At 44.4% G+C, this 72,089-nt stretch overlaps 1 long non-coding RNA gene across 6 annotated transcripts; it reads left to right on the forward strand.

Annotated features, from left to right (window-relative positions):
* The first annotated feature begins 14,425 nt into the window (after window positions 1–14,425).
* Window positions 14,426–47,609, forward strand: LOC105608370 (uncharacterized). Of its 6 annotated transcripts, XR_009601559.1 has the most exons (8): window positions 14,426–21,912; window positions 22,910–22,967; window positions 34,441–35,191; window positions 36,532–36,674; window positions 39,987–41,150; window positions 43,416–44,205; window positions 45,736–46,007; window positions 47,109–47,609. It is a non-coding gene; the product is annotated as an uncharacterized LOC105608370 (long non-coding RNA). The 6 variants fall into 6 exon arrangements; XR_009601558.1 differs by lacking the exon at window positions 39,987–41,150; XR_009601557.1 differs by lacking the exons at window positions 45,736–46,007; window positions 47,109–47,609 and having other exon boundaries at window positions 43,416–45,709.
* The last annotated feature ends 24,480 nt before the right edge of the window (window positions 47,610–72,089 follow it).

Consider the following 72,089-nt stretch of genomic DNA (forward strand, 5'->3'; position numbering starts at 1 on the left):
ATGCCTGGGAGAAGAAGGCAGAAAGGAGAGCAACAGAGCGGGCTGCAGCGAGAGGACGGGAAGAGAGCCCAGAGGAAGCAAAGCGCCGGTCAGAGGAGCAGATCGCACACAGGAGGTGATGAGACAAGCTCACCAAAAGCTGGGCTAAAAGCATGGCGGCGGGAGGGAAGGGTAGGGAAGTGAGATCAGACGGAGCGCAGGCCTGGGGGCCGGCGCACTGTTCACCTCTCCCAGAAGCACTTTCCTTGAGCGCCGCTATTGAACTCGGGTGGGGAGGCCCTGTCTTCCCCTAGATGCTCTGTAGCCCTAGAGGCTTCTGAAAGTAGCGCAGTGGGGAGGGGCAGGTGGGGGTGAGGCCTCTGCAGGACACAAAGGCCTGAGGTGCTTGGAGGCTCGGGGGAGCTAGCCAGGCGAGGGCAGGTACCAAGCAATCAGGAGGGTGATTTTGTGCATACACATCAATAGCCCAGTTTTCTTTCTACAAATGGAATTCTTATGCAAGAATTAGAAAATGTTGTAATGTTAAAAAATATACAGTTAAAATGGATCATTTATACCTTTATGTTTATCTGTATCTCACTAGGTTCTCACATTTTAGGCTTCATGACGTGCATTTTGCTGTCGTTTCTATTGCCTGTCTGCTAAAAGCTTTTCTTAGTTATAAGAGATTTTCATGTACATATTTATTTTAATATTCACAGTAGTTGCATAAGGAAGCCATCACCAGTTACCTTTTTTTTTTTTTTCAAGAAAACTTAAAAATTTTTTTTGCCCACATCTTATGACTTGTGGGATCTTCGTTCCCCAACCAGGGATCAAACCTGAGCTCCCTGCAGTAGAAACTCAAGAGTCTTAACCGCTGGACTTCCAGGGAAGTGCCTGTTCTTTTTGGTAATTGTTAATGATTTTTTAAGTGGGGACAGTTAATTTAAAATGTTGTGTTAGTTTCCAGTATACGGCAAAGTGATTCAATTATACACATATATGTATTCATAGTCTTTTCCATTATAGATTACACAAGAGACTAATTATAGTTCCCTGTGATATGCAGTGAGTGGAGTCACTCAGTTGTGTCTGACTCTTTGCAACCCCATGGACTGTAGCCTACCAGGCTCCTCCGTCCATGGGATTTTCCAGGCAAGAGTACTGGAGTGGGGTGCCGTTTTCTTCTCCAGGGGATTTTCCCAACCCAGGGATCAAACCTGGGTCTCCCACATTGTAGGCAAACGCTTTACTGTCTGAGCCACCAGGGAAGTCCGTGCTATACAGTAGGCCCTTGTTATTTACCCATCTTACATATAGTAGGGTGTGTATGTTAATTCCAAACCCCTAATTTACCTGTCTCCCTCCTTCCCCTGCAATCCCCTTTGGTAACAATAAGTTTGTTTTCTAAGGACATCACAATCCTTATTTTGTAAATTAGGAGCCAGACTCAGAATTTTTGTGTTGACCAAGGTCCCACAATTACATAACTTCAAAGGTAGGACTTCACTCCAGGGGTGTATGTATGTGTGTGGTTACTTGGCACTGATGTTCTATGTTCTGTGGGACATCAAACTTAAAAGAGAACTGATTTCACATCAGTTAAGGTATCCTTATGGGTGACCCTGGTGGCTCAGTGGTAAAGAATTCACCTGCCAGTCCGGGAGACACAGGTTTGATCCCTGGGTCGGGATGAACCCCTGGAGAAGGAAATGTCAACCCACTCTAGTATTCTTGCCTGGGAAAGCCTCTGGATGGAGGAGCCTGGTGGGCCATGGGGTTGCAAGTGTCGGATAGGACTTAGTGGCTAAACAGCAACAACAGAGGTATCCTTATACACTCTCCCCCCATTTTTTCTCCTGTGATTATTTATGAATTCCCCAATCTGCCTACCATTTCCACCCTTCCCTTTAATGAAAGCACTCTACTCATCACTGACTGATTCTGCTGACGATGTAAATACAGAATCAAGAGGGAGCTGCTATTTCTCTGATACCTAGGCATGAAATTTGGCAGACTGAATATTTATGTTTATAAAGTTTTCCTAACACAGCTTGGAATTTTCCTGTATCTGTTGATGACATGCAAATTGTTTCCCTTAGCATGCTGAAAATCCAAATGTAATTTAGGAAACATTTCTTAGAAGCATCCAAATGTACTGAAGGTTGTCACATTCAATGCATAACTTGGCAAGTTTTACTTTTTACCCTGTAAAATGTAATTTTCCAGGCATCTAGGGCTCAGGAAGGATCTTTATGAATTGGAACTAAGTAGAGTTTTACAAAGGAGGTTAGACCTCAGTGGGTTTCATGTTCTACGCACTGGCTTTACTCTGGTTCAGGTCCAGAGATGGTGCCATGATAACTAGCTGTGACATGCTTGCTTCAAGCCAGCCAGAGATACAGGGAGAATGTGAGGTGGCCGTGGCTCACCCTTTACCCTACGTAGCAGTTGTGGATGATGGCTGTACTCCACTGCTGGTGGCCAGGCGCAGGTGGGGTGCTGTCCCAGCCCTAGCCTTCTTCTTTGGGTCTTCCTTGGCCGAACCACAGAATGGTTCAATGGGCTCAGATTAACTTGAGAGTTCAGTAAATCTTGGCTCTTAGCTGTGGCTCTGTTGTGAATTCACCAAGAAAGCTCTGTAAATTCGTCTAGCTTTTTGTATACTAATGCTTTCTTGTGTAAAAAAATGAGCCCAACAACATCAGTGCCATGAATTTTTCAAATAAAACTTTTTATAATGCAAATCTAGTTGATGTATTACCCTGCTTACAGAAGCAAAGTTGAGTGTCTGAGACCTTTTGAAAAAATATTTAATGTCTCCGGGTCTATCACTGACTGGAATAACTGCTCACTCCCTGGGTGATTCTAAGGGTTATATCTATATTTTTAAGCCTGCAAAATGGAAAATCACTAACTTTAAATAATCAAAGTTGTAAATCTGTAAAACTCTATTTATTCAACTAATAATCACTGAGTGCTCAGCTAGTAGGCTACTGAGTGTACGAAGAGAGAATTACGTCCCCCTGCCCTTGAGGGATGCTGCTTTTACTGGAGATGGATAATAGAAATGATATGGATATAATATAGTCTAAACTTCATTGTGGTGTGACAGCTTCTAAACTCTGTACGTGAAATTAAAAGACGCTTGCTCCTTTGAAGAAAAGCTATGACAAACCTAGGCAGCATATTAAAAAGCAGAGACATTACTTTGCCAACAAAAATCCCTATACTCAAAGATCCCTATACTCAAAGCTATGGTTTTTCCAGTAGTCATGTATGGGTGTGAGAGTTGGACCGTAAAGAAAGCTGAGTGCCAAAGAACTGATGCTTTTGAACTGTGGTGTTGGAGAAGACTCTTGAGAGTCCCTTGGACTGCAAAGACATCCAACCAGTCCATCCTCAAGGAAATCAGTCCTGAATATTCATTGGAAGGACTGATGCTGAAGCTGAAGCTCCAGTACTTTGGCCACCTGATGCCAGGAGCTGACTCATTGGAAAAGACCCTGATGCTGGGAAAGATTGAGGGCATGAGGAGAAGGGGACGACAGAGGATGAGATGGTTAGGGAGCATCACCAACTCAATGGACATGAGTTTGAGCAAGCTCTGGGAGACGGTGAAGAACAGGGAATCCTGGTGTGCTGCAGTTCACGGGGTTGCGAAGATTCAGACACAACTGAACAACTGAAGGTACAAATAAATGCCCCGAAACAAGGAAGAGTGAGCATTAATTTTCCCGTGGGTACCAAATTGAGGAGGTGACACTTGGAAGTAACAAACGGAAGGTGGTTAGTTAGCTTGACAGAGAAGCTGGAGGTGAGTTTTCCAAGGAGATACAGTGAGCTGGTGATAAGGGTGGGGGACGTGGCATCTACCCTGAAATGCTGCCAGTTGGTAAAATACCTTTTGTTATTGTTCAGTCACTGAGTCATGTTCAACTCTGTGACCCCACGGACTGTAGCCTGCCTGGCTCCTCTGTCCTCACCTCCCAGAATTTGCTCAAATTCATGTTCATTGAGTCGGTGATGCTAGCCAACCATCTCATCGTCTGCCACCCCCTCTCCTTTTGCCTTCAATCTTTCTCAACATCAGGGTCTTTTCCAATGAGCGGACTCTTCACATCAGGTGGCCCAAGTAATGGAGCTTCAGCTTCAGCATCAGTTCTTCCAATGAATATTCAGGGTTGACTTCCTTAGGATTGACTGGTTTGATCTCCTTGCTGTCCAAATACCTTGTCGTTATACTTATTTCTGCAGACTGAATGAGAAGTCATCTGAAGTTTTCAGTGGGAAAGTAGCATGATCAGAGGGGCTATTTCAGAAAAATGGCAGAATGCAAGGGGGTTGGAAGGGTATAGTGCTTGAGTCTGGAGGGTGGGTTTGGAGGCTAATGTATTGGTGACACATCACCAAGACAACATCAGGAAACAGTGTGTGTGTGTGTGTGTGCGTGTGTGCATGTGTGTGCGCGTGTGTGTGGAGTGCCAGTTGACTCCAGGAGATGGGATCCTTGTAACCTAGCCATGTATTCTATTGATTTTTTTTTTTTTTTGCCAAATGCCTCCCCCAACACCACACACAAACATAAACTCCCTTCTACCAGCAAAGAAAATGAAAGCTTTGGTCCTCTACCATTTCTGCAATTCCTCACAGTGCTGAGTTGGAAGGATGGTATGTAGACATTATTCTGAGGTCATATGTGGTCACATGAACCCTTGACTTCATGCAGACCCTTCTGCAGTGGCCGGTTTCCCAGCTGTGACTCAGGGCACTTACCCACCTTGGAGTTTCAACTGGTGTGAAGTGAACCCCGGCTGAATTGTACCCGTTTTACCTGACTGTCCCACCCGTCCTCAAGTCCACCCTCCACACACACCACGCAGATGTTATTAGTAATCTTTTCATCCAGTTTTTGGTTTAGTTGAATTTCAAGATCTTGCGGGTGGTTTGCAGCTTTCAGTAATGCACAGCAGCGTAGGCTATTAGCTTGCTGGGAGGAGCTTCTTTTTTACTTCCCCTTCAAAATTGTTTAACAAATTACATTTACATAAACTGCCAGGCATTCAAAAGTGTTTGATGAAACAGGAGCACTGCCACTGATTCAGCTTCTTTTGGCATATATGGTCAGTGATACGTACTTCATTGGGATGGGTTCATCTCCTAAAGAGTCTTTAAAGATGTTGCTCTATGTGCTTATTAAAAGAGACAGAGTTGTTGGGGCAAAGCCTCTTGTCTTGGATTTATTTTTTAAGGTGTAAACCCTGAGAGGATCCGTGGTCACACAGCTGATTCCTGAGAGAGCTCCCCTCCACACATCCTGTCTCTGTCCATCCATGCCTGCTCCCAACAGAAGCAACACGGTTATCACTAGCCTCTTGGTGTCTCCTTTTGGTTTAATTTTTCCTTAATGGTTTTGCAGGTGATTGGAGAATTTTATAGCTCCAGTGGTATAGTTGGACTCCTTTGGAGCACCTGTCATTTATGTTTTTACTGTAGTTTCATTGTTAGAATGAAAAAGGAGCCAAAGAAAAATGTTTCCCAAAGACACTCATCTAATTATTGAATTGTGCAGTTTCCCTTTAAATGGGTGTCTTTTTTTTTTTTTAGCCCCTGATTTGTTTCTTTTGTTTCCTTTGAAAATGTTCATAATATTTAATTACCTTCACTAATTCCTCAGTGCTTAGATTGTTACAGGCTTTGTTTGTTATTTTTATAGAGTTCATCTTGCCCTTTTTAACAACTTGCCCAATTTTCCATTCTCTTGGAGTTATTGAGTATAGCACATTGATTATTCAAAAATTTTTTTATCTTTATCACATTTATATTTTGTTCTAAACGACATTGTTAAAAATTCACAAAATTGGTCTGTATCAGTTCCTTACCGTTAAATTAAAAAAAAAAAAAAGGATGGATCGCTTCAGCATGTTCAGAACATTTGCAACCCTAGAGATTTTTTTTCTGAGCACAAAATGTGTTCAAGAGCAGAAGCCAGCCTCAGAGGCACAGAAGATGAAAACAACTGAATTAGTTTCAGTCACTGTATTCTTTGGAGTCAAGAAATTAACCCAGAAATAACATAAATAGTAAGATGATGAGCTGAGAATCTGAAATGTTTTCAGCTTCCTTTATCTAAGATGCTCATTGTTTGGAGGTGACTTTGTACATTTTCATGTCATTGATGACTACAGATTAAAACTGAAAAGAAAAAAAAAGAAAGTATTGTAACCACATCTTACTGGCCCAAACCAGTTGTGTGATATTATACTTTAGAGCCACGGGTGTTTTTCTTCATGACGTATCTTTCTTTTTGCCCTCTTCTACAATATTTGGTAGGCCACATATTTAATTACATAGGAGACATAAGAAATACGAATGCTTGAAAGTTCACAGGGCCACGTAAGAGCCTGATGGCTTGGGGAACATGAGAAGAAATTTCATTTTACTTGGCAGTAAAACAGGAAATGACAGAAGCCTTATGGACACACGGAGACACTTTAGAGGAGGCCGTACTTCCGGTGAGTGGGCAGGGCTTGCTGAAGTCTTCCGGTGGATCTTGCAGTTCTTGTCCTGCCCCCAACATCCGCTACTCAGCACTCACGTCTCCTGGTCCTTTAGTCTGTAAACGTTCTGATCCTCCAGAACACATCCCAGGGGAAAAGGTGAAGTTCCAGGAAACTCTGGGAGAAAGGCTGAAGAGGGGGGCAAAAAAAAAAAGAAAAGATGACTTGAAAATTAATCATCCAAATTATGCCAGAGTAAATGCACAGCTGTAAATACATGGTCCATATCTTTTTCATATTTTTAAATAGTGCTTTCAGGAAGGGCCTTTGTCTCTGACAAAGACTCAGCCAGAGTGTATGGAAAAGTAGCTTTGAAAAAGTTACTTTTAAGATATTGAAGACTGCTTTTTAAACATAACATAGTTTTGTTTATGGGGTTTAACAAACATCAAGAGGCTGTTTCGAGATCTGTTTTAAACAAATTCTAATTTAGGATAAAGAGAAGCCATTCCAGTGCTGGACCAAAGATTCCTGAACCAAATTATTTTTGTGTTTTAAGCAGATTTCCTGGCTTTGTAGTCTGGAGGTGCCGGGACACCTCAGCCTGCCTTAACCTACCTGCTCTGGGCTGCTAGGGCTACACAGAGAGCCAAGCTTAAGGGCCAATTACATGTATTTCTTCCCAACTCTGCATCCAGTGGTCTCATACAGTGACTTGAAGCTGGCCGTGATGAAAGTATTTATACCACAGATACTGGCTGGTTCTACAAATCACACCTTTATTCCCTGAGTTAGCCATCTAAGTATTTGCCAGCATATCTGTTTCTACTGATACTTGCTTTGAAAACTCTGGGTTGGTCTGATTCTATGAAACTGTTTGCTTTTAGCGTTTAGTTGCCACTAACTCTTAGACACAAGCTCTCAGATTTAGTTTCCGAGCCCTGCAGGTTGGGCTGGGTGAGGCCTGGGCCTGGGGAGTTTAGGCAGGGGATTCTGACGAGCTCTGTGGCCCGTCTCCCCGCTCCTGCCAGACTGTGTGCCATCCCACCGGGATCCTCCCTGCTGGGAGCTAGAAACAGCTGCAGTGTGTCCTGAAGAGCTTGCTCGGTGAGGAATGCCCAGAGCACAGGCTCTCTCTCCTCTGTGGTCACATTTCCCAGTGAAAGTGGAAGGTCTTTTTATTACCCTTTACTTATATCATGCTGTGTTTTCCCCACGTCTGCCCCCTGCACACAGTTTACAGGCCACACCCTGCGAGCATTGCAACAGTCTGGTTTCTGGGATGAAATAAACAGTATGTGAAAGGACAGAGTACATGGGAATAACATCTTTACATCAGGCTGACCTCTAAGGAGATCAACACATCGGATAAAAGTGGTCACATTCTCACAGTCCTGTACACATGATTATGGGGCGATGGGAGAGCCATGCACTGGTTTCACGTCTGGCTGATGTATAGAGCTGGATTTGGCCTTTCAATAAAAAAAAAATGGCAAAGGCTTGGCCTGGTTTGCCGTGAGGTGTTTTGTGTGGTGTGGGTGTATTCCACACAAACTCTCCTGAGGCTCGGGCGGGAGTAAACTGTTCCACTCTCCTGCAAAGGCCTTAATTCATTAGCCGCTCACGCTCGTGTGGCAGGTTTCTTCCCCAGTGGGAGCCAGGCCCCCTCCAAGCAGCCACCCTGTCCTGGGACTAAAGCAAAAGTGCAGTGTTGTGGGTGTGTGTTCTATCTGTTGTCTATTTGCGTCTTCGACCTTCTTGTTGGGCGCGTTTCCAGCTCTTCTGGCTGAAGCAGTGTTGCTTTCCCTTTGAACTAAATATTTTTATCTCTTTACAGTCCAATTTATGAATATTTGAAATGCTCTTTTTTGTGTGTGTGTTGGGGGTGGGGGCAGTGTACAGGGGACTGTGGAAAAGAAGTTTAAGAGAAAAAAAAAAAAATCCAGATCACTGATAGGAACTTCTCCAATAGACACTTTGCCAAACCTGGTGCTTCCTTCCTTCAGGGAGGTCCTTCTTGAAGAATTGTGTCTGTCCTTCATCTCAGTAGAAGTAATTTATTGCCGTTCATTTTCAACTGTACTTTCACATTTTGGTTTTCTTGTACTATTTTTGGTAGAAAATTGGCAGCCTTGAGTTGCCAACCATGCAGGGAAATTTTTAAGTCTTAAAGATTTTTTTTTCAGTATCAGTCATTACTTGATTTTTATTTTATAAAATCCTCCTTGGTTTTTGTTTTTTCCCCTTTGGACTCTCTTAACTGTATTTGAAAATGGACACAGGACGAAACCTAATAATAAAATTCTGAGCACAGATTTCTCTCTTGGCAGCATTCTTGAACCATGATCATACTTTTGTAATGCTGTGTCCTAAACGCCAGAATGACATTTATAGCTTGCTAGCTGTTGAGCCTGCTTAACCTTGAACCAGCTTCAAGGCCTTCACATCAGCATTAGCAGACAGAGCCCCCTGCTGGAAGTTCGGGGGACCAGATTTCCATTGGAAATGGAGCTGGGCGAGGGGAGGCGGGGAGAGGGCTGGGGGGGAGGGGAGAGTCTGTCCCAAGAGCTAGGAGACCAGGAGGCTGAAATATGACCAACGCTATGGAAAAAATAGATGGCATGCTTTTGACTAACTGCATGAGTTAACATCTCAATGAATGTTTTTCAATAGCTCTTCATGTCCTTTTGAAAGTTTGGGTGATAAAGGCAGGGAACCTGATCTCTTTCAGTCATGGACTGTTTCTCAAATTAGTATTTCCTGCGAAATAGTCTTTAGGTTGTTGATAGGTATGCAGGAAGAAATGGGGTCCTACGTGCAAGAAGTTTTGAAAAAGGTGGATTAAATGCAATCAAACATGATTCTTGGTTGCAGCACTTATCAGAGTCTTTAATATGAAAATAATATTTCAAACAACACACTGAGTTTTCCCTAAAATTGTTGGGCTGTGGACCTCTACATGGTACTCTTATTAATCTTTTTGGAAGTGTTTCACAGAATATCAGTGTAGGAATATCAAAATGATATTTCTCTCATTTTTTCCTAAGAGTTCTGTTTTAAAGAATATTTTCTTTCAGTTTTATTCTGTTTTCAAAGTATATAACATTGAAGTCTATTGCTTATCAATATTTTTACTGTTTTTAATGCTGAGAGACAGTGTTTTTACACTTAGTGATTTTTTTTAAGAGTATCTTGAGTCTAATTCATCTTGAATCTTTGTTCAATGTTTGTGCTAGTCTTACTAATATCTTTGTTGAGACCTAAATTCACTAATATTTTTTAGATACTACCTTTCTTTAGCTTCTATACACATGCTTTAACAATTGGCAGTTTAAAAAAAGGAAGACTTAAAAGAGTTGTAGGCAAATACAGTATTGATTCTATATTGGAAAAAAGCAAACTGGTCTGATACAAATATTACGAAAACAAACTCTTCTCATAAAATCAAAAGGTGTCTGAAACGGAAGGTTTCTTATTTTTATTAGAATTACAGGCTTTCTCTTAAAATCTGCTACTTCAAAAACATTCCTCTGTGGTCATGCGCCGATGCTTATCATTTTCTAACTGTGACTGAGCAAGAGGGATATTTACTAGGAAACATAAAAGCTCATGAGAAATATCTAATTTTGCTGGGTTTCCAGTTTGAGATCTTTACAAGGATCTAATTGTGCAGATCACGTTTTAGTAAACACGTGTTCTGTCTGAGCCAGATCTGTTTCTCGGGGGTCTGTTCCTAGTTATCATATCACCGAAAACGCTGAAGCCCAGCACACAGGCTTTTGTCCCCAGAGCCCTCCAGTTGTGATTAGTTTATAGAAGAGAGCACCCCCTGGTCCCCTGGGGAACGCCGGCCCACTGGCCGAGCTTCAGCCTTGTTCTCCGGAGAAGTGCGTCACGTGGACCCTGTGTTAGATGTAGGCCACTGCAAACTGTGGCAGAACGTGGTCAGAGTGATTAGGGTCACGCGGCGCTTACTGGACTGTCTCCATTCAGGACTTGCATTCTGGAAAGATTCTTGGCTTTAGGCGGAGAGCTGCTCTGCTCAGGAAGGAGAGAAAATTAATTCTCCAGTCCGAGATCTTCCTTCTCAACGCCATGTCCTGAGCTTGTTGGTAAATTCTGCTCTCACCCTGCTGATTCTGGGTCAGAAGACGTCTGCTCCAGCTTCTGACTCGGAGGGCTCCGGCAGGAGAGAGATGTGCCGTCTGTCCTTCTGGGATCGGAGGATTCCACCCAGAGCTCCCAGACCAGGGCTCTCAGGACTTACCAGCAACTTCATGGAAACTCCTCCAGGGCTGTGCATCCTGACTTGGCAAAAAGGCTTTCTTCTGTGTGCTTCTCCTTTGAGAAAAACCAAAATATAAATATTTGATTTAAATCAAACACACTAACATGTGTGGGGTAATTGTGCTTAGTAGCTCAGTCATGTCCAGCTTTTTGCGACCCCGTGGACTATAGCCCGCCAGGCTCCTTGGTCCATGGAATTCTCCAGGCCAGAATTAGATAATTGCTTCTTGCCATGACAGAAATACTCTTTACTCTGAAAACATATTTGATTCCTTCAAATGTAAGGCCGTTCTAAATATGATGGACATGAGAAAGAACAGGAAGTCCCTTTCAGGCGCACAGCTGCTGTGTGCATGAAGGCATGGCTGGCCTCTCTGCCCTGCACTCCTGAAAACAAAATGCATCGTCCCACCCATCCTAGAACAGCACCGGGCGCCTCTTCACTCCCTCCAAGCGGGGGTCCCAGGCGAAACTCAGAATGCCCAACGATTCTCGGGACATGCTTCCACCCAAAAGTTACTCCCTGTCCACCTGAAATTCGAACTTAGCTGGCATCCTATGTCTATCTTCTAAATCCAGCCACCCTAATTCCAAGTTACTTACAGTCTTCAAAGACCAGGCACTAGCTTTTCTAAAAATGACTTGTATTCTGAGACAAGGAAAGTAAGTCGAACGGCAGTTCTTTTTACAAATAGTCTGCTAAACTCTCAAGAGTTTACAGTGGGAACCACTGTAGCTGGTTCCCACACTCTTGCAGGGACCTGGGGCTTTCTCTGTAAGATGATGTTGAAGCTGCCAGCCGTTCTGCACCACTGCCCCTAAAAGCCTAACCACTCAGCTGTCACCTAAGGATCCAGTGGCCCGGCCACACCTGACCTGGGCACAGGACATCTTATTCTGGAAACAAGGCCTCCTCGTGCCGGAGGGTCTGGCTCCCTCCTAACCTCTCCAGCGCCTCCTCCTGCAGGAAGCCCCTGGTGCGCTTCTCATACCTACCTCCTCCCCCGCCTTGCTCTCTTGGAGCCCCAGGTATGCTCTGCTGACGGTGTATTCAGTGGCGCTCACGCCGTGCTCTGACTCACCCCTGTGCCATTATCTCCCCAACCTTGCAAGGACCTTGGGAGCACAGGTCGAGTTTTTCTGGCACGCCCCCAACTGTGCATTACTCTCAGCAAGCGTCTAGTAAACGCTTCCTGAATGGATAAAGACGTCATCCCGACGGACGTTCAAGCCACACACTCGAGAGGTTTAGCCTGACAATCTGACTAACATGTTCAAAACCCCATTTTTCTGTGAAATAACAGATCTTACCAGCGGCTCTTGTAATAATCCTTGTGGAGGGGAGGAGAGGGTGGAAATTGATCAGCTTCTTTTAATACCAGAAAGATAATCCCACAGTCCAAGCTTCATCCTGGCAATTATGCCAGTTCTCGGTTGCTCTGCTCTAGATTCTGGGTCTTCAGTTCTCAGTGAATGTTGGGGACTGACCTGGGTCTTCTACTTGTTTGGACCAAATTCTCTCTCTTCCCCCTCTGTCCCCGACTCCCTCAGCTCACCCTATAACTCTTAAACACTTTGCCTCACGAAGCCCCTGTCTTTGCTACTGTTTCTCCTTCCACTTAATCAAAACATTCTTTGGTTCCTCTTTCTGATTATCTTGGAAGAGAGGAGAGAATTCTGACTTTGGAGTCATAAAGTCTGAGTTCAAACCCTGCTTTGAATTCATTCCAGGGCTCAACTGGGTCCCAGCGCCTTGGCCTGCTTTGCAGAGCGCAGTGGAGGGCTAGTGGAGGGGTGGGTGTAGAGGAAAGGGAGAGAGCATGACATTCACCATACTCTGAGCGCCCGGCGTGTAAGTGAGTGAGTCAGCCATCAGACTGAACGTTCTCGCCCTTGCTTTCTAGAGACCTGGAGATAGGGAAGGACAGGCAGGCTACAGCCCATGGGGTCGCAAAGAGTCAGACACGACGGAGAGACTGGACACTCCGAAACGCCCAAACACCGCACGCGTCGCCCTCCCCGCCGCCACCCCTGACTGCTCAAGGTCTTCCACTCATTTGCCCAGGAGGGCGGCTCTGTTGATTATCCCTCCATCAACTCCTTTTCCAGGCATAATCCGAGGCCCATCCTGTTAAAATAAACGTTTGGTTTCCCAGCCTGCTCAGAGCTGAGGTATGGATAATGAAAGTGAGGCACTGGTGGTCTCCTCTGCAGGGTGTTTCAGGGGAGTCTGTATTTGGGGTCCCACTGTGTTTGGGGGATCCACTAAGAAGTAGCATGGTACCGTCTTGTGGTCAAATTTCAGGTTGGGAGTCGTGTGCAGCTTGCCCTGGCTGCTCGCCTCGGAGGCTCTGAGGTCACTTTGTGTCCCTGGAGATGAGAGGATGGAAGAAATGATGCTGAGCATTCCCCCTACCATCAGTTTCTTTGCTTTGACAACATTTTTAAATGTTATAGTTGATATTTCTTAAGTGCCAAGAAGTTGCTTGTAAAAGTTAAAACTTTAGGAAGAGGGTTAGTTGCTTCTTTTTTTCAAACTGTAATATATACAGTGCATGTTATCAGTGAGAGCTGACTCATTTCCCTTCATCATCATGACCCCCTCGGAGGGGAGGTGCCCCCTTATCTCAAGGGGTCCTGACCAAGGCCTCAGTGCATTAACTGGAAGTACGGATGGTACCAAAGCACAGAGATACCGTGTTTTCTCCTGTACAGACATACCTGTGATCAAGTTTAATTTATAAATTAGGCAGAGTAAGAGATTAATAACAGTAAGTAATAAAATAGAACAATTATAACAAAACACTGTAATAAAAGTTATGTAAGTGAAGCCCCGCCCCCCTCTCTCCCAAAATATCTTACTATACAACTTTAATGCTTTTCCCATCTTAACTAAGCACCGAAGCAGTGTGGTCGTAACTTTTACAGCTTGAGGCATGACAGCGAAACTAGTCTGTATTTCTTTAGCTTGCTTCACATTTTACGGACAGAAGGGTCACTCTCAGCATGATCTCGGCTATCTCAGCATACGATTTGTTTCTTTCCTTATGAAGTTGAGAACTTCTGCCTTTTCACTCAAAGGCAGCTTTCCTGCTTCTCTGTGGCAGACCCCAGCGGCCAGCATCTCTCCTCCTGCACTTCGGATTAATTACTCAGCAAAACCAAGGGTGCCGAACACCAGCACTGTGACCCCTCGATGGTCTGATCGGGGGCTCCTGAGCGACTAACAGGCAGGATGTGTGGGACACGTGGGTGACCCCCTCCACGGGCAGGGAGGGGTTGTGGGCATACACACTCTGTACCTCTGAAACTTTTTATTTAATGTTTTCAGACCCCGGTTGGCCACTGGTGACTGAAACGAGAAAAGTCCAGGCCCCGGATGAGGGGGTGCTGACTGCACTTTCACTGTCCCCCTTTCAGCAAAGACGACGTTGAAGGCTTAAGATGTGCCTCTTCTGGCTGCTGTGTGACAGCCCTCTCCACGTGTAGTGGCTGCAACCGCGGGCTGTGCACTGGGCCCGCGGTTCTGTGACCCAGCTGGGCAGCTCGGGGCGGCTGTGCCCTGGTGTCTGGTCAGGATGGCCCATGACCCCATCAGGGAGAGAGAGGCTGGGAGACCAGGCCTCATCTAGGCATCATGGCCCCATGACCCCATCAGGGAGAGAGAGGCGGGGAGGCCAGGGCTTGTCTGGTCAGGATGGCCTCCTGCCCCCGTCAGGGAGAGAGAGGCAGGGAGGCTAGGCCTTGTCTGCATCTTCCAGCAGGGCGGCAGGAGGGCTACAGGCCGTGCGAGATGGAGTTTCTCAGGTCTCAGCTGGGAGTTCTGTTACTGTCCCATCGGCCACCGCCATCCTGCAGCCAAGCCCAGAGTCAGTGAGAGGGCGCTGGAAAAAGGGAGGCAGGACAAACCAGCAGCCTCGACTATAATCCCCTGCCACCGAGAGGTTCAGTAACTTGACTGAAGCCACATAGGTCCTGTGAGGATGGCCTGGGATTCGAACCCAGACACCTCCCTGAACCCAAGTCACGAGGCAGGTAGAGCACAGAGCTTGTGTTCCAGTGGTCCCAGCCACTCCATTCCTCTCTCGCTTCTAGAAACAAAGGGGGAAAGCCGGCCTCCTCCTGTGAAAAGCAGATCTCTGGGGGACATAGGCTGGAAATTTTAGAGCCTTGCTGAATGGGAGCTCAGCTGGGCCAGCTTCTGAAAGCCCTGCCTTGCCGGCGGACTTGACTGTCAAAGGGACCCTGTGTCCACATCCCAGCTCAAGTTCAGAGTGAGCAGTCCTTCCCGGGGGACACTCCCTCCATCCGGGGGACACTCCCTCCATCCGGCAGGATCCTGCAACCCAAAGGGAGAGTCAGCTTTCTGCTCACCCCGCCCCCACCCCGCATCTCCAGACACGTCTAGTTGGCTCTTGCTGGACTGACGCTGGTGTGGAAAACAGGATCCCTTCCAGGGACTCTGGTAATGACCCCCTGACACCTCTGCCCTTGAGGGGCTGGGGTGTGGGACTCGCTGCAGGCCGGCCTCCTTTCAGAGGATGAGGCCAGGCATATGATAGCTTAGTCTTTAATTACCCCACTTCCCTCTCCTGGCCTGCATGTCCAAAACCTAATTATAGCGCGGGTGACACCCTGTGACCAGCCGGAGCCAGAGACACACAGTCCTTCCCGCAGCTCCAAGGCTCTGCATGCCGGGCCCTGGGGTGTGAGGCTCAGAGTCTGGTCCCTCCATCGTGGCTGGAGCTCGGGGCGGGGCTGTGGGGGTCGGTGTCTCAGTTAGCCCCCAGGGTGGCGGAGGGGCACTGGTCCCCTCTCCTCCAGTGGCCTTGCTGCCTGCCTTCTGCATTTCCAGTCTTGAAGCCCAGCATCCATTTGGAAGGTTCCTCCCCTCTGATTGGGCTTCCCTAGTGGCTCAGATGATAAAGAATCCGCCTGCAATGCAGGAGACGCGGGTTTGATCCCTGGGTCTGGAAGGGCCCCTGGAGAAGGGAACGGCTACCCGCTGTAGTAGTCTTGCCTGTAGAATTCTCACTTTATTCCCTGTAAACCCAAGAATCCCACGGACAGAGGAGCCTTGTGGGTTCCAGTCCATGGGGTTGCAGAGAGTCTGACAGGGCTGGGTGACCAACACTTTGACCAGTTTTATGGGGACTCCTGGGTGACGGCCTTGCAGAGCGAGCTGGCCTGGTGAGTGGGGAGGGTCCTGGTGGTGAACACAGCACCACTTCCATTGGATTCAGAGACCTTGTCAGACCTTAGGAGAGTTTTGAGGACCAGCCTGTAAAGCTATTCAAAACTCTTCACTGAGACTTCAGCATGAAAGCAATCCCCCTTCCTGGTTGGGTCTTTGCCTCATCACTCCAGAGGGGGTCTGGGTTTACAGGAAAACTGTGAGAGGAGCCTGCCAGCAGTCTGGAGAGAGGGCAAGTGCAGGTCCGAGCCAGGCCTCCGAGCTCAGGTATGCAGCCGCTCTGGGAAGGCAGCGCCCGGCCGGGCCAGCGGGCCCCGCATCAGGGTCCTCTTGTTGGCGTGGAGGTGCGAGGAGATTCCACTCTGAGAGCGGAGCGGGCCATGTCCGTTTCTGGAAGCTGCAGGCGGCTCTGAGAAGCTGAGGTCTGGTGTGTGCGGGTCTCCTTCTCCCTCCAGTGGACTCTCCGGCTCTCCGGGCAGGTGCCCGGGGCTCCCTGTGGGCTCCAGGGTCACCTCGGGGGGAGCATGATGTGTGAGCCGTGCGGGGAAACCAAGTTTGGGCTGATGGAAACCTACTCGGTTTTCCGAGCTGCCACAGCACCAGAAGGAGCCCAGACCATAACTGTCTAAGCTGCCTGGTGGGCAGGGGTCCTGGGGCCCTGGGCTGGGGGTCCTGCAGCTTCCAGGAGCCCCACTCAGCCCTGGGGATGCTCTCCCAGGGGTTTGCAGGCTGGAGCCCAGTGTCTCCCCATCCACAGGGCTGTCTTCATAAGGTCAGGGTGTCGGGGACTCTGCCATAGAAATGACTGTGGTCCCTTCTCCTGGGAAAAGTGAAGCCACTCAGTCCTGTCTGGCTCTTTGTGACCCCATGAACTGTAACCCACCAGCCTCCTCTGTCCATAGTATTCTCCAGGCAAAAATACTGGAGTGGGTTGCCATTTCCTTCTCCAGGGGAACTTCCTGACCCAGAGATCAAATCCTGGTCTCCCGCATTGCAGGAAGACTTTTGCCCTCCTAGCTACCAGGGAAGCCTTCCCTGGGACCTGACCACAAATGACAGCACCAGAATCGCAGAGAAGGAAATGGCAACCCACTCCAGTGTTCTTGACTGGAGAATCCCAGGGACGGGGGAGCCTGGTGGGCTGCTGTCTATGGGGTTGCGCAGAGTCGGACATGACTGAAGCGACTTAGCAGCAGAATTGCAGATCCCTGGAGAGAGTTGTGCGGCCTGAGGCCGGGGCCATGAAGATCAAGGAGAGATTCCAGTGCAGGGAGCCCTTGGCTAGGACAGCCCTCATCCCAGGGAGTGCCCCGCAGTGGGTAGTGTTGCCCTGGCCCCAGACCCCAGCTTCCTGGGGAGACCGGCAGGTGAGAAGGGCCAGTGGGGTCTTGGCGCTCCCCTTAATTTTCTGTCTCAAGTTCAGAGGCATCTTTACAACTATCGTGTAGAAAACGAGCATCCTCAAGAATTCATCCGTGAGCGTTCCGTATGAGCGCAGCTGACCGCGGAAATCGGTGCCAATAGTGAGAGGGGTGGGCAGAGTTCCTTCTCACCTGGCTCTGAGCTGTGGGCAGCAGTGTTGCGATGGCGGGACACTCATTCTTGGTGACAGTGTCAGAACCAGAGAGAAAACAGCTTGATTTCCAGGTTCCAGGACGAGCCTGCCAGGCAGGTGGGGAAACTACTGCTTTGTCAACAAAGCAGATTTGATTCCAAAGTTGCCGAGAGAGAAAAAAATCCAGGTCCTGTTATGCCACTTATAACATGATGGTACTTTAATAGCTCTGACATCTCTGTCTATCATTCCAGAATTTTAAGACTTCACTTCAGTGTGGGCCACTAAGCCACACTTCTTACGAGAAAATTCTTTAAAAGCAATATTTAGAGCTCATGTGTCATGTATGTGCACACATATCTGTGCCTGTATTTGCACTCATATGCGTGCACACGTGTGGATGTGTATTCCTGTGTGTGTGTGTGTGTGTGTGTGTGTGTGTGTGTGTAGGGGTGTGTGTTTACTGCTTTGGGTTGTATGACTTTCAAAGCGGTTATCACAAGAGGGGAAGAGTTTGTGTTTTATAAATACGATAGCAGTCATGAGTGATTAGCCCTTTTCTACATCCAAGTTGAGGGCTTCCCTGGTGGCTCAATGGTAGAGAATCCACCTGCCAGTGCAGGAGACATGAGTTCAAGTCCTCGGTTGGGAAGATCCCCTGGCAAAGGAAATGACAGCCTGCTGCAGTATCCTTGCCTAGGAAACCCCATGGACAGAGGATCCTGGTGCGCTACAGTCCGTGGGGTCGCAGAAGAGTCAGACACGACTTAGTGACTAAAGACAAACAACAGATATCCAAATTGAGACTTCCCTTCAGAGGCGTAGAATGAACTCAGGGCATTTTTTATGACACCCACATTACTTCCAACTGAAATGGCATCCACAGTTTTCAAGTACCCCCTCACCCCTCAGGACCCAGCACACAGATTTGTAGGGTGGGCTTGCTGTGTGGGGCTGGAGGAGACGACATAAGCATCCTTTGAGTCCCTGACTGCCGGGGGGCCTGGGTGCCATCTCTGGATGGCTTCACTGAGACTCGCAGCTGATTAGATATTAAGGTCAGGTGCTAAGAAATCAAGGTCATGCCACATTGCATTTTTCTCAAACAGCTGGGACCAGATAAGTTAGGCAGTGGGGGACAGCGTCAAACAGATAAGGTGGCTGTTTTTAACAATCTTAAAATATTGTTTCAGCAAGGAAGGGCTTGATAAGATCAAAGCCTCTGGAATTATTTAACTGGTGCTGAGCTTTCTTTTGCCCTTCATGTCCCCTGAATCTCCCCCTTCCTGTCATCTCTCTCCATCAGACACACACACACACACACACACACACACACACACACACACAGGCAGCCACCAGTCCTCTGACGTCCTCTGACATTTTCCAAAATATGCTGTTATACAGATAGGCTTTTGAATTTGAATGCAGGAAGCACTCATGATTTTCTCCCCCAATCCTCAGTCTGAGTTGATTTATGGCCTGGATTACGGCAAACAGTAATTCTTCGCTCTTTATGATGTTTTGGAGGAAGGTGCAGTAGCCTGCAGTCAGAGCAGCATGATTTCAACGAGGTTTTTACAAAAAGGTCTCTGCAGCGAGGGTGGCTGTGCGTTAGACAGCTTCTGTAACAGAGCGGTTAAAAAGACCTCAGGGCGTTAATCATGTGACTGCTATTGGGTCGAGCAGGGAAAGCCACTGGCTTTTGAAAACAGCAATTTGGGTTACTGCTGTGTGGAAAAAGTTTGGCTGAACACACTGGTTTTAACCCATCGTCACCAGTTGCTTGGGAGCTGTCATTTTTCACAGATATCACTTCACGTTTCTCAAATGTTCAATAAACCTAATGACGCCATTGATCCCGTCTCTTATCCCCTATTTTAATGTCACTTTCCAAAGCCAGACACATGTGGAGGAATAAGTCAGTTATTTAGTCATTCTGGAAAACCTGCCAAGGAGTTATTCTGAAATTTTCCGGACACTGCATAAGCTCATCGACTTCACCATCTAGAACTGGGCACTCTACGAGCTTTGCCGTTGGGAAAGCCTCAAACCCAAAGGCAGGATTGGCTAATTGAGATGGAAATTGGTGACCCCTCTTAAGTGACATGGAATTTATCCTACAGAAGTTGGCATCGAAAGACATATTGGAATTTCTCTTCTTTGGACACGTAAACATTTGTGGTACAAAGTTTAGGAAATGAAACGAAAGTGATTTCATGAATTCAATCATGGAAAGCAACACTTATTGGTGTAAATGTTGTCAGAAACAGTACATTTTGGAATCAAGCAGTGGTTAACTTTTGTGTTCAGTCATTTTTAGAGCGTTTCATTAGCGGATTTTTTGGACCATTTCAATCTACGAGAGGCTACAAAGGCGCAGTGGGAATAAACCGCACCTTTTGTTCTGAAGGGGAGGAACGTGTGATGATTATTTTAAAAAGTCAGGATTTAGGAAATTAAAGTCAGGGCTGCTGAAACAGAACAGCCCACACTCAAATTTTGGTTCCAAATGTTTCTAGCTGTTTGTCCTTAGGCTAATTATTACATAATCTCTCTGTGCCCTAGTTTCCTTGTTGTTAAAATGTGGGTAATAATAGACCTGTATTCATAAGGTTGCCACTAGGATTTAAAAGAGCACATTATGATAATAAATTTATTTAGAAAACAAACCTTAAACAATGTCTTGCACATAGTAAACTCTCAGGAGGTAAGTTCAGATACATCCACATGATAGATTATAATGTGTTCGTTAAAGGTGATGGCATCGCTGTGGGTTTAGGGTCACAGGGAACTGGTCCTGAAATATTGTTAAAAGGGAAAGGCTACAGAATAGTTTTTACACACATGCAATTGTGCAAATTCCTAACAAACATGATTTGAAAGGAGTTATAAAACAATAAATGTTTTAGTTGTCCATCAGGTTGGAAAAAATTAAAAAAATAAAAGCACTACCCCATGTTGGGCATGGGGTGAGAATTAGGCCCACTCCTGCGTGGTTGGGCTTCCCTGATAGATCAGTTGGTAAAGAATCCGCCTGCAATGCAGGAGACCCCAGTTCAGTGTCTGTGTCAGGAAGATCCCCTGGAGAAGGGAAAAGCTACTCACTCCACTTTTCTGGCCTGGAGAATTCCGTGGGCTGTGTAGTCCATGGGGTTGCAAAAAGTCAGACATGACAGAGACTTTCACTCTCACTGCATGGTTGGTTGAAGAATACATTGTATTCAATGTATTAATACATTGTATTCAATATATTAACTACACAGCATACCTTTTTCTAAAAATTAATTTTTAAAATTTTAATTGGAAGATAATTATTTTACAATATTGTGGTGGTTTTCATCATACAAATATACCTTTTCTGAAGAGTATCCGGAAATGGCTAGCAAATATCTTAGTTGATTTTTGGTCTTTCCATCTCACTTTCCCAAGTTTGTATCAAGAAAATAATCACTGATATATGAAAAGATGCATCTATGCAATTGAATGCTATAGCCCAAGAAAAATGAACACACTGTAGTTATATGCAATAAATGAATCTCAAAATCATAAAGGTGGTGAGAGGAGTCAGGAGGAAGAGTACACATCTAACAACTAAAATAGATGGTAATTAACTGCAATTATATAAGCACATTAATTAATATGTGTAAATATTTTAACTATAAATTGTTATTATATAATATCATATGATAAATTTTAAAAAAATCACTGTATGTTTTATAAAGTTCAAAAGCAGTCAAAGTTAATCCAAGATATTAGAAGTCAGGATCATAGTTGTCTTTGAAGAGGACAGAAATGGTAGTGGTGGAAAATGGCAAAAAAGAGGATCTGAAATCTGGCAACATTCTATTTCTTGGTCTTAAGTAGTGGTTATGAAGGTATCATTGTTTATACAAGAAAGGAAATGCCATTCCTTTTCATTAACCATGGTCTTCCTAGGTCTATTTTTATATCCATATTTTATTACTTTGTATGGATTAAATTAATAAGCTTACTGACATGGAAATTCTAGATTGATCAATTCTGTATTGATCAATATAGAAATATAGTAACTACACAGTAAGCAGAAAACTTGTATGCAACATAGGCGTAGTAGAGAGATGATCTCATTCTATCATAAAAGCCATAAACCACTTCTATGTGAACAGAGTCATAACATGTGCTGGAAAGGGATGCAAAAACGGCTCAGAGATTATCTTCAGGCAGTGGCAGCAGAGGTGATGTCTGCTTTTGTGTTTATATTCAGCGTCTTCTGAAGGTTTGGCAGAGAGCTCACAGTGGACACAGAATACCAGCCCTTCACGTCCCTCTCCGGCCAGGCCTTCCCGTGGAGACCGCTGTTGCCGACTCGCGCCCCCACCCTTCAGGGGCGTCCGAGTCAGCCTCCAGTTCTGCTGGTAATGTCGCCCGTGTGGACTCGGGGCTCCCCCGCTGTGCCCACGGTCAGGCCACGCTGCCCCGTGTGTCTGGCTGTGCGCCCACGTCCACGTTCGGTCCCCGCAGCGTCCCGGTTTCTGCTCCCTCTCGCTCGCCCCGGTGCCTCGTGTGCGCTGCGCCCGCATGAAGGTCCCCTCCTCGCACGCGGTTGCTTCATCAAGTCCTCCTGTCAAATATTGTTCCCATCCGTTGCCTGCTCTCTGGCTTCTCCAAGACAATTGCTAGCACTTACAGTTTCACCTGGAGTTTGGAGTTAACTTTTACGCGCTTTCTTGACAGCTTCCTCCAATTTCTACTTTTCCTTGGTGGTGAGGGTGTCTGTTCTGTTCATCCTCTCAGAGCAGAACTCATGAGTTACCCAGGAATACACTGAATAAAGAAACCAAGAAAGATATTTGAAAACATAGCCAGTACCTTACTGAAAATAAAAATGAAACATCACCTTGTAATCGAAAAAGGAATGAAATAAGTTGCCATTAAATAAGAGCAAAATAAATTATTGTTAAAATGATATTCTACAAGAATTTTTATGACATGGAAGTCGGTGGGTGATCTATTATTAAACGAAGAAGGAAGTTCAAAGGAAAGTGAGAATATGAGTCTATTTGTGTGAAAAATAAATGAATATATCTAGGCAGAGAGTGAAGTGAAAAGTCGCTCAGTCATGTCCGACCCTTAGCGACCCTATGGACTGCAGCCTACCAGGCTCCTGAGTCCATGGGATTCTCCAGGCAAGAGTTCTGGAGTGGGTTGAGAGTAGTTTGGGAATAAAGGTGTGTAAAGCATTCACAGGAGCTATCAGTGTATGATGAGATAATGGATGCACTTAAAATTTTTAAAGAAATTTTGCTTATTTTTATTTTCTCAAACATGCATTGCTATAGTAATGAAAAAACAATGAATGTTATTTTTAATTAAAAATACTAAAGCAAACTCCTTTGTTGTGTGTTTACACAGCATGAAGCTGCAACCCATTCAGAAGGGCGTTTCTTTTGCCGCTCCCGTTATGGCCAAGGTATGTCAGGCACTTTGGACCTCGCCTTCCAGTGGGTCTTGTCAAAGTTGCACTCCCAACCCTTGACTTAGCCCCAGACCGCCTGCAAGTGACACTTCCTCTGGCTCCATGGTGTGGGACCACTCTGATTTCTCAGAGCAAAATTTAGCCCAGTTCCTGAGAAGATAGATGCTGCACAGAATCCCGTTCTTTGAGATGCTCTCATGATGTTCACATCCTTGGGTGTCACTGATGAGCTTGTGAGCAGGTGCCACCACCCCGCGGTGCAGGACAGAGGTGGAAGCACATGGAGATAGCAGGAGCCCAGCCTGCCCCACGGCCACCTCCTGACGCCCAGGTGTGCAGGGGGCGGCCGGGGCCCCCCGGGGCATCAAGCAGGAGGGCCGGAACAGCCAGCTGTCCAGATCTCAGGTCAGTTCCCAGAACGGCACACTCCAGACAGAGGTCAGACTGGTGGGCATTGTATATTTAGTTCACTCATCACCAGGGAGAGGAAAGCTGAGGGGAGAATCAAGGTCCTCTGGAGGGACCTGGGGCACGTAAGGGGCATGCTGTGGGGGAGGTCCTTTAACTGCAGGGCTTTGGGGTCCCCCAGCAGTGCCTGTTCCTTGCAGAGACGCAACCTTCCCCTCCCGAGGAGTTTTACGATGTTCCAACAACCAGCCTGACAAACTGACATTGTGGAATAGGGAGCGCTTTCCTCACTTTGGACCGACTACCGTTGTATGTAGCTAAATCTTCATAGGTGATTTTCTTAGAGCTTGGAGAAGAAGAAAAGTCGTGTATACTTGCTCAGTGTAGCTCTCTGCCGTCCCCCTCTCACTCCCTGGGAGGGCACGGTGGCAGTTTGGTCTTCTGATGAGCTAAGAGCTTCTTTCATCGCGGGGCCTCCCCAGCACGGGCCTTGGCAGCGAGTTGCCATCGCTCACACATTCCAGGAATCCTCATTAGCTGGGAAAGATGGGACTGTGTTTGTCTTCCACATTCCAGGCTGGGGGAGACGCTCTCTCGAGCGGGCCTGGCGTGTTTGTATGGCAGCAGCGTAACCCCAGGCTGTTCAGTAAAGCAAACACACAGCCCTGATGGGGTCAAGGGCGATGAGGGGCGGCCTCACAGGGGCAGCCAGCCTCGTCTCCCAGGGCTTCCGGGCCGTCAGCATGTTCCAGTCTCCTGCGTGCAAGAGGTGTTCAGGAATTCCGTGGATTACTGAACTGCTTCTTCTAGACTGGATCTGTGAACAGGCTGAGGAAGGTCCAGGGAAGAGATGAACCCACAGCCTGCATCTGGGAGGTTTCCAGGGCACCTTCCAGGGACGATGCAATGTGGTGAGTTAGGAAACCTTAAAACAAGACCTTTCCTTCTTCCCTTAATCTACGAAATGGTAAGGTGTATGTCACAGTCTCAGCACACTCACTAATACGCTCCCGGATTTCTTTGGAGACCACGTCCTGTGTTACACATTGGCTGACCAACCTCTGTGCTTCTGTTCTGATCACCTTCTGTCCTGTTCGTGCTGGAGTATATCTCAGGGATGTGGTTTTGAAGCCACTTTCCATCACGTTCATAAGCACAATGTCATCTGACATAACTAGTCTATGTGTTGACTTGGGGACTGTGGGTGTTTGCAGAGATTAGGGGGTACATGGGGTCACTGGCCCAAGAGGGAGTTGGGGAAAGGCCAGCATCCCCCCAAGCAGGAGCCACACTAGACTGTCAGAGGCTGCGGGCACAGACCTCAAGCGGAACTGAGGGGCTCACCAACCCACTGAAGACCTAGTCAAGAGTTAGAAGTCAGCAAGGAGCAAGTTGGAAAACCAACCTGTCGTAACAACTCTCGTAACCACAGATGCAAAAATCCTGAATTAAAACTTGATGACCAAAATTCAAAAACGTGTCCCTTAGATTGCATATATTAACTAGGCATGATTGATTCTCTACCAGGAAATCTCTACACAATTCACCTCATCATCCAACTGAAGGAGAAAAAGTGTGATTGCATAGACTCACTCCAAAGACATTTGATGGGATTTAGCAGGTATTCCCAATAAAATGTCTAAGTAAATCAGGATTAGGAGGAGACAACCTAAACTTGAAAGAAACTATTTGCAAAAAGTCAACAGCAGATAAATTTCCAAAGGATAAAATGCTAAACTAATTTCCTCAAAACTAGAACAAGATGGAGAAATTTACCATCACTATTATTACTGATGTTTCTAAGAAACCTGATAAGAAAACCAAATAATTTTTAGAACCTTGTAGAGATAAAGTTATTCTTCTTCTTGATGATATGAGTTCGTGTCTATAATATCAAACTCCTTATATTCTATAAAGTGGAGCAATACTGAAATCCTAGAAATAGATCCCAGTAAATTATGGAAACTTGAGAAAGGAGTGAATTCAGTGAGAAAAGGGGAGACTCTTTGCTAACAGTGCTGGTAGAAATGATTCTCTGTCTAAAATGAAATTAGCTTGGATTCTCTCTCTCTGGATAAGTACTTAAAGGTAAAAATTATAAAACAAAAATTAGACAAGTGATATGTTAAATGTGAAAGAGATTGTGTCTTTATAATCAAGGTAGTAAACCCAAAGGCCATAAAAGAAATAATAAATGTACTTAACATATCTGACTATTTAAAAATAAAACACTTTTTGTAAAACAAAGACACCATACACTCAGCCAACTGACAAAAGACAGAGGAAGAACACTGCACTTGAGGGATGTTGAGAGGTTAAGTTGGAAGGGAGATAAAGGGTTAAAATCCACAATTATATAAACATTTACAAATGATTGTGTAGCAAATTGTGATAACATTAATGCAAATAATCCAGAAGAAAATAGGCAAAGGACATGGGTGGACAAGGTAAACAAATCTATGTAGCCTGCAAACCACACAATATGACCCTCAGCCTTTCTCCTAGTGAGAGAAATTCAAGCCAGAGCAATAGATCTCACTGTATCCATACCAGATAAGAAATTTTATAAAAAAGCTGGCTCCAATGTGGGAAAACTGTATGCTCACAAAGTTTTAGTGAAAATGTGAATTGTTTCATCCTTCTTAGAAAGTAACCTGGAAACTTCTATTAACATTTAAACTGATATCTTTGACATAGCAGTGCCATGGGACCAGTTCCACAGAAATAAAAGGTCAGACTGTAAGGTCATATTTACAGGACTGTTTAGTGCAGCACACTTGACAAGATCAAACCCCAAATCAGTGCCAGTTAATATGGAAATGATTAAGTAAAATTTGGTACTCTTCTACAATGAATTATTATATTTTTTGAAATAACAAGATTGATTTTTTCCAGCAACTTGGAGGGCATCTCACTGTGTACCATTAAATGAGAAAAATTAAGACTGGGAGAAGTTTAATAACAAGTAATACTCTTTTCTAAAAAAGAAACTACAGTGGATTGACTTAGCCCCACTAAGTGAAGTCGCTCAGTCATGTCTGAATCTTTGCGACCCCATGGACTGTAGTCTGCCAGGCTCCTCTATCCATGGGATTTTCCAGGCAAGAATACTGGAGTAGGTTGCCATTTCCTTCTCCAGAGGATCTTCCCGACCCAGGGATCAAACCCAGGTCTTCCATACTTCAGGCAGACTGTTTACTGTCTGAGCCACCAGTGTGTCCAATTCCCAACTCCCCGACCTGTGAGCATGACCGTATTTAGAAATACAGTCTTTGCGGGTACAGTCGTGGTAAGGATCTGGAGATGAGATTATTTTAGATTTGAGATGAGCCCCAGATTCACTGACTGTGTGGATCACAACAAACTGTGGAAAATTCTTAAAGAGAAGGGAATACCATACCACCTAATCTGTCTCCTGAGAAACCTGTATGTAGGTCAAGAAGCAGCAGTTGAGAAATGGACTGGTTCAAAACTGAGAAAGGAGTATGTCAAGGCTATATATTGTCAGGCTGCTTATTTAACTTACGTGTAGAGTACATCTTGGGAAATGTCGGTCTGGATGAATCACACACTAGAGTCAAGATTGCTGGGAGAAATCTCAACAATCTCAAATATGCAGATGATAGCACTCTGATGGCAGAAAGTGAAGAGGAACTGAAGAGCCTCTTGATGAAGGTCAAAGAGGAGAGTGAAAAAGCTGGCTTAAACCTCAACATTCAAAAAGCAAAAACCATGACATCCAGTTTAATCACTTCATGGCAAATAGAAGAGGAGAAAGTGGAAACAGTGACAGATTTCACTTTCTTGGGCTCCAAAATCACTGTTGATGGTGACTGAAGCCATGAAATTAAAAGACACTTGCTCCTTGGAAAGAAAGCTGTGACAAACCTAAATTGAAAGTGAAGTTGCTCAGTCGTGTCCGACTCTTTGTGATCCCATGGGGTGTAGCCTGCCAGGCTCCTCCATGCATGGGATTTTCCAGGCGAGAATACTGCAGTGGGTTGCCATTCCTTCTCCAGGGGATCTTCCGGACCCAGGGATCGAACCCAGGCCTCCTGCATTGCAGGCAGACTCTATACCATCTGAGCCACCAGGGAAGCCCATATGTCTAGGTGACAAACCTAGAAAGTGTAAGAATAATACAAAGTATAATCAAAGCTATGGTTTTCCCAGTAATCATGTATGGATATCAGAGCTGGATCATAGAGAAGGCTGAGCACCTAACTACTAATGTTTTTGAACTGTGGTGCTGGAGAAGACTCTTGAGAGTTGCTTGGACAGCAAGATCAAACTTATCAATACAAAAGCAAATCAACCCTGAGTATTCATCGGATGGACTGATGCTGAAGCTGAAGCCCCAGTACTTTGTCCACCTGATGCAAAGAGCTGACCCATTAGAAAAGACCCTGATGCTGGGAAAGATTGAAGGTAAAAGGAGAAGAGGGCAGCAGAGGATGAGATGATTAGATGGTATCCCTGACTCAATGGACAGGAACTTGATCAAACTCTGAGAGATACTGGAGGACAGAGGAGACAGGCATGCTGCAGAGTCTGTGGGAATCACCGAGTTGGACAAGACTTAATGACTGAACAAATGTGTGTGTATATATATAATGTTTGTGAATGTGTATCTATATGCGTTTGTATGCATGTTTGTGTGTGTGTGTTTGTGTGGATATGTATATGTTGTGTGTATGCCTGTGTGTATATTACGTATATTTGTGTGATGTTCACTTTCCCTTTTCACTTTCCTGCATTGGAGAAGGAAATGGCAACCCTCTCCAGTGTTCTTGCCTGGAGAATCCCAGGGACGGGGGAGCCTGGTGGGCTGCCGTCTATGGGGTCGCACAGAGTGGGACATGACTGAAGTGACTTAGCAGCAGCAGCAGCATGTAATGTTTATGTTGTGTGTGTATTCATGTACACATGTGTATGTATGTGTGCATACATACACACACACATATAAACAAACAAACAAACAAACAAATATATATATATTTACCTCTTTATCTTCCAGAGAATCCCTGAAATGAAATGAAATGTTTTCACGTTTGCCCATTTACAGAGACAAGTCTGGTGGTCCAGCCTCAATTTACTCAATTCTCGTTTTTTTTAATTGAGCTATAGATAATGTACAGGGTTGTGTTATTTACAGGTATATAGAGAAGTGATTTAGATATGTATGTATATATATATATGTATATATTCTTTTTTTTTTTAATTTAAATGCGGATGGGGAGTAGAGGCCACATGAGGAGCCAACTACAGATAAATCTCACACCGAATCTTCGGAGACCTTGTACACTTTTTCCTGGTTCCGCATAGAGATAACCTTGCCTCCGTGTGGGGCTGGGCTCTACCTAATGCTCCCAGGCCGCACTGCCCTGGGCTCACCCTGCAGGCCCTCAGTCTGTCCCCGTGGGGACTCAAGCTGGAGGGCCGTGCGCACTGCCCGCTTCCCAGGGCCTGGTCCTTCCTCTCAGCCCCTTCTTCCTCATCACACCCCAGGCTCTTGGCTCACCCCACCCCTGTAAACTCTCCAGGCTCCTCAAAGCCTCAGCGGGTGTGCACAGGGCAAGAACTGGGAGTTTAAGCCTCACGTCACTGCACACGTGAACATATGTCGATCTCACTGGCTTCTGGAAGAAAACAGGAAGCTATCTGACGGTTCTAGTTGTTGTGTTGCCAGAATGCTTGAGAAAAGCCAAAAATTTGGATTTTGGTGTGGAATGTCTCAATTTAAGACCACTGACAATGATCTCACAATTTTAAATGCCCTGTGTGGGTTACAACCAAAAGATGTTAGAAGACAGAACTTATTCTCAGGTCCGCTAGTTAGGCACTTCGGAACTTTGAACATACGTTCTTGCTGCTTTTGTGAAAATGACTGCCTTAAAAAATTCTCTTGGAAGCCAACCCACCACAAGGTATCAATTGCTTACATTATAACCACTTTTAGGGTTTCTTGCATCTTGTCTAGTCCTAAGGCTTCCTAACCTTTTCAGAATGAGAAGTCTTCTGAAAAATGACATTTATTAAAACATTTTTAAATTTGAAATACCTTTTTTTTCAAACTTAAAAATAAATCCAGCCTCTCATATGATGATAATAATTCTCCAAGGACTTTTTGAATAAAAAATAATGATACCAAAAATCTATTAAAACTTTAGCAATACTTTTAAATAAATGTGCATATTGGTAATCTCAACATAATACTTAAAAATATATATGTTGAATTTTACTTTCCAGGTACCAGGGTCTGGATTCACCCTGTCATCTGAAACAACCAATAAAACAGAAAAAAGATAGGTAACATTAGTTTTCAAACATTGAGCATGAGGCAACAAGGAATAACGATCCCTGAAAGACACAGACAAGTGAGGTGACCCCATGACTGATGTTCAGAATGCACGGTGAATAGAAGAGCCACATACTGATGGGGAAATTATTTGCAAGGGTTGGCTTATTTCTAATAAAAGGTCTCTACCAAGAACATATTAAGAACTCTCAAAATTCAATGATAAGGAAACAAAGAACCCAATTTTAAAAGGGAGTGAGAGATGTATTAATAAATCTTGATTAAGATAAATAAAATAATAGAAAGCTAAAATTAAAAAGACAGAGGATGAGACGGTTGGATGACATCACCAACTCAATGGACATGAGTTTGAACCAACTCCAGGAGATAGTGAAGGACAGGGAAGCCTGGCGCGCTGCAGTCCATGGGGTCAGAAGGAATCCAGCAAGGCTTAGTGACCGAATAACAACATCAAAAAAGACAGACAGGATCGAGTGCTGGCAAGAACGTGGAGGGATGGATCTCTCCAGTCAGTGTGTAGGAAGCAAAATGCAGTAACTACTTTGGAAATAATTTGGCACGTTCTTACAAAGTTAACATGCATTTACCACATGATCTAACCATTTCACTCCTGAGTAACTGTCAAAAAGAAATAAAACCTTGTATCCATACAAAGAGTGGTGTACAAATGCTCATAGCAGATTTACTTATAATAGCAGAAAATCAGAAACCAAATTGTGGCACATCCATACAGCAGCACACGACTCGGCAAGAAGAAGGAATGACCTATTATTAATACAAACTGCAACATGAATGAGTCTCAAGATAACTGCCATGAACAAAAGAAGCCAACCAAAAAAGTGTGACTCCGATTACATATAAAATTCTAGAAAATGTGAGACACACCAGTCCCCTGGAGACAAGAAGAGGAGAGGAAAGGGGCAAAAAGGAGACGTTATGAAAGGTCACAACATCCAGTGAAGAATGAGAAGCAGCACGTGGTCCATGGACCACGTGGAACATGGTTCAACCTTCGAAAGGAAGGGACTGCTGATACGTTCTGCGATGTGGCTAAACCTCGAGGTCGTTATCCTAAGGGCCATAACCATTTACTTATATGTGGTACCAGAGACAAAGTCACGGAGAAAAGGTAGAAGAGTGGATGCCGGGGGCTGGAGAGGACGTAGGGAGTTACTGGTTTCACAGGAATAGCGTTTCAGCTTGGGAAGATGAAGTGGATGGGTGGTGATGAGAGTTTCACGACTACGTGAAGAGCATTGACCTGGACCCTTAAATATGGGTAGAAGGGTGACCTGTATGTTCCGCATGTCTTATCACAATAAAATAAAAGGTCACGAGGCAACTTTAGGGGTGACGGCAGAACTGGCTACGTAATTTGTGAAGCAGAAAGGATTATGTGTCATCAGAATCCCAGCACTCTGCAACAGAGCACTGAAACGAGCCTGCAGGCCACGGGCCGGCCCAGCCTTCCCAGGGATCGGTGGGTCCATCCCCGCGACTCTGGGATGCTTTCATCCAGACAGACACAGGCCGGAACCAATCCAAACAGAATCTTGAGACATGCCCAGTATGTGGTTTGTTGATAATACTTCAGTAAGACTGCTTAAAAAGAAAGAGGAGGGCGCCGATATGACTGAGCCAGGCTCCTCACACCAGGCAGAGCTTTCTGCAGACGTGTTTGGATGAGTCCATCTCTGCTAACTGGTCCCTCATCCATAAGGGAAGGAGCTCTAGGGAAAGCTGTGGGCCTGGAGTCAGAGGACTTGGGTTTGAATCCTGCTCCAGCTTCTGACTGTGACCTTGAATGGCCCAGCTTCCCCATCTCCTAACTCGGCCTCACAAGGCTGTTGAGAAGATTCAACATGAGAGTCGTACACAAACTTCCCAGCACGGAGCTCGGCCTTTGGGCTAATAACCAACGTGTGTGGAGGCAGGGGAGGTTCGATTCCTGGGTAGGAAAGATCCCCTGAAGAAGGGATAGGCTACCCACTCCAGTATTTTTGGGCTTCCCTTGTGGCTCAGCTGGTAAAGCATCTGCCTGCAATGCAGGAGACCCGGGTTCCATCCCTGGGTTGGGAAGATCCCCTGGAGAAGGGAAAGGCTACCCACTCCTGTATTCTGGCCTGGAGAATTCCATGGACTGTATAGTCCATGGGGTTGCAGAGAGTCGGACACAACTGAGTGACTTTCACTTTCATGATAAGCATAGTACAGTCATCCCTCTTATTCAAGGTTTCAGTTGCCTGAGGTCATAAGTTTTAAATTTCAAGCTGTCCTGAGCAGCCTGATGAAACCTCACACTGTCCAGGACAGAAATCATCCCTTTGTCTGGCGTGTCCCGCCCCCGAGTCACCTAGTGACAGTCTGTGTTATCAGATTTTGTGTCTTGGTATTGCAATGCTTGTGTTTAAGTCAGCTTTATTTTACTGCTTAATGGCCCCTAAGGTAAGGGTAGTGGGGCTGGCAATTCAAATATTCTCTTACTGTGCCTACTTTATTAATTAAGCTTTATCATACATATACACATATGTGCATAAACATGTATGTACGTGTATAAAAATGTAGTATATATAGTGTTTGGCACTAACTAAGTTTTCAGGTATCCACTGGGGTTATTGAAGGTAACTGTTCCTGTGGGTAAGGTTGGAGGGGGACTACTGTAATAGTGTCTGATATGATTGTGTGTGTGTGTGTGTGTGTGTGTGTGTGTGTGTGTGTGCATTTGCTCAGTTATGTCCAGCTCTTTGCATCCCCATGGACTGGAGCCTGCCAGATTTCTCTGCCCGTGGAATTTTCCAGGGAAGAATACTGGAGTGAATTGCCATTTCCTACTCTAGGAGATCTTTCCGACCCAGGGATCAAACCTGAGTTTCTTGCATCTCCTGCATTGGCAGGCTGACTCTTTACCACTATGCCACCTGGAAAGTTCTGATACGATTGTGGTGAGAATTAAATAAAATTATATGTAAAATGGCCTCTCAGGTAGCTCAGTGGTAAAGAATCTCCCTGCCAATAAAAGAGACACAGGAGATGTGGGTTCTGTCTCTGGGTCAGGAAGAGCCCTGGGAGAAAGAAATGGCAACCCACTCCAGGACTCTTGCCTGGAGAATTCCGAGGACAGAGGAGCCTGGCAGGGTACAGTCCATGGGGTCACAAAGAACTGGGCATGGCTGAGCACTCACACAATATGTAAAACACTTAGAGCAGAGACCTGAATAAGTGCTCAGTATAAACAATATCCTGTCGCTTGTAGGTAAACCCTGCCCTGCTTAGAACTTTGGTATTGGTGTGGTATTTGGCATAATTTCCCAAATAAACTACTGGTCAGTCAGAGAATCCATTTCCTCTGCTTGTTTCTCCTCCTTTTTTTTAAAAATTAAATCTATAAAAGAGATGAGACCAAGGTAGCTAGGTAAGACAGTGCTCGATTCATTTGAATTCCAACAGAAGTAACGAAGACTTGAAAATAAGTGGGTAATGTTACGTTTGATGTTTAATCAATAACAAAATGTTTGTAAAGGGAAGATCCTGAAATCGCTTGAAAATGCAACCAAATATTCTAAGAACTTTGCAGAAGTACAGACAGCCAGATATTCTGTGCTTTCTGTTTTCCAGATGCCTTGTAGATATAGTTTTTGTATTTCTGACAATGGTTCTTTTAAAAACTCATTTGAATGTCTCTTTAACTGAGTGGGAGTTGCAAACGTTCTAATAATTTTTTTTACCTCTTTCATATTTAAAAATAATATGCCCTCTGAACATTTACATTCAAGATTTGTTTTTCCTCAGATGTGTAAATAACGCATAGTAATTTGCATCTCATGCATAAATCTCACTCTGCTGAATGCAAATATTTGGGAAAGTTCCTTTCTCTTCCTTCCTTTCCCTGCTCATGGTAGCTTAGTTGACTAATATTTCTAGAAAGATGATGAGGGTGCATTGGTGGTTAGAAAATGAATCTCTTGTTACTACTTTCTTGCAATTAAAGGTAGGGGATTCAGAGCTCAATAAATAGCTCAGACTTTTACAATACTAACACAAATATTTCAAGCATTAATATTTTCCCAGATGAATGCACTGAATGTGTCTTTCATTAGCGGCCTGTGTAGATGTTGCCTATGTGGGGATTTATCCAGAATGAATTTGCCCCTTGGATTCCTCTTGGAATTCTTGGGTTTCTGCAGAACCTTATCTGTACGACTTAAATCAATTCCAATTTCCTGGTGCCCTGAAAGAAGGCACTCATCCATGGGAGCAGCCCTGGTAGGCTGAGGCTGCTTCCTGGAATCTCAGCTCATCATCCCTTTAGGTTGCCCCAACGCTGAGTTATAAGAAGCCCTCTGCCTTGCATTGATCATGTCATCTGGTTAAACTTCGAGGCCTCTTTTATACTCTGAGTTTCTGCACTGCTGCTTTCTTGCCTATTGATCATTTGCCGGGTCTCAAACGATGTCTCGGGAGAGTCTCACCCCATTATAAAATGTATCTAAAATATTTCGTTGAGTCATCTGCCCTTGGTACAGCTAAGGGTTTTCAGCGAATGCCTGGTATTGCTTTGAATAAAAGATGCTGTGTGAAAATAAATTGCAATGTTCTCTGCTTCTGCTGTTTATGTGCGCTTTCCTGCTACCGTCAGGAATTTGTCTTATTTACCCTTTAGTGGTTTCTTCATGTAAAATCTGCAAAATCTGATATTCTAGAATCATTTATTTATTCTTTTTTTTTTCACTCATTCTCCAGGCAATTTAATAGGTATCCTTTGGGAGCCTGCTCTGACTCGCCCAGTGTTAGGAAACAAGAAACACAAAGCTGGGGCCTGTTCTTCGGGAGAAGACAGGCTTTCGAGAAGGTGCAAGACAGCTGGATGGCAATGCCAGGCAGTGCACAAAGCAAGCCAAGCCAGAGGAGGCTTTAAGAGCCTGGAAAGCAGAGACGTGTGTGGGAAAGAGAATAACGAGAGAATGGTATTCAGCTTAGCATGACTTCCCTGGTGGCTCAGTGGGAAGTGTCTGCCTGCAATGCAGGAGATGCCAGTTCGATCCCTGGGTTGGCACGATCCCCTAGAGGAGGGCATGGCACCCCACTGCAGTATTCTTGCCTAGAGAATTCCGTGGACAGAGGAGCATGGTGGGCTACAGTCCATGGGGGTCGCAAAGCATCAGACACAACTGAGAGACAGAGCATGCCATCTTAGCCCTGCTGTTAGATAATACTGGTGATGGGATAGCGCTGACAGCGGTTGTCAATGCCGGACGCCGTGCGCGCACCTCTGATGTCTGCCCGCGTCGTCTTTATAAGCAGGTGTCTCTATCATCACTCTCTGGTGAGAAGCGTCTGCAGAGAGGAGGGTGGGACTGAAAGGCATGTTGAAGAAGCCAAATTTGCAAACTTCATGCAGAGGAAGAAGGCGTTCCTGGGTAAATGGAGTCAGCAGAGACCTGGCCCTGAGATCCAGGAGCCGTGACCAAAGAAGAGGATTCCAGACCAGCACGTGGGTGACTGTTAACTTGGGGGTGATGGGAGATGGGGCTGCAGGAGGGAGTGGAGTCAGGTCATGTGGGGGTCACACAGTGGCTCAGGAAGATGGACTTTGTCCTACAAGCATCTTGGGAGATGTTTGGATGATAATGACCAAATAGAAGGTTGCATGCAACCATCCAATGAGTCGGTGGTGTAATAACTGGGCTACAACGTCCTCTTCACCATTGAGTCAACTTTTGTTAGGTTCCTGTCAGGGTCTGGATGTCTGGAGAAATACTCAATGCACTAAAATTTACCCTAGTGTGGTGTTCCAATCCCACATCGTTCTTCCTGGAGCACTGGCCCTGGGGGACCTTCCATCCACTCACCACCTCCATCATACACGCACTTGCATATACATACGTGCACACACATACATACATCTTACTAAAAAGGTAGCCGTTGGCAACCATGTTTTGTGGTTTCTAATCCCAGACCCTGACAACAGGACTGAGTACCAGGGAGATGACCTCACCCACGTATTTGGAATTCAGATGAGATGATTCTAACAAAGTTGAATGTTTTCTCTTCCTTGGGGACATGATAATCCTCAAGAGAGTCTGGTGCAGGGGAGGAGTGGCAGGGGAAGGGCAGGAAGAGAAGAAAAATTATATATATTGCACCTTATGAAATTACCATGTTTAAAGATGAACCCTGATGAAATATTGGCAACTTGGCGTCATTCACCCTCCATGGAGTACATGTGCATGAGTGAAGCATGCCTGCCTTTAGGTCCTGAGAAATAGTCTGCATCATCTCTAATAAATTCCTCTTACATCTTAAACTGTTCTAAAGTGTTTTCCCTTCACTTGCCACGAAAAGGTCCTCAACAGAGATCAAAGTTATAGCCTCGGATGGCAAAAAGTTTGCTGTCCAAAGGAGAAATGAAACATGGTGTTTTATGTACAGCCAGTACCTCCATTGTCAAGGCGACTTAGACCCGAGCATTTACTGTTGGCCCCACATAGACACCGTGGGGCTGACTTATTTGGAAAAGGCCCAGGTGGCTTGCTGCATTCCAGTCTTCCTCCTCCTCCCTCCTCCTTTCCCTGGGTTGAGGGAGCATGGAATCCCACTCTTTAATTCAAAAGCCTTTCCAGTGTGGCTCACCTACCTCCATGGGCCCTGGGCCCACCGTTGCCTGATCACCTCCATCCTTACTCTAGTGTTTGAGATGTGACCTCCTTTCCAAAGCCATGGGCTCTAAGTAACCTGGCCTGTCTTCTCATCTCAACATACCTGGTCTTCCTATCAACAATCTGAGGGTGACATACAGTACCATCTTGCTAATCTGACTGTTGTCTTTTTTAGATACCATATATACATATTTTCACATTAAGAAAGATCTTTGTGTGACTGATGGTGAGGAATTCAAGCCAGCCACAGCCTTAGTTCTGGGGCTGCAGAGGAAATATCTTCAATGGTGCTGATGTCTTGAACATCGTGCCTCAGAGGTGAGTGTCTGCATGTTTGTGACCTCAAAAGTCTATACGTATTTAATGAACAATGGCATGAGTTCATGCCAAGTGAGTTTCAAGATGCCATCACCTACGTGATTGCTTTCCAGCACCCATCCAACTGTTTATCGGCATTTGCAGTGTGACAATCGTGCTAAGTGTCTCTCATTAACTATCACAGGGGTGGTAAAGGACATGGGCATTTTTTCACAGGAAACATTTTGATGAGTGTTTTTGGGTAGTGGATAGAGGTTCATGCCAAGTGGAGGAAAGCTTGAAAGATTATTTGATTCAAAAGAGGATGACAGAGAGAGATGACGCTCATCGTTGTTAACTAGAGCGCTGCAACAGTTGTGTTCCCGCGTAGGAAGAGCAAAGGAAACTCTACAGTCGGTGAGACGAGTGACGATGATTTTAGATGGAAATAAAAGGACCAGACAGACAGTGGCAAGGTGGGAAGGTTGTAGCAGTTTGCCTGTGGCACGACAATCTGGGTTTACATTTGGTTAAATTCAAGGGTTTTCAGATAATCTGGAAAGACCTCTTGTTAAGGCATATGGTGGGTTTATGCCTTAACAATAGAAAAGGAATGGGACCAGGGCATAAAAAAAGGGGATTTTCCTGGAATACTGTTATTTTCGAGACGAGGTTATATGAACCTATTATTCATTTTTTTCTCTTCCTTTTTTAGTTTTTAAATTATGAAAGTATGATAACACATTTACAGGAGACTTGAGAAATACAGAAGAAAGTTACATATAGATCCAGTATCTATTACAATTTCTTAAGTAATTAAATTAAGCTTTTTAGTTGGAGACTCAATATCAAACTCTCAAAAATTAACCGAATGAATATACAGAAAAAGTAGGATATAGTAGGCCTGAAAAGTACCATGAACCAGTTCAACATAATTAAGATTTATACAATTTTCACACAGCAATAAGATACAAATTCTATCCAAGTTCCCATAGGTTATAAACTAAGAGACTCTAGAACATATCTAGACCCTGGAACATATTTTTGTACCAGGTACAAAAACACTCATTTATTTTTTAAGGCAGGCATGTGAAAGTCCAAAACTATGAGATGATTCTGCTTTTATTAATTCGACTGATGGGCATTTGGGTGCTTTTTATTATATTTGCAATTTCCCAAAGCCTATTTTTTATCGAAAGCATTTGGTGACATTAAGGAAGCATCTGTATTTGTTCAGTCCATGTTCCCCACCCAACTCAGCACTAACTGCATCCTTGGAGGAAAGAGAAAAACTAGGAGCAAATGAGATCAAGGTTTTTGTTTATTTGAAAGAAGACTGTCTCCAAGTGCATTCAATCAGGGATCACCGTAAATATTTATTCTAGTGTTGGGAAAAGGAGTTATGTGTTTACAGGAGGGAGCAGGGTTGGCGGGTTGGGGGAAGCACTCTGCTTACCCCACTTGCCACGCTCTGCTCCTCGGGAAGCATCTCTCCTGGGGGGCAGTGCTGGGAGCCAGCGCTCCAAGTGACAAAAGCCGCTCTGTGTGGACTGACAGCACCCCACTTGCGGGCAAGCGTCCAAGGCTTAATTAACTGGCCTGTGTGTCTTGTCACACAAATCCAAAGGCGTCAGCTTTGGCTCCTGCTCCGGCTCCGTCCGCGGTGCAGGCAAATACGTGCTGCTGACTGTGGGTTCTGATGCTCCTTCGTCCCAACTGATTAGAGGAGGGCAGGGCTGGCACCCCCAACCCCAATCCCCCAGCCTCCCTGCTCCCCAGTGCATTTTACGGTGGGTGGACTTGGCCTTGGGTCTGCTGGTGGACACTTTAGAGACCCAAGGCCCTCCTCTAACCTGTGCTGTATTTCTCCACCCATGGTGGTCAAATGCTGCCCACACTCTCTCCCCGAATTCTCTGATGGGCAGGGTTTCTCCAGTCTGATTCCTGGCTGACTGGTACCTGGAGGGTCAGTTCCCTGCCCTGTTTCCACCCGTCCCAGCTCTCGGGGGGCCAGACATGCTTCTGTTCACCCCTCTCCTGCCCAAGTGCACATTTCAGCCTGCAGGCTTAGGGCTGCACAGTCCCAATGCCTCCACCATCAGAACGAGCCTCATCTGTGGTTTTGCTCTCACTTTGGGGCTCCCAAGACTTGACTTAAATGTTGGCAGTTCTGTTGTGTCCTTGACGGACTTGGCTGTGGTCTCTCTCTCCGCTCTCTTGTGTGTTCTCAACCTCGTCCTCATCCATCCTCATCCTTCACCCCATTCCCTACCTCCTTAGGAGGCGATCATGACAAAATCTATTCATTGATCCCATCATCACAGACTCTGTCAGGGCAACTCTGCAGACAGACTGAAGAACACACACGAGAAGAACCAGTGAATGTTCCTCTTTTCATGCCTCTTCCTAGGGGCTTCCCGGGGGGCTCAGACAGTAAAGCGTCTGCCTACAATGCAGGAGACCCGGGTTCGATCCCTGGGTTGGGAAGATACTCTGGAGAAGGAAATGGCAACCCACTCCAGTACTCTTGCCTGGAAAATCCCATGGACAAAGGAGCCTGTTGGGCTACAGTCCATGGGGTCACAAAGAATCAGACATGACTGAATGACTTCACTTCACTTCTTCTGCCAGGGGGACCCATAACTACAATATGATCAATGCTGATGACTCTTATTGGGGCTTAAGGTTATATATTTGGCCTTCCCTGGTGGCTTAGTGGGTAAAGAGTCCACCTGCAATGCAGGAGATGCAGGAGACTCATGTTCGATCCCTGGGTTGGGAAGATCCCCTGCAGAAGGGCACAGCAACCCACTCCAATATTCTTGATGGGAAAATCCCATGGACAGAGGAGCCTGGCAGGCTGCAGTCCACAGTGTTGCAAAGAGTTGGACAACACTGCATTGACTGAGCATACACGTATGCAGGGTTATCTATTTATTCCTCTTGATACATACTAATGTTAATAATTACATTTTTCTTCTTGCCCAAACAGGAAAGAATGCTTACTAAGAAGAAAGACAAATGTGTATCTTTTTTCTTCTTGGTTTCTAGATAATCTTAAAACTGGTTTTCTTAAAATACAGAGGGCAATTAATGTTGTAACACATAGGGGAAGACCTTATATTTTATAGGGAATATTCATTTTTTTGGCGGGGTGGGGGGGAGTCCATGCATAACAATTTTTGGTTAACGGTAAATTCTAGGAGGAAGACATCTTTGTTCCTGAATTAGAGCCACCAAGAGGAACACTTATGCTTTTTCCAAGGTTCCAGAGTCCTAATTGTGTGACTCTTATGGATATCTGTGGTGTAATACTAGGCTTTCTTGTTCCAGACAGAATCCAACTTACAGTTCTTTACCAAAATCACTGAAGATGGTGGCTGCAGCCATGAAATTAAAAGGTGCTTACTCCTTGGAAGGAAAGTTATGACCAACCTAGACAGCATATTAAAAAGCAGAGACATTACTTTGCCAACAAAGATGCATCTAGTCAAGGCTATGGTTTTTCCAGTGGTCATGTATGGATGTGAGAGTTGGACTGTGAAGAAAGCTGAGCACCAAAGAATTGATGCTTTTGAACTGTAGTATTGGAGAAGACTCTTGAGAGTTCCTTGGACTGCAAGGAGATCCAACCAGTCCATCCTAAAGGAAATCAGTCATGAATATTCATTGGAAGGACTGATATTGAAGCTGAAACTCCAATACTTTGGCCACCTGATGTGAAGGACTGACTCATTTGAAAAGACCATGATGCTGGCAAAGATTGAAGGCGGAGAAGGGGATGACAGAGGATGAGATGGTTGGATGGCATCACTGACTCAATGGACATGGGTCTGAGTAAACTCCAGCATTTGGTGATGGACAGGGAGGACTGGCATGCTACAGTCCATGGGGTCATAAAGAGTCGGACACGATTGAGCAGCTGAACTGAACTGAACTGAACTGAAGCATTTGGGAAATTAAAGGATTTCTGACTCCAGGAATATTCTTGTTCTTCAGTTGCCAAGTTGTGTCTGACTCTTTGTGACCCCTTGGACTGCAGTACGCCAGTCTTCCCTGTCCTCCACTATCTCCCAGAGTTTACCCAAACTCATATCCATTGAGTCTGTGATGCCATCCAGCCATCTCATCCTCTGTCACTCCCTTCTCCTCCTGCCCTCAATCTTTCCCAGCATCAGGGTCTTTTCCAGTGAGTTGGCTCTTTGGATCAGGTGGCCAAAGTACTGGCACTTCAGCTTCAGCAAGAGTCTTTATAACGATTCTTCGAGGTTGATTTCCTTTCGGAATGACTGGCTTGATCTCCTTGCACCCACCTGGGAATCCCTCCAGGAATATCTGGAACATACAGACGGTTTCCTCTTCTCTCTAGATGGCTGTGGCCTGTGTCTTCCCTTCCTGGACAAATCTGGAATCTTTGGGTAGATTTGTGTGGGGTGAACATCTCAAATCCCAGTTGTGGGTTTACACATGGTCCTTCTAAAAGACAAAGTATGAAAGGTATTTATTAAAATTATTTTTGGTTTTGTTTTGTGAAATATGCCTTTTTAAAATTGCAATACTTCATGTGAATTATGTATGAGCAGTGGCCTTGTAAAAAGCACCATACTTACAGCACATGGTTTATTATCATTGAGAAACCCCAAGACATGGCCTTATTAATATAACATCAAGTTAAGGGTGCAGGTTTGATGTGTTTTTGGATTAACAACCGCAGGACCTGGGCTTATAAACATCGATGGAAGCTTTGATGCCTCATTAAGCAAACTCCACTGAGCACTTGCGTTCTATATTCTAGCAAAGCAACTTTCTGTTGAACTGATACAATTTTGCTTTTCTCCATCCCCCTTAGCAACCTATTCTACTGATAACAGTATGGCTGACTCTTCAATCTTCCATTTTTGTGTGGTTTAATTGAACTTCATGCTTGTGAATTTTTGCGTCTGTCTTCTGAATGAGAGCCCCAGACTAAATGTGGATTCAGATGAGGTTCTAATTCTTCTATAGACAAAGATTCTTTAGAGAGTCTGGCTGTGAGGGAGAGGTGAAAATGTGATCTGTTGGGTGATGCTTTTATTGCTACTGCTCACGTAGCCTCCCAGGCGAAGTTATTAGTGTCATGAACATTATTCATTAATGGGAAGCACCGCTGAAGTCAGTGCTCAGCTGTGCATGTTGTTGGCTATGTTAATTCAACAGGGTTAGATACATTTTTCCCCAAAGGAACGTAATTCCCATCATCACATGTCTTTCTCTTATAGGGAAAGTTTGCAGACCCCTGCAAACTCCATAACCGAGCTCCCCCTGTGCTCTCTGATGAGTGGTAATCACATTTTTGTGGGATGGCAACAGATAACTTGTGAGAACTCAGGTTAATAATTATTATTATTTTTTCTGCCGTGTTCTAGAATAACACCAGAGTTACAATAACAACAACCTTTTTATGAGAGAGGTCTTTTGAGATGCAAAATTGGCAACAATAAAATAAACTCTCTTCTTTTTAGCAGTAATTGTGGAGATAATTGTACAGTAAAGAGGTGCCATAAAAAGACTGCCAGGTCGTCACTACAATCCTGCCTGTTGCTGTCTTGTTCTTGGTTTCCATTTTGGCATTGATGATGCTAATGACATGGCTTCCTTTTGTTCCCTTCTATATGGTGATCTCCAAGACTCGAGTGCCTAAAATCAGGCCTACTGGGTTGTCACGAAGCTCCAGTAATGACATTTTATTCCACTATTATAATTTGTTTTCAGGAAGCATATTTTTAATTATTTGCATGAATAATGTCATTATGTATTCACCACAATACAATTCTGATAATTAATTTACATGATGGAAATTTCTTAATGATTTTGATGTCAGTGTTAATAGCAATATCTGATAGTGGATCTGGGGATGTTGACATAAATTTAACTTTTAATATATAATTGCCAGCACTATTGGCAGGATGAAATTACTTTGTAAGAAAAGAAAAAAATACCCGTGGGGGAAGAATTCCAATGAAGAAGAAAGTGAACCTTCTCTGGGGTTTATGGGTCAGAACAAAGTATATGCACTTAGATGTGACAAGTGACTGACTTGGTCACGGACCGGTGAAAAGCAACCTGTCGCAAACCTGTGGCTTCTATAAACGGAGCTTGCTGTGAAAATACTATGAGTTGGTGGAAGAAGGGGCTTTTGCAGCCGCTTTGTTGGTTTGATTCCATAGTTTTTTCTTTAAGCATCTTTTGAAATGTTATTGAAGCCTTTCGTGTTCTACTTTTGTATTTTGTCTTTGATCGTTACTTTGAAGTTTACTTAACATTTAATAGGGAAAATGATAGTCTCTTGTTATTCTAACTTACAGAACATAAACCACTGTGCATATCCATGAAAGGTCTGTCTCATTCTTTTCAGTTGGTCAGTTAAGTGGTAGCGGTGTCAAATCCATCATAAGAGAGTAGGCCCTATTAATCCTATTATCTCCTCTTCAGGAAAAGACCCTCTTCAATTTACATGGTGGGAGGGAATTTCACAGTCTCAGAGTCTTCATCTTACGGTTGAGAATTATGATCAGCAAATGGACCCTTCATACATATTTTTATATATAGGAATATATATATATATGTACTATATATAACATATATATGGACAGTGACTGTGGTCACAAAATTAAAACATGCTTGCTCCTATGACAAGCCTAGACAGCATATTTAAAAGCAGACATCACTTTGCCAACAAAGGTCCATAGTCAAAGCTATGGTTTTTCCTGTTGTCATGTACAGATGTGAAAGTTGGACCATAAAGAAGGCTGAGCTCTGAAGAATTGATGCTTTTGAACTGTGGTGTTGGAGAAGACTCTTGAGAGTCCCTTGGACAGCAAAGAGATCCTAAAGGACATCAACCCTGAATATGCATTGGAAGGACTGATGCTGAACCTAAAGCTCCAATACTTTGGCCACCTGATGTGAAGAGCCGACTCGTTGGAAGAGACCCTGATGCTGGGAAAGACTGAGGACAGGAGGAGGAGGAGGTGACAGAGGATGAGATAATTGGATGGCATCATCGACTCAGTGAACATGAGTTTGAGCAAACTCCGAGAGATAGTGAAGGACAGGGAAGCCTGTTGTGCTGCAGTCTGGGGGTGGCAAAGAGTCAGACATGACTGAGCAACTGAACAACAGCAATAATATATAAGGGAACATAGTATGCATATATAATATATATATACACACATATATGCACTCATAGATGTGTATGTGTGTGTGTGTTTCCAGTTTACAAATATTGGAATTTCATAGCTCTGCTACTTTTAGGTGAAAACCCCCCTAAAATTTGCAATGACCGGGTCCTTGGTCCTTGTCTAATGGTGCCATTGTTCTGGGCTGCCCCTTTCCCTGAAAAGGAAGGCACCATCTTCCCTCATGTGGCATTTGTGCCCTGTAATGCTGTGAGATTCTCAGCATTACATCACAGATGACGTCCTGTTCTCTTCTGATCATCTGGAGTGACTACCCAGGGTTCTCAAGTTCTTAGTAGAAATTATTCTTCAAGATCCCTTGACTCTTGAATAAGGTGAGAGTGGGGAAGTAATGAAAGAATTCCAGGTTTAATTTGCATTTGGCCTTTGAAATGTCATATATGGTTTCCATCTGCTTACATGGAAGGAACCGTCATGCCCTGTGTATTTGATAGCTGGGTTATTTCCGATCATCTGGAATGTGGGGAGGGAGAGGAAATAGTCTACCAACAGATAACAGATACTTTTTTCTTCCCTTCCCTTTCCCATGTCCTTGCCATCGATGTCACCCATTAATTAGCTCTGAGCTTAACTGGTTTCAGTTCCTTGTGTCTGGACAGTGGCTTTCCTGGGACACTGATTAATATGTAGTCACCATGAAATGCGATTCAGTGATCCTACAGCCAAATGCTACAAGCGAGTGCTCACCTGGACCCCTCTGCCTCCTCCTTCGACTGCTCATCAGAAGCAGAAAGCATTCACTCTCACCAACTTTGCCTCTTTATCCTTCTCCCGTTTTCATTTCTAGGAAATAAACAGAAAAAAGGAGGATGGTGAAAAGGTTGAAAAATATAGAAGAAGGACGAACCAATAGAGTTCAGGCTGCACTACTGAGCTGGCTCTGCAAATTTGATTTTAATAAATATTTTGAGAATGTACATTTTGATTATTGGGCTAAAAAATCCTTTGCAGCTATTTAGAATCAAAACATGATTTTGAATGCATGCATGCTAAGCCGCTTCATAGTGTCCGACTCTTTGTGATTCCATTGACTGTAGCCCACCAGGCTCCTCTAGAATTCTCCAGGCAAGAATGCTGGAGTGGGTTTCCATGCCCTCCTCCAGGGGATCTTCCCAACCCAGGGACTGAACCAGAGTCTCTGCATAGGCAGGCAGGTTCTTTACCACTAGCGCCACTGGGAAGCCCATGATTTTAAATGTTCCTGTACAGAAACTATGCATTTTATGTGATTTGTCAGGGTTTACTAATCAGTGTGAAATCACCTCCTATGGGCATTGTAATAGAATTGATCTTGAGGATTGTAAAATATAGTCCTCTGGTTCTTATACAATAAATAATTCAGGGAAAAATGTTTAATTGACACTCAGCTTTTCAACATAGTCATGCTACATTTTAACTCTTTCACTTCGCTGATCTAATTGCTTTGAAAAATGCATTATGCTTGTGGTATAGTGTATAGCTCTTATATAAAAAACTTAGAAATATGTTCTGGCTAAATTTTGAATCATGTATTCCAAATAACAGTGGGCATTTTTGCTTTGGAGTTTCACATACATGCCATTTGCAATTGCTTACATATGTTATAATCCCTTGCATTTAAATAGCTCATTATGTAAATACATATTTAGGAAATTCTTGGATATTTATTTTCATGGAAACTTTCATTCAGTCACTGAATGAAAATGATGCCTTAAAAATGATGCCTTAATGTTGACTGCTGTATTAACTATCTAGTGAAAAAAATTAAAGTCTAAATCAATCACATTTAACTTTTGAAATTAAGAAATGATAATAATCCTCATACTTTGAATTAATGTAGTTGTTGTTGTTATTCAATTGCTCAGTTGTATCTGTGGCAACTCTTTGCCACCCGGTGGACCACAGCATGCCAGGCTTCCCTGTCCTTCACCATCTCCTGGAGTTAGCTCAAACTCACGTCCATCAAGTCAGTGATGCCATCCAACCATCTCGTCCTCTGTCACCCCCTTTTCCTCCTGCCCTGAGTCTTTCTCAGCATCGGGGTCTTTCTAATGAGTTGGCTCTTTGCATCAGGTGGCCAAAGTATTGGATCAGCAGATCCTACTGGATCAGAAGAACTATGGTGCTGGGTCCCCAGGTGATCGCCCTTGGCTTTGCTCATCTTTCATCAGGTGATAGAAATCTCGGCAAAAGAAGAGTTAATTATGCTTGTGGGCTGTCCAATGTCTGTGCTTCAGATGACTTTAGTTCTGAGTCTCTGTGCAGCCTGGCCCACTTGAAAGCCCAGAACCCACCAACAACCCTGGTGAGCTGAGGCCAGTAGCTTGCTTTGCAGATCACTGCTAATCCTGTATTGAGGCAAGTGAGGTGTCAATCACACGTTCTTGAGAACTGCCCACTTTTGTGTTGGATTTGTGTATGTTACCAGACCTGCTGCAGGGTGGCACCAGATTTGGGAAGTCCAGCTGCTGACTCAGAATCAGGGGGACTGGACAAGGAGCAGGTCAAGTGGGTGTTAGCAATGGATGGGGAGATGAACAGCTCCCGTGCCCAGGGTTAGACTTGGGTCCAGGAAGCTGGAGCTCTTGTTCTGAAAGCATCACAGCTCAGCCTCTGAGAGCCTTGATTCTCTTATCACCAGAACAAGGGGAGGAGGGAGAACTCTCCTGACTTCTTTGGCATTTTGACATTCTCTGATTTTAAGTCTTCTGGGTAAACTGTGATTGTCCAAAGTAGTTAATAACCACAGGGAGGGGTGAAAATGGAAACGGCCCATTCTAAGACCACTCTAGAAAAGATGCATCGAAAAGAAGGACACAGAGAGAGTATGAGGGACAATATGAACGTACCAGTGTTCAGAGAAGAGGGGCCTTTTGCTCTGGGGACTCAAAGATATTAATTGTTTATCAGAAAGCTAAACGACTCGAGTGAGATGATCTGTGTAAAAAGCTCACATAGCAAATGCTCAAAAATGGTACCTGGGATTATCATCTCTTATTTTGCAGAAAAGAGGGAAGTGTTCCACTTTAAAAATGACAGGTCTCCTGCACACACACACACACACACACACACACACTCCTCACTCTCCTTGCCCCAGTCTGGCTTCTCAGGTACATGTATGTGTTAATAATTGATAGCTTCTACAGGAAACCTTCATGCCTTATTAAACAGGTGTATTTGATAGTATATTTAATACAAATATTTAACTTTGCTTTAACTCTCCTGTGCTCTTGATTAGTATATTCCAGTTGCCCTAAAATTCAACCAGAGTGGAGACCAGCACGTTTGAGTCACCCCAACAACGTCCAGTACCTCCTCTGTGTACCCATGTTGTATGGCAGAGAAGAGAGTGCTGAGATCCAGCGAGCGAGTGGCTATGACTCGGTGCCTGGAAGTGCGCAGACAAGGAGAACGATTAGTAGAACTGGATAAGAAAATCAGAAGAACTTTCATCCCCAACGAATAGAAAATACAATGTAATTTTTGGTTGAGGTTTCCATTACGTTGGAAAGCCAGCCGCTTTCCAGACCCAATTCAGTGACTTGTCAGCTGGTGGAAGGGTGGGGTTACCTGTGTGTGGAGGTGTAGCCTGGGCAATGAGACCTGAGGAAAGGACTATCTTGTTTCTCCCCAGTCTTCACACATCTTCAGTCAACTCAAGGACTTAGTCTTCTTCAAATGCAAAGGTTATGTTGGAGAATAATGGAATTGCTTTAATTGCTCAAAAATAAGAAAACTTCCCCAGATTACTGCTTCTTGTCTTTCTTTCCTCTGGGTCCCTCTGGGTCTCTCTGGCCTCACCATCAAACTTAGGAACGTGGTCCTCACCGCTCGCCTCCCGTGCGCCCTCACCTCCTGGGCGTCGGGCTTCCACCTGCATCTCCCTGCGTCTCCCCACACCTTCAGGACTCCCCACTGGCCACATTAGGTCTTGTCTCCGCGCCTCCCCACGCGCTTCAGTCACACTTGACAGGCGCAACCACTTCGCTCTTAGATTTCTCTGGACCCTTAAGGTCTTGACCTCAGACAGCCACCCTCTTCTCTGCCTGCATCGTGCCCTGTGCATCTCGGATCTGCAGGGACTTGTTGTCCAAGTTTCTTGTTTCCTTATCCACTCTTGTGATCTCAGCCAATTCCTAGACCTCCGACTCTCCCAGCTCTCCAACTAGCTTTGCTGTTTCTACTTTAAACTATGCAAACTCCAAATCTACACTGTAAGCTTCCTAGGAGGTATGAGATGTGTTACTATCATATCAAACACTAAGGTGACAATGGAAATGAAACTTTGAGAAAAAGTTTGACGGACCTTCCAGCAAAAGAGTACTTAGAACTTGAAAAGTAGCTCCATGTGGCTGATGCGGAGAAGGGCTTGTCAGAGACAGCCTGCTGTGTGCCCTGAGAGGTGGGCACAGACCTCGGAGCCTGGCCTTTGGGCCCCTTTTCTCTTTTTCCAGGAATGATATCTCCCTTGATAAGGTTCACTCCTTGAGCTCAGCCTCTGTACAGAGAACTCAGACAGTTGCCACTCGACACGTCGTTTACACGAGTCTCAGTTCTATAGAAGTAGCTGGACATCTGGGCTCTGTTCTCCTGCCATTTCGCATCCAACATACCACAAATGAAACTCATTCTGTTCCTCCCCCAAATTTTATTTCTTCTCAGTACTCAGGCGAGTGACCTCCTAATAATTGTAACTTCCCAGGTTTGAAGCCTGAAATTCCTCTCTTTTTGCTCTGTCGTGTAATCTGTCCTGTATGCAACATCATGGCTGGGTTTTGTTCAGGTTTTCCCTCTGTAAGACTCCTCTTGACCATTTTCTGTGTCACCCTCTGGGTTGATGTCCTTGGGTGGATTAGATGATCACACAGACTGTTCTCTCTCTCTTGCTCATTTCCACTGGAGAAGTAGGCATCGCTGCTCTCCTCACCCTGGGCTTACCACATGACTTAATTAGTTGAAGGATATTGACAGGTCTGACTCCACTCTGTGCTTACACAGTTGTGCACGTGTGTCTGTTGGTGTGCACCCAGAAGAAGGCACGTGTTAGTGCCCTGGTCCTAGGAGAGTGATGGAAGCAGGGGGAAGCCCAGATCGTGGACCCCCAGCCAACCTACAGATATGTGACCTGAATAAAGGCGTCTTGCTGCTGTTAATTTTTAGGGTCCTTTTTATGCAACATTATTGCAGCCATAGCTAGCTGGTCATACCTCTGTTTCTAGTCTAATTGCTCCTGCTTGTAATTCTGCTTTCTCTGTCTCAACGCCACCCTCTCCTGCACACTTTGTGGACTGCTATTCTTAAGGCACAATTGGAGCAGTTCAACTGCTGTCAGCGGCTCCCTGTGACTTCTTGTGTGGTCCACTTCCACAGATGGTCAGCGAGACCCCTGCTCAATATGGCTCATCCTCCACTTGAGGGGCCAGCTAACTCTCTTTCTCTGTGCTTAGATTACAGTCTAACTAAAGTGCTGGCACACTCCAAGTGCACTCAGTTTCTGCTTGCCATGTCTTTGCTCATACTATTTCATGCGCTTGGTTCATCTGCCTCATGTTGTTTTTTTTTTTTTTTTTTTGCCAAATTTCAAAATCTTAAATACCTTTCAAGATACATCCCTGATGCCATCTCTTCATAAATCCCTGGCCATTCTTTCAGCATCATGTAGTATTATGATATTCCCCTCCTTTCAACACCATTCAATTTTCTGTAAATTCATGACACTTTTTTTTTGTCTTCTTCCTGTTTTCCCATCAGTCTCACTCTGTTCTCCCCAAACACTCTTGAATACTTGAATTTATGTTTATTTTCTCTGTGTTTTCTGTAGTTTGAACGTCAGTACATTACAAAGTAAGGTCACAACTTTTATCTGAATTGAGTTGAAAAAAATAATATTTCCCCTAGTGACCCCAAACATCACTTGCAGTCACAGAATAGAATTATGAATTGCTTTGTTTGTGGGGAAGGTACCATAGGTTGTCTTATGGAGAAGAAAATGGCAATCCACTCCAGTATTATTGCCTGGAGAATTCCATGAACAGAGGAACCTGGTGGGCTGCAGTCCATGCGGTCACAAAGAGCTGGACACAGCTAAGTGACTAACACCATATGCCTTTAAGTGAGTAATTCTGGGCCTGGAGCACTTCCTTCAGGAGGAAGCTTAGCACAGTCACAGGTCTGCATCTCAGGAATGCTAGGAGTTGGGCAGAGAGAAAGTGGGAACTTGATAAGCTTTGATAAGCTTTTATGATAAGCTTTTGTCTACTCTGCCATGACCCTCCAGACCACCACTCACTCCAGGGATGGGAGCAGCACTTTCTACGAAATTAGAAATTATCTCCAGATCAAAGTAGATTCTTTGCAAAACTGTGTCCATTCATTTGATTAATCTATTTTTTACTAATTACCACTTTTCTACTTTTGGTCTAGGAGTCAAAATGTATCATAATTTTAATCCAAGTATTTTGAGATCCCAGAATCCAATGAAAACAGGAAACTTATGATGCATTTTAGCATTGGACTGTATCATGCCTCACCATGTCCCTTACCACTTCTAGACGAGAAAGTCTCACCCAGAATTAGCGGTCATAGGAATAAGAATAGGTGTCCCACTAAAGGCAGTGGTTAGAATAGCCGAGAATCAACGACTTATCCTTAGAAAATCTAAACCGCTCCTCTTGTCTTCCATGAACTGGGAAATATCTACGGCAAGATTTGCTGAAGATATTTAGGTTGTTAATGACATCTGGAACACTTTTCTGGATTAGTCGGTCAGTATCTTTTGTTCATACCAAAGACCAGCAGAACATATGGGAGCATATTACATACTTATCCAGGAATCGAGCCAGGGTCTCCTGCATTGCAGGCAGTTTCTTTACCAACTGAGCTATCAAGGAAGCCCTTACTTAGCTGCAGGAAGACTTAAAACTTTGACCATATTTTAGGAAATTCCCTTAAACTCAGAAAATTGGAGTAAATCAAGGGGAATTGAGGTCAGGTTGGCACCAGAGAAGCTGAAATCCTTGACTCAAGTGCCCATGGCCACTGGCCTCTGCCCTTATTCACCACAGCTGACCAGGATCCAGTTTCATTCTTCACCAGAGGTTCATTTCATGCAATGCCTGAGTCAGAGGCAGACATTCTGAAATCCAAGGAGGGCTAACCAAATCACTGTGGCTTATTCTTATATGCTCTAAAAACGTCAGGTTTATAAATGACCAGTTTTATAACTGTTCACTGATTATTCTGCCCACTATGTCAGATTTGGTTATTGTGCAAAAAATAAAAATGCCTGTTTCTATTTTTTTAGACTCACCAGCCATGCTCAATAGCAGAAAGCTGTCAAGTGGTTGGATATGTGTGTTTCTATATAGAAATGCTTGGCTCATTAAGTTGTGTCTTTCTGTAACACATCGTGACTTTAAGCAGTCTTCCCTAATGTTTATATAGTGTTAGTCATTTAGTCATGTCTGACTCTTTGCGACCCTATGGACTATAGCCCACCAGGCTCCTCTGTCCATGAGATTCTCCAGGCAAGAATGCTTGGGAGCAGTCACTCTTTTCTCCAGGAGATCTTCCCGACCCAGGGATCAAGCCAGGATTTCTTGCTCTCCAGGCAGATTATTTACCATCTGAGCCACCAGAGAGGCCCCAATATATATATGTAAATATATATGCAAATATATATATGTAAATATATATGCAAATATATACATATAACGTACACGTATATGCCTACACATATGTGCACACTTACACACACTTGGGAGTACATCAATACATCACTTTATATTTTTATCACAGTTATTTGTAAATAGGAAATGAAGTTAGAATCCTTGAAATTATAATGGCAAGCACACAAAGACACAGTTGCTGGCACAGAATTCAATTAACAGATAGCAATCATCCTTGGGTGACTGTGTGAGGTAGAAATATACAGGCATGCTAATAAGTAGTATCTTAAAGCTACCACATTTATCAGCTAGCAGCCAGACATGGGCGCAAGTGTGGGCAGACAGCACTGCTCTAGGATATTTAATAAAAACCAGCTCTCTCCATTTAAGGATTTGTGTTTAATCATTCAGCAACATCCCGGCTGGGACGCTTTTCAAATGGAACTGCTTTGGTCTGAAAATGCAAGGAGTTGAGAGGGATGGGGAGGCGGGAATAGCAGTTTAAAAATCATCAATCGGTGTTTATATTTTTAATGTTTTCCCTGTCATTTTCTGACCTTTGAGCTACTTTATGAGCATCTGCTGGGTGCATCATTGCTTTATCTAGGGAAACCTGCAGAAGGCATTCATTAATACAGAATAACCAGCTGAGTGACTCTGTAAAACACATTTTCCCTAGAAGCCGCTTAGTATGGCTTATAGCTATATTGTTCTTGAATTTCAGTTAGAGATGAGCACATTGGCTGCTCAGAAACTGGAGGCTGTTATATTTTATTTTTTCATATATGTGGATATCTTTCTATAGTAGGTCAAAGGAATTCTTTAAGTGTCTTTCAAGATGTTTTGTTGTGAGTACAAGCAAAGAGCAAAGAAAGGTTACCATACTATATGATGGGGAATGGTCTCACTTTCCAGGAAAGTGTGGATTTGTCAAAAGAATGTGACCCCCTAGTGTTCAACAAAAAGGAAAACTGTCTTATAGTGAAGGAAATCAGAAGCCATGTTTATGACTGCCAAAATTACAATCCTCATCACACAGAAATGGTTCAAGAACAGCAAATCTGTTGGCATCTGGGTCATGCATTTTGCCTGGAGTTATTATGTCATATTTGCTGCAGGCTAGTGCCTGGGGGAACCTGAGTGCTTAGCAGATGGCTTTGCTGGGAGAACATCTTCTATATTTGGTTCCTTGAATCAATCAAACCTTCTGGAAAGCTCTCCGTTCTTCAAAGCAGAGAGGTAAGAGAGGAGAGGGAAGACGAGAGGAAAAGGACTAGCTTTGCTGTAGGAATAGCTAAAGGAAGCAGAAACATATCCTAATTTATTTTTCAAGCACTTGGATCTTTCTGACTATTTCTCCTTTAAGGCTCAAGATTTTATTTTTTCAAAGTAAAAACAGTGAAAACAAAAAGCAAGCAGACGTTGTGGTGAAGTCCAGACATTTAATACTTTTTAAGCTTTTGGAATTTTGAGCACGCAGACTTGCTAGAGATAGGAAAATGGCACTGTTAGTTTAGGACTGGACAATTGTTTGAGATTTCAGTGTTAAGTTGTTCAAAAGCCAAATTCTGGGAGTCAAGACTACGCTGTTTGTCCTGTGATGTTTGGTGGCCATGCTTTACTGTATGGCCTGAAATGTTGTCCTGGGATATTTCTCTGTCTAGAAAGTCATCTCAGAAACATGGTCATCAAGGAAATGGGTCAACTCCACAGGGAGACCAGCCATGCAGGGCTGCCAGCTTATCCCGTCTTCTGTCGAGTAAGTGTGGTTATATGAACCCAGAATCATTTCACTGATGTCTAGAAGATCCACTGCATCCAAATTTGGAGAAAATGGATATGTTTAATTCTACATTTTTACAGAGCTTTTACGGAATCCCTTAGATTTCCCATCTATAATTTCACAGAGTAGAAACACTGTCAGTAGAGTGTGAGTTTGGCTGCTGTTTGCTGTTCAGCAGCTAAGTTGCACCATACTCTTTGCGACCCATGGGCTGCGGCACACCAGGCTTCCCTGTCCTCAACCATCTCCTGGAGTGTGCTCAGATTCACGTCCACTGAGTCGGCGATGCTATCTAACAGTCTCATCCTCTGCTGTTCTCTTTTTCTCCTGTCTGCAATCTTTCCAGCATCAGGGTCTTTTCCAATGAGTTTTTGCATTAGGTGGCCAAAGTATTGGAGCTTCAACCTCAGCATCATTCCTTCCAATGAATATTCACTGTAAATACTGTAACCACTGAACTGATGAATTTGAGTGTTTGTATGTGAGGTGAGCGTTGAGAAATTTTATAGAAAATGGATGAGTCCCCACAGATTCTTTTCCACTGAGTCAATGTTTATAAATTTTAATTATGTCAATAATCACCTATTTCCTACAAATCTTGTTGCAATGGAGCATTTACAAAATTCCTATGATCCTTGAAAAAAATGACAACTGATGTGGTCTTCTAAGAGCATACAGATGATACATCAGGTTACAGAAAGTTCGTAATATAGAAAAAATAAGTGAATTCTTAGTCTTATGAAAGAATTAGGCTCAGCTTAAGGAAAATAGTATCTTCAAATTTAAGGTTGCAGGTAGCTGTGCAATATTAAAATCAATACCAAAGACTTCTCTGGGTTGTGTTAGGAAATTTTAAGCATGGCTTATCTGTCTCACGTGTGTTCGGTCTGAGGTGCTCATATACAGCTCTGAATGGATAAATTCTGTGAGAACGAATTAGTTTACCCCACACACAAGAACTACTGTAACTGATTGGACCAATAATCTATACACCTCACTTATCTGCCTAGAAAGTGGTTTCAACATTTTTTAAATATAAAATATGTGGTTTTCTGAGATGGCACATATCTCAAATGTTTGAGGATTAATTATAATTCTATTTGAAAATGTTTGGATGATTACAATGATAGGATTTGTGGGGGATATAGAAAGACAAATGGAGGCATGGCTATGAACTCAAGGAGTTTTATAACCTAGCTGAAGGCATGGAATGAGCGTTTATGACACAACATTTCAAGACAGAATGTAATTAAGCGATAGCCTTTTGTACTGAACGTTCCGTCCTGTGGAAACTCAGAATGAAGGAGCTTGAATAAGAGAGGGACACATCTGGGCCAAGTGGGCAGGGCTGGGTGCAGGCCTTCATCATACTCACTCCACACCTCGACATTCACATTATGGATTTACGCAAATTTTTCTTGATCCTTTAAAAAGGCATTTCAATATTTCCAGTTCTTAGGCTGTGTGGTAAGTCACTTCAGCCGTGTCTGACTCCTTGCAATCGTACAGACTGTAGTCTGCCAGGCTCCTCTGTCCATGGGATTCTCCAAGCAAGAATACTGCAGTGGGCTGCCATGCCCTCCTTCAGGGGATCGTCCCGACCCAGGGACTGAAACCAAGCCTCATGCCTCCTGCACTGGCAGTGGGTTCTTTACCACTAGCACCGCCTGGAAGCCCAGTTCTTAGACTCTCAGTGTTCAGTTTGACCCAATTTGCCCCTTTAATTTTCAAGGCGGCAGCTGCTGCTGCTAAGTTGCTTCAGTCGTGTCCAACTCTGTGCGACCCCATGGACAGCAGCCCACCAGACTCCTGTGTCCAAGGGATTCTCCAGCAAGAACACTGCAGTGGGTAGCCATTTCCTTCTCCAAATTTTTTCAAGGAGTGCCCCCCAATTTTATTACAGTAGAACAGAGATTGGTGGGTGAATGAGTCACACACTCTATCCATATATTTCAAACTTCTAGATTTCAAACATCTTTTTATATTCTTAAAAGGTCTAGGTGAAGGAAGAGGCGCTGCACAGCCAACCCATTGAGAGAGCTTCTAAATGGGATTTGTGCAACAAGACTTCCGACTTGGCTTCATGTGTGGCACTCTATTGCTTGAACTCCAGAATCAGGATAGGGAGGAAGGAAAGAAGCTCTGAAGCCAAGTGTAGCATTGGGAGCCTTAGGAAGCAATGGGGGTGACTGTGCATCAAGAAGGAAGAGGGGATGACATGGGCGTCAGTGGGAAAGCAGTATCACTAGTGTTGGAATTTCGCGAGGAAATGGGTATAATTGTAGAAAGGCAAGTGAAAAATTGTTGGTGTCTTCCTGGTGCAAGACAACGGGAGCCTGCAGTGATGACAATGGGCCATGGAAAGGGAACGCAGAGTTAAAAGTGAGAAAAATGAAAGCAAACTTTAAAGAGCTTGGTACTTGCCATGGGGGGTGAGGGAGCAGAGCAGTCCAGATAAAGCATGCTTAGAGAATAGAAGAGAGTGAAGCCAAGTAAGCTAACTGAGGATGTGGTGATGCCAAGGTCAGTGCTAAAGTCCAAAGACAGTCATTTCAGTAAAGCACTGAGGAGGAAGCTAGCAGGCGGTAAGAAAGTGGGGGCAGGAGTGTTCAAACACTTTTCAAAGAAGTTTGGTCTTGAAAGAAAAAGGAAAAGGGGAGTAGCAGGATCCAAATAAGTTTGTTCTTCCCCCTCCCCGCCCCTCAATGTAATTAAGCTTATTTGCAGGCAGTGGGAAAAGGGACACCGATAGACAAAAGAGGGAGGATGCAAGAGCATCTGTGATGACCAGAGCGAGGGCCCGGAGATAACAGTTGGGTTGAGAGTTGGGCCATGGCCAGGAGGACAAGCCCCGCTCCTCTCAGTCAGCCTCTGCTCCACTGATAACGTGAGAGGCTCATCATGTAGTCTGTCCTGAGTCCCCACTTTCTGCTCTATACATCAGGGGTAAAAATGCCTAAGCAGCAAAACCTAATTAAAATTAATTGCAAAAGGGTATGAAATGTGCTTAGTGGAGTCTGAATAGCTGGTACATGGAAAGTGATGGGAAGGAGGACAAAGCTATAAAGGAGAGTGGTTAAAATGTAATGTGTCCTCGACATAGACTGATTCTTGTGGAATCAGAGACAGAGCGTGTATTATCTGGCATCAGTCTCACCTTCTTTTTCTACTTACCGTTATCCCAGCATCTTAACATCCTGGATTCTGGACTTCCTTCTAAAGGGCTAAGGCAGTCAGGACCTAGCTCTTGAGTGTGGCCAGAGCTGAGGGCAGGGGTCAAGATGTACCTGGGCGTGTGGTATCCACAAAGGGAAGAAGAGCCGGGTACCAAAAGTGTGCTCTGAGCAAAGTTTCAAATGCAAATGGAGAGAAGAGAAGAGGGAGACAAAGGGGCTGCAATCCACATCTCTCCAGGGAGATCCGGATGGGTGGGTAAGTAGAGCTAATCTTCCCTAGGGTGCCTGAGGCTAGGCCTACAGGCCAGGAGGGAGCGGATCCAGGTGCTGAACAAGTCGGAACAGAGATGTTAGTGTGGGTGTCTGCCTCCTTCTGACTATCAAATACTTTACAATTAATCAAGTGGCCAAAGATGTTGCAAGAAGCCAAGTCCAAAACAAATAAAAAACTGGATGATGAATAACTAAGAGGGCAGCAGCTCAATGATGCAAGGTGTATGCAACTCAGCCATTACTTACAGTTGTTTAATCACTCAGCTGTGTCTATAACGCTTTTGCAGCCCTATGGACTGTAGCCTGCCAGGCTCTTCTATCCGTGAGATTTCCCAGGCAAGGATGCTGGAGTTGGTTGCCGTGTCTTTCTGCAGGAGACCTTCCTGACCCAGGGATTGAATCGGCGTTTCCTGCTTTGCAGGCAGATTATTTACCACTGAGCCGCTCGGGGTCGGAAGGTAGCAGCCTGAGAGACCAGCACGTGTGCCCCTAGCTTTGGGCTTGCCCGGTGATTTCCTGCACTGGGCACTCCTAGTCACCCTTTCCTATTCTGCTCAGGTGCTATTTCTTAGTCCTGATTTCTCCAGAACTTTACTTGTCCCTCTCCAAAGCCCTCACAGCTCTTCAGTCGTATCTCTGAAAACATCTGCATAGGATGCCCATGAGAGCTTGTCTGTCACCAGCCCTGTGTGCTCCCAGGGAGGACACAGGTTGTCACTGATCGGTGTGTTCAGTTTCCACCGCACGCAGCGAATCTGCGACACCAGGCTATCAGCCTGGTGAAGCTGCTTCAGTCCTCACTTACTGCCAGATTATGCAGTTGCATCCTAGAGCTGAATTCTAGAGTTTTCCATAGCCCACACATGGTAAGGTCAGATGTATATATACAGGGATAACGCATTTACCCTAAAACCAGACATTCTTCGTTTATATAAGAAGTCCTTCAATTGGACCATCAGAGATTATTAGCTAAATTATCCGAAGTCTTCTCTCCAGGCAAGAATACCGGAGTGGGTAGCCATTCCCTTCTCCAAGGGATCTTCCTGACTCAGGGATTGAACCCAAGTTTCCTGCATTGGCAAGCAGATTCCTCACCACTGACCCACAAGGGAAGCTCCGTTCATCACCTCTGGTCAATTACCTTGAGCTGAAGCTGCCTGCCTCTCATCAAAATTATGATAATATGTGCAAAGCCCGCCTAGCAGGAACTGCAGACCTACCAGTGACTCTTCTTCCCGGACGTTCATTCTCAACAGCCAGCATTATTTGTTTATACTCTGTGTTGTTCCAACAGGATTGAAGTCGTCGTCATGGAACATGGCTTGCAGCAATGATGAGGGAGACGATCCCTTGCACCCAGCTTTCTATAGAGAAGCACAAGGAGCCCATGACAAACCTCTCTGTGCTCGTGTCTTTTCATCTCTTTCCATCTTCTAGATCACTCATCATTTTTCTTGACTTTCCTAGATTTTTCCTGGCTTTTATTCTTAGCTCCCAACTTTCCGAATAACAGCTACTCTCACATTTGCTCTATCCAAGGTGCTCTGTTAAGTGCTCAACATGCATGACCTTCAGTTCAGTTCAGTTCAGTCGCTCAGTCGTGTCCAACTCTTTGTGACCCTGTGAACCGCAGCACGCCAGGCCTCCCTGTCCATTACTGACTCCCAGAGTTCACTCAAACTCACATCCATCGAGTCGGTGATGCCATCCAGCCATCTCATCCTCTGTCGTCCCCTTCTCCTCCTGCCCCCAATCCCTCCCAGCATCAGAGTCTTTTCCAATGAGTCAACTCTTTGCATGAAGTGGCCAAAGTACTGGAGTTTCGGCTTTAGCATCATTCCCTCCAAAGAACACCCAGGGCTGATCTCCTTTAGAGTGGACTTCCTTCTTTAAACCTTAAAATGACCCTGTGATATGAATAGTGGGTTCTGTTGTGTGCACTTTAAAGGTGAGAAACTGAAAATTAGAGAAATGGATGCTCTTTCCCGAGGTCACACAGAATAAGAGGAGAACACCTCTTCCTGCGGACCTTTTGTCACATGGCACATCGTAATGTGCAGAGTTAGTACCCACAGAGAGGGTACATTTCAAAGGGGGTGGCAAGGACACCTGACGGGAGTCAGGACAACTGACAACCTGCTGGACTGGGTAAATCACAAGCTGGAATCAAGATTGCTGGGAGAAATATCAGCAATCTCAGATACGCAGATGATGTCGCCCTAATACAGAAAGCAAAGAGGAACTAAAGAGCCTCTTGATGAACGTGGAAGAGGAGAGTGAAAAACCTGGTTTAAAACTCAACATTCATAAAACTAAGATCATGGTATCCAGTTCCATCACTTCATGGCAAATAGATGGGAAAAAATGGAAGCAGTGGCAGATTTTATTTTCTTGGGCTTCAGAATCACTCTGGGTGGTGACTGCAGCCATGAAATTAAAAGACTCTTGCTTCTTGGAAGAAAAGCTATGACAAATTTAGATAGAGTATTAAAAAGCAGAGACATTACTCCACCTACAAATGTCCATATAATCAAAGCTATGATCTTTCCAATAGTCATTCACGAATGTGAGAGCTGGACCGTAAGGAGGGCTGAGCTCTGAAGAACTGATGCTTTCAAACTGGTGCTGCAGAAGACTCTTGAGAGTCCCTTGGACCCAAGGAGATCAAACCAGTCAATCCTAAAGGAAATCAACTCTGAATATTCATTGGAAGGACTTCTGCTAAAGCTGAGGCTTCAGTACTTTGGCTACCTGATGTGAAGAGATGACTCATTGGAAAAGACCCTGATGCTGGGCAAGACTGAAGGCAGGAGAGGTGGGCAACAGAGGATGAGATGGTTGGATGGCATCGTCAACTCGATGGACATGAGTTTAAGCAAACTCCAGGAGAGAGTGAAGGACAGGGAAGCCTGGTGTGCTACAGTCTGGGAGGGTCATGACTGAACAACATCTCAGTCAGAAGTCACACTCAGGACTCCATGAGTGAGTGTGAATTGCAATCCCAGTCAAGTCCGATAGACAGGCTTCAGGAAAAGCTGCAGACACCTTTGTAGGACATACCCTGCTTTCAAACAGCCTCAGGGAAGATTTTATGAAAGTTGCACTTCCAAGGCATTCTTAGAAAGGCGTGTGAGCCGTGCTTCGTTGGAAAGACACCATCCTGCTTATCAAGAACTTTGTTTGAAATACACAACTGGAAATTTGGGGATTTTCATGGCAATTTTCTAGGCCTTAATAATATTGTTCACAAGTCAAATACTCTGCCACGGTTATTGGATTTAAGTGAAATATCAAAATGCCTACTGCTTTTCAAAGACCGTAATTAGATTGGACTGACAAAAGAAATGGCCTTTTGTTGAGTATTGCCTTCAGAGAAAAAGGTTTCTACAATTTGCTTTTATCCTGGAGGAGAGAGGCTAGGGATTCTTCATTATCGAATAAACATAACTGAATGGTCCTCGTGTTAGTTACTGTAATGGTGCTTTAAACCAGCGGTGTGAAGTGAGAACAGTATGTGTTGTACAGGAGCAATGACGTGATGCCAAGGGGCATTCAGACTGCCGGTAGCTCAGCTGGAGATGCTGGGGGGTGGGGGAGGCTGTTATACTAGCCTCTTTGTGGTTGATTTAAAGAATATAGTGGTTTACTGATCACTGAGGACTTCTGAGTCCATTTACTGATACTATAGATAAAGTCATTAAAAAAGAAAAAAAATTCTTGGTTGTTTTGATCATGGCAGCTCATTCAGCCTCCCTAACTGTGTTTCTGTGTTTTGGAAGGGAAGTAAGCTCATATAACACCCCTGCAACGATGCTACTGTGGTTGAATAATAGCAGTATTTGGGGTCTCGAGGATATGTCATCTGGAAATGAAACATGGGTTTTCACTAGATCAAATGCCTATTTGCCTCCCAGGGTACTCTGCCAAGAGCTCCTTCAACTATATGGGGAGGAGCTGTCAAGCTGGGCCTTACATTCCCCGACAAAATCACATTTCTACACTTCACATCATTTCCACAGCATACAATGGGTGGCTTATTTGATAACGTGGACAGGAAGATTAGAGAAAGGGAGACGGAGAGGGAGCAGAGCGAGCTGGTTTTGTTGGTGGCAGCTTTTCATCCTCGGGGGAAAACGGTTCAGCCTCCATGAATCCTTTGTCTCAAGGGCATTGCTGCCATCTTCCCCCGGAGCCTCGCTGCCCTCTGCCAGCTCTCTGCGGCTCGAGTCCCTCCCTGGAACGGGCTGCAGCTCCCCAGTTCCTCGGTTTGTGATATCACAGAGCTCTGCTCTCCAGAAGCCCTGAATGGTGTCTTTGTAACAGCCTGTGGGGTGTTTAAGATGCTAAGAGGACCACATTACTAAAGAATGTCTTTAAAGGCAGGAAAATGAAGTGACCAATAAAAAAGGAATCTTCACAAGTTCCTATTGTGTCTTTTAAAAAGAAGGGCTGGTGTATTTAGGCCTAACTCCTCCAGGCCCGGGGGAAGTTGCCAGCCCCCTGGCCACCCCCCGCCTCCCCACCCCTTTGCACGAGAGCCAAGCTGGAATCTAGTCCAAATTAATGACTGTGTTTCTAAGTTGAGGCGAAGCAAGTAAACCGCAGCTGTGAGTCTCAGCTCACCGGGGATTTCTGTTTCAAACTCAGCCAGAGTAGAGTCTCTGAAATTATTTGATTTGGGAATGGGATAAAAAAATTGATAATATCTGATTTGTAGATTAGCCCTGAAAGGGGAACTACTAATTTCAAATATCATTCATCTTCCTTTTTATCTGGTCTCTTCAAGCTGCAATGAAATTAACTTGAGGGCCGAGTCCAGCTTGAGGAAACCTCAGAGGAGTTTGCACATTGAACTGGTAAATTAATCTCTGAACAGCCCACAGCTCAGCATTTATTTAGTCAATATCCAGTGAATAACAAAGGTTGAAAGCACATTTTTAAAAATTTGTCCATTTACTAATTGACATATTTCAATCGTGGCTACACCTTGAGATTGGTTTCTCATTTCCAAAATTATGAATTTTCATCCTAATTGCCGTTTATTTTTCCCTGACTAGAACCAGAACTATTCAAGTAAATGTATTTACAAGTTAAACTTAGCAGATTGATTTGGAAGGAGAATTAGAACAGGGCTCAGGAGGCAAGAAATATGCTCAGTTCAGTGGAGGAGTTTATCATGGAGTGCTCCCAAAGAGTTATGCAATTAATATAATACAGATATTATACAACAAACAGAGACATAAGCTTTTAAAATTGTGCATAAAAACGGGATTTCAGAATCTGAAGATCATTACAAAAATTCTGATTTGGGGGTATTTTTACATATTAGATATAATTTCTGTATTTTATGTCATTCCAACTTTTTTTGTGTGAAGCCAATGAGTATAATCAATTTTTCAATTTATTCAATAAATGGTGAAGCCATGTAGTATAATATTTACTGCATGAAATTAGGAATCCTTCTACTGGACTTGAACCCCAGCTTTACTTCTTATTACTTGTGTGAACTTGACCAAATCACTCCAACTTCCTGAGTCTCAGTTTCCTATCTATATAGCGGGGGTGATGCCAATAAATCACTGATAGGATCATTGTCAGGACTAAATGACTAAATACGTGTAAATTGAGTAGACGGTTCCTGAAATTTAGAAAGGACTTTGCGAAGGATTGTTTGTTTTCATGTATTTATTTATTTATTTTACTTTACAATACTGTATTGGTTTTGCCACACATCAACATGAATCAGCCACGGGTGTACACGCGTTCCCCATCCTGAACCCCCTCCCACCCCCCTCCCCATCCCACCCCTCTGGGTCATCCCAGTGCCAACCCTGAGCACCTTGACTTCATGCATCGAACCTGGACTGGTGGTCTATTTCACATATAATATACATGTTTCAATGCCATTCTCCCAAATCACCCCACCCTCGCCCTCTCCCACAGAGTCCAAAACACTGTTCTATACATCTGTGTCTCTTTTGCTGTCTCGCATACACGGTTATCATTACCATCTTTCTAATTCCATATATATGCGTTAGTATACTGTATTGGTGTTTTTCTTTCTGACTTACTTCACTCTGTATAATAGGCTCCAGTTTCATCCACCTCATTAGAACTGATTCAAAAGTATTCTTTTTAATGGCTGAGTAATATGTGTAATGTGTATATGTACCACAGCTTTCTTATCCATTCAGCTGCTGATGGGCATCTAGGTTGCTTCCATGTCCTGGCTATTATAAACAGTGCTGCAATGAACACTGGGGTACACGTGTCTCTTTCAATTCTGGTTTCCTTGGTGTGTATGCCCAGCAGTGGGATTGCTGGGTCATATGGCAGTTCTATTTCCAGTTTTTTAAAGAATCTCCACACTGTTCTCCATAGTGGCTGTACTAGTTTGCAGTCCCACCGACTTTGTAAAGGATTGTTGAGGTAGCTGTAGGCCACAATCTATTCTAGGCAGTTGAAATGGTAAGACCAAGTTCTCACCTTCAAGGAGCTCACACTGCATTCAGGGAGGGAGGTGCCTGAACAGTGAAAAATAACACAGAACTACACATTTCAGAACAGAATTCTAGATAAAGCACAAGGTGGGGGGAGACTTGAGAGGGAAGGGAGATGATGACTTTACAGGGGAGGAGAGAAAGCTAGCCTTGCAGAGACCAGGCTATTGCTTTTCCATTCACACGTGTGGAGAAAAACAGGGGGTAATTTTTCAATTGCATTTGACAAATAAGAAATGATTGACTGAGTGAAGGAACACTTTACTGAAAAAGTGGGTAAATGGGATTTCAACCAGACATGGCCTCATACAAACAAAGGCGAGCAGCGGGGCTCATGGCCTGGATTCTGGAAGAATTCATGTGATTACGGTGAAAGAAAACATATTTACCTATGAGCAATCCTAGGTCAGATGTTTAAAGCTAGAAGAGATATTAAACATAATTTCAACAGAAATGAAAGCCTCCAAAGAATCTAGTTTCAAAAACGTCCTTGTTAGGATCAGATCAGCAGTTTCTCCAGTACATCCTGTGGTCTCTGTGTGAGCTTCTCTACTGTGAACAATCCCAACTGGAGAAAGAAGGTGCTGTGGATCAGAAGTTTAAAAAAAAAACAAGAAAGAAAAAGAAAGGAAGGGACGGGGTGGATGAGACCAAAATGTCCTAAAGGACTGGAGGGAAAAGGCCCCTGAAGAGAGACTTCCGGAGAGAGGGAGTCTTCAGGACATCATTTTCTGAAATGACGCAACCGTGAATCACTCATAATGCCCTGCTTTTATGAGTAATGAGCAGAATGCCTCTTCTGTGTTCTGCTCTTAGAACTGTGTCTTGGGCAGACACGTTCTAGGGAAGAGAGAGGGAGCAGACCTTGCCCTGACCTTTAGGATGCTGCAAGAATGCCAAGGTTTTCATGGAAGAGTCAAGGCTGCCCTCTGCCCTCTGCTTCTGTTCCTTCTGGAGCAGTGAAAATCTCCAGAGAGAGTGGAGGTCTGGTAGGCTTACCCATCTCCTACTGTGCCAACAAGGACCTGATCCCAGTGCACTCAACTCTCATCTCCTACAGTTCATTGGTGCTCATGGCGCTCGGTTGTGTTCAACTTGTTGCAACCACGTGGACTGCAGCCCACCAGGCTCCTCCGTCCATGGACTTTTCCAGACAGGAATATTGCAGCGGGTTGCGTATCATGCTGTAGGGCATCTTCTCAACTCAGAGATCGAACCCATGTCTCTTGCATCTCCTGCATTGGCAGGTGGATTCTTTACCACTAGCAGTGCCTGGGAAGCCCCATATATATCGTTATAATCCATAAAAGAAAAGACACTTTAGCATCAATAAAGGGTTGAAAACTAACTAGAAAAAGTAAAACTGGACCTTATGACTCTGGTAGCTTGACCCAAAGCTCTCTACACTAGCATTATTTTTCCCATTTCACCATGAACCAAGAACAAACTTTTGGCAAGCATCAGTAGTAGTTCCTGAAAATGGCTTTTGTGTCTGGCCTCAGAATCTAAAATTTAGGTGCAGGAAGGATCTTGTGTTTGCTTAGATGATGGTCTGTAGTAACTATGCATAGCAAACAGCTACTATTAAGGACCAAAGCACTGTGTCATTCCCTGGACAAATGAGTCCATCTTCCTTCTTTCCTCATTTCCCTGAAAACACTTCTGTATGCTCACATGATTGTTAGATCTGGGCAACAGCTTCCCGCCCTTCTCCTGGCAGGCTCGGCGGGCCTTGGGTCCCTCGCGGAGGCAGGACCAAGCATGGAGGCGGTCTATAATGGCTCCTATGACCCCCATCTGTAGATACTAAGCCAAAACTGAATCTTAGCTGTCCTGCACACTCCTTCCACGTTAGCTCCCAAATGTATAGTTGGCACAAGAATCATACCAGGCAGCGTGTCTAAGCTTCATCAGCAGGTTCTTGACTGTGGGATTTTTTTGCAGTTTGCATGTGGCTTTGGAGCGTGACAGGAGCCTACTCTCGGGCTCTTTCAGGCTCTCTGTTGTCTCCTTATGATGGCAATGAAAGGATGGAATGAAACTCCTTCTTTTGTCTTGTTCACATGCAATTACTCTTCTCAGTCCTTTGTGAATTGCTTAAATTATAGCCTCAACTTCTCTCTTTTGAGGGATATTAGTATTGGGACAAAGGTATATATAGTCAAAGCTATGGTTTTTCCAGCAGTCATGTACAGATGTGAAAGTTGGACCATAAAGAAGGTTGGGAGCCAAAGAATTGATGCTTTCAAACTGTGGTCCTGGAGAAGACTCTTAAGAGTCCCTTGGATTGCAAGGAGATCAAACCAGTCAATCTGAAGGGGAATCAACCCTCAATATTCATTGGAAGAACTGGTGCTGAAGCTCCAGTGGTTTGGCCGCCTGATGCAAAGGGGAAACTTATTGGAAAAGACCCTGAAATTGGGGAAGATTGAAGGCAAAAGGAGAAGCGAGTGGCAGAGGATGAGATGGTTAGACAGCATCACCAACACAATGGACATGAATGTGAAGAAACTCCAGGAGATGGTGAAGGGCAGGGAAGCCTGGTGTGCTGCAGTTCACGGGGCTGCAAAGAGTCTGACATGACTTAGAGACTGAACAACAGCAACAGCACTGGGCCAAAAGTCCTCTTTGACAGTAGGTTGAGTTGTTACCTCTGGAGACCAGGTCAAGTCTCTTCTTGCCTTAACACCATTGGATTTAATATGTGCGGTCTTTGCCTTCAGTGCACAGAAGCGCTTATTTGCATGGGTACATTATAAGGTGACTGTGACCAGAGAGAAATGTTTGTGGGAGGAAATTATAGCATGAATGAGGCTTTGATCATTGATGCTATTTCTGTGCTGTTTTGCTTCATTGATACACTTAGGTTCTCTTTGGTTTTGGAAGAGCCTACCCAAGAACACACTTGAAACATGTAAGTGAATTTATTGAAACTGTGAAAGTGTTAGTTGGTCTGTCATGTCCAAGTCCAACTCTGCAACCCCACAGACTGTAGCCTGCCAGGCTTCTCTCTCCATGGGATTCTCTAAGCAAGAATACTGGAGTGGGGTGCCATTCCCTTCTCAAAGGGATCTTTCCAACCCAGGGATTGAACCTGGGTCTCCCGCATTACAGGCAGATTCTTTACTAGCTGAGCACCAGGGAAGCTCAAATGGATTCATTAAAATATACTTATATTTCAGCATTCTATTCTTCGAGGCAGGCAGAATTGAACAGGTAAATTACTTTAATGGATGAGCAAATGTCTGTGAGGGCCTTGCATTACATAAGGGTCCATTCACTGGACTGACGGATACTCCCATGACCACCCCTAACTTGGAAAGGGTCAGCCTCGTACAGAAGATGCCATCATAACCACGGACCCCACTGTGGCTGATTTCACCGCCTGCACCGGGCGGCTTGGCTTAAACAGCAAAAGAGAGCTCAGATTTGCTGGCTCGATTCAGGATAAGGGGAAATGAGACCTGTATGATGTGTCTCAAGTGAAAGCAAAATAGTGCCTCTTACTTTGTAAGGGATCTCAGGGCATTTGTTTATTATTATTATTTTTTTAATCCAATAAAAAATTCTCAAGCACCTACCACTTATTGAGTTCTGGAAAAGTGAAAGTGAAAGTCACTCAGTCGTGTTCGACTCCTTGTGACCCCATGGACTATACAGTCCATGGAATTATCCAGGCCAGAATACTGGAGTGGATAGCCTTTCCCTTCTCCAGGAGATCTTCCTAACCCAGGGGTCAAACCCAGGTCTCCTGCATTGCAGGTGGATTCTTTATCAGCTGAGCCTCCAGGGAAGCCCTGGAAACACAATAATAAAAACCCAAAACAGAACAGCTTCTGTTTTCAAGTCTAGTAAGAAGATACAAACAGAGGCAAATTACATAGTCTTGTAAGTACTCAAGAAGGAAAAGTGTGGGACCAAGGGTCCTTGCAAGAGGCGACATGATGAGGTTTGAATGACAGGTGTATGTGTGTATGTGTGTGTACACACAGCCCAGGAAGGGGTGGTATCAACACTTTTAGTTCTTAGAATCTCTCTTTCTGAAAACTCACTGGTATGTCTTAAACATGAAGAATGGCTTGATGTTACCAGTTCTTGGGGCTTCCCTGGTAGCTCAGGGATAAAAGATTCATCTGCCAAGCAGGAGATGCAGGTTCCTTCCTTGGGTCCAGAAGATCCTCTGGATAAGGACATGGCAACCTGCTCCAGTAATCTTGCCTGGGAAATCCCACGGACAGAGAAGCCTGCCATGCAGTCCACGGTGTCACAAAGAGTCGGAAATGACTTAGCAAATGAACAACAATCAATTCTTAGATTTGGAAAGAACATCTGAGCTCCCCTTTCACACTTCAGGAATTAGATCTAAAGGATGAACCCTCAGGGTGTCTAGGCATTCAGTTCACTTCAGTTACTCGGTCATGTCTGACTCTTTGTGACCCCAGGGACTGCAGCATGCCAGGCTTCCCTGTCCATCACCAGCTCCTGAACTCTTATCCATCAAGTCGGTGATGCCATCCAACCATCTCATCCTCTGTCATCCCCTTCTCCTCCTGCCTTCAATCTTTCCCAGCATCAGGATCTTTTCCAGTGAGTCAGCTCTTCCCATCAGGTGGCCAGATTACTGGAGCTTTAGCTTCATCATCAGTCCTTCCAATGAATATTCAGGACTGATTTCCTTTAGGATGGACTGGTTGGATCTCCTTGCAGTCCAAGGGACTCCCAAGAGTCTTCTCCAACACCACAGTTCAAAAGCATCAGTTCTTTGGTTCTTAGTCTTCTTTATGGTCCAACTGTCACATCCATACACGACTAGTGGAAAAACCACAGCTTTGACTAGACAGACCTTTTGCTCTAGGCATTGCTAAACCACTACAGTGCACCCATGCGACAATCCTCTGACTTTTCCTTTAGCCCAGGGAAGGCACAGGGAGAATGAAACAGAGACAGTCTGACCCAGCCTGTCCAAACTTGACTTTCAAGTATGGCCTCTAAGAGATTATGATGACTGAATGCTCCTTAGGGCTTCAACAGCTGGATTTATTCACAAAGTTAGGACAGGGAGCACGCACTCCTCACACTCCCCAAGCCCACCTCCCACACTGAAGATGTTTTGCACGTGTTCGAGTCTGAAGAGTGTTCCAGAGGTTGGTCAGCACGAGAGTTCTCAGTTTGCTTTGCTTTCCCTTTACACCATATTTCTGTCCAACTTTGTTTTCTGTGGAGTCTGGTTATCAATGCATCTCATTCTGGCTCTCACACAGACCCAATCACCTCCTGAAGACACGGTTTCCATGGGAAGTCCTCTCAAGAGATGGCTCTCATCCATGTGATGAGTTCTGCAGAGCCCAGAGATGGGGTGGTGTCCTCCTTGTTTCCCAGACCACTGTCCATTTATCTTCTGTAAAATGAACAAGTGAGACCAAACAGATGACCCATCAGCATCCTTAAAGCACACGCAGATTATTACAAATGCCCCCATTACCCCGAAAGTCCCCAGCACTTTTCTGGGCTGTCCAGAGCTTGCACCCACGTGACTCTGTCTCTCCCCAGTGATACACTGATCGTTGTCCCCAGGGACTTGCACACCCTGGTAAAGGGTCATCAAACATCTGCCCTGCTGTCCCTCAGTTCCCTCACCTCCAGTGAAGTCTTTCTTCCTCCACTTCTGCCTTCCATCCCCATGACCATTTACTTGTACTTATTACTACCAGCTCCACACTCCTACAGAATCTTTAATTAAAACATTCTCTGGCCCAGTGTCTCATTTTTTCCAGCTCACTTACGCTGGTACTTCTACACGGATATGACTTCCTCTGCCCTGAGACCTCCGCTTCATTTGTTCTACCCCTTTGCTCACGTCCATCCCTCCCTGCTCACCCAGAGTAGATTTCCTGGTCTGTTACTCTGGCAACTCCCTTCACACATCCTCAGGGCTTTAACCCTCCATCCCCTATTGCATTCTCCAAGTAAGACTATTGTTATGGTTAAATCCAACTCCGTGTGTCCATACCTGACCAGCTGAATGTGATCTGAGAAAGATTATCCAACGATGATGCTGGTGGTGAAAGATGGTCTTACTTGAAACTTCTTATCACAAAGACTGAATTTTCAGTGCTGGGTAGCAACATTTACACACCTCCCAGCTCACTCACCTCCTCTATTAGACCTCCCTTTCACATCTTTCCCTCTCTCCTCAAGCGTTCAACAGCCTATCCATTATTTCCTCTCAGGTGAAGCTCTTACTTCTTTTCATTGCAAAAACAGAAGTACTTCATAGGAAGCTGCTCATGTTTTTGTTACAAATCCACCCCCTTATAATCGTGCACCAGGAGCTGGTTTTGCTATCCATGTTTCCAATCCAACTGGTTACTCGGGCAAAACCCCTGGGAGACATCCTTGGTTCTTCTCTTCCTCTCATCGCCCACATTCATCCAGAAAATTCACATCAGTAAACACTCATGATTCTACTTTCAGAATAAGCTTCGATATCCAACAATTCCCACCTTCTACCCTATGTACTTAATCCAAGCAACTGTGTGTCTCCTTAAGCCATTGTTGTCTACTGAATTAACTGGAATTATATTTGCCTGAGCTAAAAATCCCAAAACATCAGTGGCTTAAACAAAAATGTTTAGAGGAATTCACCAGAGACAGTGTGGGTTCTGCTCCAGACTCCACAATAAAATGAGCAGTGCAAAAAAGTCACACATTTTTGTTTTGTTTCCCAGTGCCTATTAAAGTTATGTTGAGACTACATGGTAGCCTATTAAACTGTAATAGTAGTATGTTTAAAAACAATGTATATACCTCAGTTAAAAAGTACTTTACTGCTAAAAAATGCCAAAACAATTATAATGGTAACATCAAAGATCACTGATTATAGATTACCATAACAAAAAAGTAATAATAAAAAAATTTTGATATACTGTGAGAATTATCGAAATTAACACAGAGACGTGAAATGAGCAAATACTGTTGAAAAAATATCACCGATCACCTTGCCCAATGCAGGGTTGCCATAAACCTTCAATTTGTAAAATAGTGCAACATGTTTGAGACAAAATGAAACAAAGCTCCCATGAAACAAAATGTGCCTATATCCTTTCACATGGTATTTGAGGGGTATGCATCCTTCTACCTTCCTCTGTGAGCATAGCATCGCCCCCTGGCCCAAGACGCCTGCATCTCTGGCCAGCTCTCACATCCATTGCCCTGACCGCACAGCCAGGAGAAAAAAGGAGCCAATGGACTCAGGCCCCATGTTTGACTCCCTCTCTGATTTCTCATTACACTCCACTGGCAACTCCTTCTGGAATGATAGCAAGCAAGGATAGCTTACTATACTTACAAATTATAGTAAGCAAAACAGAACAATACAAAAGCAAAAACAATACCCAGTGGTGGATGTGACTGGTGATAGAAGCAAGGTCCGATGCTGTAAAGAGCAATATCGCATAGGAAGCTGGAATGTCAGGCTCATGAATCAAAGCAAATTGGAAGTGGTCAAACAGGAGATGGCAAGAGTGAACGTCGACATTCTAGGAATCAGCGAACTAAAATGGACTGGAATGGGTGAATTTAACTCAGATGACCATTATATCTACTACTGTGGGCAGGAATCCCTTAGAAGAAATGGAGTAGCCATCATGGTGAACAAAAGAGTCTGAAATGCAGTACTTGGATGCAGTCTCAAAAATGACAGAATGATCTTTGTTCGTTTCCAAGGCAAACCATTCAATATCACAGTTATCCAAGTCTATGCCCCAACCAGCAACGCTGAAGAAGCTGAAGTTGAATGGGTCTATGAAGACCTACAAGACCTTTTAGAACTAACACCCAAAAAGACGTCCTTTTCATATAGGGGATTGGAATGCAAAAGTAGGAAGTCAAGAAACACCTGGGGTAACAGGCAAATTTGGCCTTGGAATGCGGAATGAAGCAGGGTCAGAAGAAAGACTAATAGGGTTTTGCCAAGATAATGCACTGGTCATAGCAAACACCCCTTCCAACAACACAAGAGAAGACTCTACACGTGGACATCACCAGATGGTCAACACCGAAATTAGATTGATTATATTTTTGCAGCTCTATACAGTCAAGAAAAACAAGACCAGGAGCTGACTGTGGCTCAGATCATGACCTCCTTATTGCCACATTCAGACTGAAATTGAAGAAAGTAGGAAAACCGCTAGACCATTCAGGTATGACCTAAATCAAATCCCTTATGATTATACAGTGGAAGTGAGAAATAGATTTAAGGGACTAGATCTGATAGAGTGCCTGATGAACTATGGAATAAGGTTTGTGACACTGTACAGGAGACAGGGATCAAGACCATTCCCATGGAAAAGAAATGTAAAAAAGCAAAATGGCTGTCTGGGGAGGACTTACAAACAGCTGAGAAAAGAAGAGAAGCGAAAAGCAAAGGAGAAAAAGGAAGGATATAAGCATTTGAATGCAGAGTTCCAAAAATAACAAGAAGAGATAAGAAAGCCTTCCTCAGTGATCAATGCAAACAAATAGAGGAGAACAACAGAATGGGAAAGACTGGAAATCTCCTCAAGAAAGACAGAGATACCAAGGGAACATTTCATGCAAAGATGGGCTCAATAAAGGACAGAAACGGTCTGAACCTAACAGAAGCAGAAGATATTAAGAAGAGGTGGCAGGAATACACAGAAGAACTGTACAAAAAAGATCTTCACGACCCTGATAATAACGATGGTGTGATCACTCACCTAGAGCCAGACACCCTGGAATGTGAAGTCAAGTGGGCCTTAGAAAGCATCACTATGAACAAAGCTAGTGGAGGTGATGGAA

The sequence above is a fragment of the Ovis aries genome, chromosome 8 (assembly GCF_016772045.2).
Source record: "Ovis aries strain OAR_USU_Benz2616 breed Rambouillet chromosome 8, ARS-UI_Ramb_v3.0, whole genome shotgun sequence".
Taxonomy (NCBI): domain Eukaryota; kingdom Metazoa; phylum Chordata; class Mammalia; order Artiodactyla; family Bovidae; genus Ovis; species Ovis aries.